Source organism: Hydra vulgaris, chromosome 03 (assembly GCF_038396675.1).
Source record: "Hydra vulgaris chromosome 03, alternate assembly HydraT2T_AEP".
Lineage (NCBI taxonomy): Eukaryota > Metazoa > Cnidaria > Hydrozoa > Anthoathecata > Hydridae > Hydra > Hydra vulgaris.
Genome location: NC_088922.1, coordinates 36,429,974 through 36,490,921, shown reverse-complemented (window position 1 = coordinate 36,490,921; position 60,948 = coordinate 36,429,974). Strand labels below are relative to the sequence as shown.

Genomic DNA, 60,948 nt, shown 5'->3' with positions numbered 1-60,948 from the left:
GATTGCCTGTAGGGGTTAATTAACGGAGGATGGACAACATTTGAATAATTCTTAGCTGATTGCAGTTTTCCGCCTGAAGAGAGGAATCCAGTATAGATGTTGTATAAAGAACTAAATGTTCTTAATTGGCCAGAGATTGTAAGGTTGTCAGACTCAACATCACACCAACAACATGGGTGTTTGCTAGAGTGAGGCTGGATACCATATAAAATGTTGGCTATTTTTATGTCACATGAAATTATGTAAGAAACATATTCAATTTGTATGAGACTTTATATTGTCCTAAGATGTTTCAGGAATACCTTCTGCTGCAGCAACAATCAGCTGTTTTTTTACACCACCATCCTGGGCAGAAGAACTTGATTGGAGATATGATGATCCTTGAGTATAACTTTCCTTGAAATATGTGTCAATTACGCTGAGGGTAGTTTTCAAGAATGAACCACCTTCATCAATTCCAAGTTTATGTGATGTAAGTCTTCTTATTGAAAAACCAAACTTCGAAAAGTAAACAACTTTTCGAAGTTTGGTTTTTCATTTCTTTTTTTTTTTTTTTTGTAGTTATTTAGGTGCTCCCAGAAGTCCTTACGGTTTTATCACAAAGCATCGCGGGAGAGCATTTAACAGGAAGTTCATGCCTCCTTCCGTACCAATGTCGCTTGTTAGGCTGGAGCTGGTGTCGAACCTCGGACCTCTGGGTTCTGAGCCAGAACTCTAACCACTGCGCCACGGCTGCTTCAGAATGACAACATTTGACATCATGAAAAAATCTGCTATTTTTTCTACAGGTTGTCAAAGTTTTTGCTTCCCGTGCCTCTTTTTCCATTGAGTTGTTTAGAGTTGATGCAAGCCTTTTCACATCAATATTGGAAAGTTTTGTACTGTTTTGAACTTGGGACAATGTTTCAGCAGTAAATAGCTGCTGCTTGTACTTTGCTGAATGTCCCGGCAGAACTTTTAAAAATTTACTTCACTTTGCTCGACTAAGTTTGACAGTATCTCCTGGAGAGACGTCTTTTTTAGAGATTAAATCAGCTGCTATTTGTTCAGCACTTGCGGTCCTCTACGGCAAGTTTCTGTACATTTTTCCACCTTGTACCTATCATACAAAAGTGAGGATGTTCTTTTGCAAGTACTGACAAACAAATACTGCATCTTTTGTCAGCTGGCTTTGATGATGAAGGTTTGGGACTGAAATCTAATCTACTACCCCTTAATAATGTTTGATTGTCCTAAATTTTACAATAGTTATTTTTTAATCATTATGCACTTCACATAAAAAGTTTAACTCAAAATTAATTACTAACTATAGTTAAATATTAATTTTTTTAATAAAACGCAGACTTTCCCGGTCTCATTTAGTACACACAAACATCTTTCTTTTACATTTTCTATTTTGATACAAGAGTCAGTCCTATGATTGCACTTTTGTAAAAAAAAATCACATTCTTTTATAAATTCAACAAAGTCAACCTCGCATATACTCTTCTTGTTGCTGTTAAAATCATAAATTCTGTGCTTTAGGCTCATTTGAAACAAATTCATTTGTTTGTAAAGATCACTTGGATCAGCTTTTTTGAATATTTTTTGTCCAGATTTACGGCAACTCTTAATGTATACAGAAAAATTTTATGAGAATTTTCCGTAGAATTTCGCAGGGAAATTTAATTAATTTTTAATTTCCCATAGAATTTCCCTGGGATATTCTTCGGGAAATAAAAATAGAATTTTTAATGCTTTTAAATAAATTTTTATGAAAATGTTGATTTTTAAAAGTTAATATTGAAAAATAACATACTAAAAGTTCTTGAATGAATTTTGAAAAACTGACGTAAAACCTTGAAAAATGTCAAAAATAGGCGCAAAAACTACAATTTACTTAAATTAGGTAGCTATGCTACTGCCAAAATAATGTTTGATTGTCTCAAAATTTCAGAATAATAATCATTATGCACTTCACATAAAAGTTTAACTCAAAATTTAAAAAAAATGCGGAAACGGACACCCTAGAATGAAGTGACTGTGAAGTAATTAAATTTATAAATGCATAAAAAATAAGTTTATGAAGAAGCAATTGCACAAAAAGTTTAAGTAACTGTGCTAAATAATGTTTGATTTTCCCGAAATTTTACAATAATTATTTTTTAATCATTATTCACTTCACATAAAAAGTTTAACTCAAAGTTAAAAAAACAAAAAAATTTAACTCACACATTAAAGTTAACTCAAAATTAAAAAAAATTCGGAAACGGGACACCTTGGAGTGAAGTGATTGTAAAGTAATCAAATTTATAATGCATAAAAAGTAAGTTTAAGAAGAAACACAAAAAATGGCACAAAAAGTTTTGACATTTAGTTCTCCTGCGGAAACAAAAGAGATTGACATTGCTCTACGAAAACTTGAGGTTGAGTTACAAGTTGAAACACATATAACAACATTAAAGAGTGAAATGAAATCAGAAAGAATTAAAAAAATGAACAAGATTCTCGAAGAAGCAGAAGAAACAAATTGGAAATATAAAAATATTGAAGATTTAATTTCTTTTTGATGGGTTCATCCTAACTGATGTTTAACTTGTGCGCGACTTTTTAAAAAAATTATTTAAACACAAATTTATTTGTGTGATAAATTCTTTTATACACAATATTTAAATTTAACATGGGGAAAAAAATTGTTTTATTTTTAAAAGTATTATATAAGTTTATGCTTTTTTTTTTTATGTTTGTATTGTAAAAATATAATTCAAGTTATATAAAACCCGATATTCAAATTTTTACTTTTACACTCAAGTACTCATTCTACCGTTACTCTTATTACTTACTACTCAAATTCTTACCTTTACAAATTAAAACCTAATTTCTATTATAAGAATATTTAAAATAAATTAACTTAAAGATTTTCTTCAATTACAGAATATATATATATATATATATATATATATATATATATATATATATATATATATATATATATATATATATATATATATATATATATACATATATATATATATTCATATATATATATATATATATATATATATATATATATATATATATATATATATATATATATATATATATATATATATATATATATATGTATATGTATATATATATATATATGTATATATATATATGTATATATGTATATATATATATATATGTATATATGTATATATGTATATATATATATATATATGTATATATATATATATATATATATGTATATATATATATATGTATATATATATATATGTATATATATATATATATATATATGTATATGTATATATATATATATATATATATATGTGTGTGTATATATATATATATATATATATATATATATGTATATATATATATATATATATATATATATATATATATATATATATATATATATATATATATATATATATATATATATACATCCAAAAGGTCTGGCGAGCACAAATGGTATTATTATTTTAGTGAAGTAAAAAACACTTTTTAGTTTGAAATACATGTTTCAAACTTACAAAGTTTCATCAGTTTAAAATGACCAATATAAATTTTTTTCAATATATACGTTACAAAGTAATTAAAAATCTATTAAAAATTGCTGTTAAAAAACAAATAATTTATTTATAATACATAATTAAACTAAATATAATACAAAGGAAATAATATAAACATAATCAAATTCAAAGTTAACATTTGTTACACAAAAGGTAATGTACAATAAAGGACAAGATGTTAATATAAGTTAGATTAGAACAATTCAATACCTCTGTGCCTAACTTGTTTGTTTAACTCAGAGTTTTGCCATTTTATATACAGACTTTCTTTTATTTTTAATTCAGTTTCCCTACTGATTTCTTTAAATTCTAATTCAGTTTCCCTACTGAATTAGAAATTAAAGAAAGTCTGTATATAAAATGGCAGAACCTAAAAGTATAATAGTATACATACATGTTTAAGCATAACTCTTATTGTTTTGAACTCATAAGAATCTTGATCTTGTTCTTGTCAAATTGTCTTGGTCTGAGTCTTGAGTTGACTATTTGGTATCTTGGTCTTGGTCTTGGTATTGGTCTTAAGTCTTGATCTTTGTCTTAATCTCAAGCCCAAATATCTTGGTTTTAGTCTTGGCCTTTGCATTTACTGACTAGACTACATCTCTGATTGTAAGTTGAAAAATTCTATTTTGAAAATTAAATGTGTTAATTTTTAAATTGGGTTACAGTTAAATAAAAGTCTTTTATCAGTAAACTATATAAATTTGTTGCTATGTCTACTATTTTATCAATTTGTTTTATTTTTTTAAACAAATTTTAAATGCGTCTTGAAATTTTTTTTTGTTTATTGTAATAAACAAAAAAAAATTTCTCTTTTTTAGTCTATATGCCAGCAAATAACATTTGTCAGCAAATATACAAGCAAATAACATTTGCTTATATATCGAAACAAATTATTTTTGTTAGTATATATACAAGCAAATAGCAATTGGTAATATATATACAAGCAAATAACATATATATTATACAAGCATATGTTGTATATATATTATACAAGCAAATACATATATACTAAATATATATTAATGTTATTTGGAATAGTAAAATATATTTGACTATATTTAAGCTTTATTTTTAGCAATAAAAAATGGCTTCTAAACCTAAAGAGGAAAGAATATCATTTGGACAATGGAATATAATAGCCCAAAAAGGGCCAATTTTATCATCTTCTGATAGCGATAGGTAGTTTGGATATATGTGTATGTGCATGTGTTTGTGTATAACAATTGTTTAATATAATATAACAATCAAATGCAAAGCATATTAAAATAAGAAAAAATAACAGTAAGGGTTTCTAATTATATTTTTCAAAAAAATGAACAAATTTTTATAGTTCACTTGGATGAATTGTTGCTGTTTTGGGAATGAATTTAGCTGTTTTTGTTTAATATTCAGAAATTTAATAATTATTAGACTTTTACTAATTAGGAATTTTAACTACTCTTGAATGGAATTACAGAAATATTTACAGATAGAGTTGAATCTTGAATTACAAAAAACTTGAGTATTATGCAAATTTTTGATTTGGAAAGATAATTATTTTCATCTAGTAAAGGAGTTTTTTCTTTTTTTTTGTTGCTAGATTGTCTATGATATAGTATTTTGCTAGATTGTTTATGATAGTAAAAAAAAGTATAACAAAACTATTTTTACATGTTTTAGATTGTTTTATTTTAAGTAAACTGATAAATTTCCTCTTCATTATTTCATCTGATTTTCATTTTCAGTATTTAATCTGATATATTTTCATCTTTATTATTTCATCTGATTTTAAATAAGGAGACATAATAAAGTAATTTTGAAAATAAACATTGCAAAGAAAAATCTTGAACAAAAAGATTTTGTGCATTGTAATTGTATAAAGAGTAATAAATTCTATACTAGCAGGAACTCAGAACATCCAAAGTTATAATTAAATCTCTTTTTTTCACTGTTAGTTAATGAGAACTTTATAATGTATATTAGTGCTGCCCTTTAGCAAGATCTAAAACTTTCACAAGTAGCAGGATTCAACAGTAAGGTTCACTTTCACAAGTAGTAGGGTTCAACAGTAGAAAAGTTTAACAATAATTAATTGTATATAAAATTATAAATATTTAAGTGGTTGTATTGGCTTTTGTGTAACAAACTAACAACTCCATTATTATGTTTGACAGGTCTTTAAGTAAATAAGACCTGTAATATATTTAAATATGACATATTTTGTACACTATACAAATTTTTTTTATTCATTTAGAATATCAAATGAGTTAAATCTTCCTTCATTGCCTGAAATGGTGTTTGGAGAAACATTTCTTCGAATAGATCATGATGATGGGTTTAGCATTTGTTTTAATGCTTTGGATGCATTAAAATTAGTGGATAATAAAAATGACTTATTGAAAGTTGGGGTAGCTGAGGAATGGAGAAAATACAGGTTACTGCTTTTTAAAGGATTTAGATTATTTAAGATCATGTTGTAAATTTTTAAATAAGCAAGTTAATATAATTTTATTAATACATGTTGGTTTTTTTAATGGTATAAATTTTGTTAGCTTTTTAATGTCTTCATTTTGATTGGGTTGTGTTATTTAGAATTTGTAGTAATTAGAAATTGTAGCTACAAAAGAAATAGCAAAAATTCTCAAATTTTGTGTTAGAAAAATAGTTGTTATATTATCAAAAGAATGTATAATAACCTATTACAATTGGTTGCTGTAATACTCTGTAGTGATAGCGTTATATATTTTCAAAGCCTGAGAGATTGTAGTTACTATTGTTAGAACTCCATATTGTCATTGTGATGTATTATAAAAATATGTATGTTGCATGAAAAAAATTTTAAACATGTTTTAATCATTAGTGTTGTGACCAAAACTTCAAGTTGTAAAATAAAAAACTTCAGTTAAGATAAACTAAAAACTTTAATTTAAATTGGTTGGCTAACTTTTTAACATAATTAAAATTAGTTGACTTTTCAGTCTAACTTAAATTAGTCAACTGATTTTTAAATTAAAAAAAAATTAAACTAAATTAAAAGTTATTTAACTACTGTGCAAGTTATATGGTAATTGTTGAAGTTATGTGGTAATTGTGCAGTGGCTTGCAAGAAAAAACTAGTTCATCTTTAAATTGAGTCAACTATAAACCACGAACCGAGAACTATGTTTTAGAAAAAGTACCCATTAATTATAAAAGTATTTTTTTAATAAGTAGTACTTTTATGATAAGTAGTACTATTTATCATATTTTATTTTTTATTATAAAAATATTAGGCAAATTAAATTTTTGATAGCATAAATTTGAGGAAATTTAAAAATTTATATATTAAAAAAAAATTTGAACCAACTTAGCTAAAAACAAAATTAAGAGGAAAATAAGGGGAAATGTACTCCTGATTTTTTCCAGATATTTTACCCAAACAATTTTCCTGATTTTTTAAATGACCCGGATGATCTATGGTAATTAATGCAGACCTAAAAAGTAATCTATTATAACATCAATGATATAATACATATACAAGATCTTGAACACTATCTTGAACATCAGAAAATTGTAATGTCAAAAAAAAAGTTTCCTTCCATTTATACTGGCATTAAAGTAGTGTGTTCAAATAAGTTTGTTTTGTGTTTAAATTTAAAGTGTCAAATGTTTGCCAAGATTTGTTTTAACTGATTTTCATTGAGGAAAAATTCAACTTTTAAAGTCAAAATTATTATCAGTTAAAACTTTATTTTAACTGATAATGATTTATTTTTATATTTCTTTAAACTTTTTTTTTTTTCTGATTTTTAAAATGCATTTAGTTAACAATAAGTAATAAGTATTTAGTTTTTACCGGATTTCCAAATGTTTGAGTACAAGATTAAGTATATATTTTTGCAATATAATTGTTTTTTTAAATTTTTAAGTCGTTATCAAAAAAAATTGAGAAAAACATCAACTCAAAGCTAAATTAAAACAAATATAAGGGAAATAAATTCTGGATTTTTTTTGTTAAAAGTTTTTAAGATTTTCAAAAAATGCCTTGGTTGATCATTGCTTGATTAATGCATCAAACCCTAAATAAGAGGGCAGTGATTTAATGAAATATGTTTTTTTATTATCCCATATTAAATTCAAATTCATTTTTAGGTTTTTGATGTTATTTTCTAATCTTTTGATGGTCTAAAGTTAAACTCTAAATAACCATTTAAAATTTATAACCCCGGCATTTTGGAGAGGGTGCGATAATAGTTACAACCCTTACAATTTGGTGAGGGTGCAATAATAGTTACAACTCCCCACAGTTCGGTGCGGGTAGAATAATAGTTACAACCCCCACAGTTTGGTGAGGTTGGAATAATAGTTTCAGTTAAAGGAGATGATAAAGATAGTTTATCTATATTTTTAAGGTGTCAAAAAATGCTGCATTTTTCCTTTGATTTGGTATGCGAAAACTTGATGACAAATCGTCACCCTAGAATTGGTTTGTTTAACAGACTAATTTACAAATTGTTGGTAAAACGTGGTTAAAGTTTAAGGAGTTATTACTGCTTGTGTATTTTATTTATAGCTAGTATAGATGTTTTAATTTACTATCTTTTCTTTAAAGTTATTAGTAAATTCAAATATAAAGCTTGTTTACCTAAAATTAAAACGATATTAGCATATCTTATTTGGACATTGAACAAAACTGCACTGAGTACAAAGTCTTTGATAATTTTATAGGATGTTGAGCAAAATTTCAGGATAATGAACAAAGCAACACTAATCACAAATAATATATAATCTTGTTTTCTTTAACAATTTTACAAAATGAAATACCATGGAAAAAATAAACTCAAAAATAATTCTTTTAAGCAAACATATAGGTTATCTCCAGTTTGAAGAACTATATTATAATTAAAATATTATGTAGTATTATAATTATAATACTATGGTTTCATAGATTCTTATAAGCAGTCCTCTTTGTTTTTTGGTTTTTTTGGGTTTTTAAAATCAATTCATAATATTGTTTGTCAATTTCATGGGGAATATACTTCAGCATTTTGGCTAAATGTCTCTTTTTATTTTCCGATAGTGAAAATGGCTCAGTTTTTAGGGCCATAACTTTTGGCAGTTGCAGTAATTTAGTAGATCTTTGTTTCCTTGTACTTTGTTTATATCCAATTCTAACACATTTAAAGTCTTCATTGAAAGATGTTCTAAAATTGACTTTTAAAATTGTATTTTTATTGTACACAGTTTGTTTTATTTTCATTTAAGGAATTTTAGAAAATAGAGAGGTTGCTGCTTTTTGATAGTCCAGAAAATCTGTGGTAACCATCTGCAGGATTTTGAAATTACTTGATGTTGTAGGCATATTTTTTAATACTCTTATCAGGGCGATTGGACTGTATATTTCTAAATTTTTAGTGTAATGCTCTGTAGCACTGTGTGCTGCATCAATCTCTTGTAAGTTACCGTGTCCTGGCTTTGAAAATTTTTGCTCTACAATTTCAATCTTGCCGCTGTCTTCTGACTTTAAAAAATTAAGTAATGCTAAAAAATTAAGTAATGCTATTTTCATTCTTCTCTGTAGATGTACTATTTTTTTGTTCCACATGTTCAATGTTGTAAATATCCTCTGTCATACTTATGGTTTCAGTTTTATCTATAGTATTATCATTATTTTCAATTACTAAAGATTTATCCAATATAAGTGTTGACTAACTGACAACAACTTTTTATCAAACAACTTGTCACCCAATCTCACTGGACGCAGTGATTGGCTTAACTGGATATTAAACAGAGCAGAACTAACCACGATTTGGAAGTTAAACCACAATTACACATGCATTAACATAACATTTTGGTTTGTTTAATATCCGGATATTGAACAAAATGTAATAAATTTACGTTTTCTTTTTTGGATTATGAACAAAAAGATCTGAATATTTTGATAAGAAATACAGATTCTGTATATTTTAAAGTTGATATTAAACAAGCTTATCTTAAAATGAAATTCTGTAACAGTAACTCATTTTTAGTAAAAAGTGGATATTGAACAAACCAATTCTAGGGTGATGAAATGTTTAAACTTCACTCCTACATTAAAGATATCTTAAATTCAAAACATCTATATGAAAGTATGAGAAAAGAGTTTGCTCTTTATGGATGAAATTGTTAATTTTAAAGAAATGGTAAATGCTTTAGTATAATTCTAAATCTTATAAAATCATAACAACATAATGAAAATCATAATCAAGTAAGTGAATTACTAAATGGTAATACTTATGCAACATGCTCTTTAATTATTCCTAGTATAAAGTACATTGAGGAGCAACTTAAAAATAAAAAATGTGATACACCCCCAGCTTTTATTGTGTATTTAAAATAGCATTTGTTCAAACCTTGCCATATGTACAAAGATTTGTTTTGAGAATAATTCTTTTTTATTATGTGAGACTTTTTTTGCATCCAAATTATAAAAGTTATAAATTTGAGTTATAAGTTTGAGGAAGAAAAAAAAGTATTTAAAAAGCATAAATATTGTATCCAAGTTTCTATAGTATTTCAACAATTGTTTTATGTGAGCGTCTCTTTTCTGAAGCAATAAGCAAATTGTATGTAAGCAATACAGGATGACAGTAGAATGTTATTCAAATTTTGATGTTTTGGTACAAAAGTTCAAAATTTTTAAATTTAGTTGAGTTGAAATTAGTGCAATTTATTTAATGCTAAATACTAAAGTATATTAAAACGTAAAGCACTGTAATTATTATTTTTTAACTTTTTTTTCTTGTTCTTATATTAACATTTTAAAACTAAACCATATTATTTAACTCTTAGTAACCATAGTAACTTATATTTTATGCTTTTTTGTGATTTTAAATTAGTGCAATTTATTTAATGCTAAATATTAAAGTACGTTATTGTAATTATTAATTTAAAACTTTTTTTCGTAAACAAAAATTTTTTTGTTTATAAATGAAAATTTTTTAATTAAACATAGTATTTTAACTCTTTTGTTAAAAAAATCAAGTTGTAGCATATTAAAAAAAAATTATTTTATGAACCAAATAGTATACCAACAATGAATTAAATAATACACTAATTTTTGTAATTTCTTCAGCTATATGTGCATAGACCAATTTAGTTAAGTTGTATTGATTATTACAAAAGTGTAATAAAACCAAACTTCTAGCAAAATAGTGTGAATGAAAGAACACATACATACATTGTGATGATGTCAGAACCAAATAATTTAGCAACCTCGCCCTTAGTGTGTTTTATAAGCTTAATCTATATTATTTTTTTTTATTGGAGTTAGAAATGTGTTATTATTTTGACACAGTTTTTATAGGTAAGAGTTATGTGAGGAAAACTAGATTCAGGAAAAACTATATGATTAGGTGAATCAGTTTTTCAGAATAAATTATTAATATTATTTTATTCATATAATACCAGTTAATGTAGTTTCAAAATAGATTAGGGAGGGGGATAGTAATTAATTCAAATTAGGGAAATTTTTTTCAAAATCAGAGATGTAGCCCTCTTCATCCACCATGCTGTGGATATTGCAACATTTTAATAATTTTTCACATTTCAAGTTGTCACGCTGTGACGGTCGTGGAATCGCTCTAAGTATGTAAGACATCACATGTAAAAGAGACCAATGGTATAAAAAAATTGTTTTCAAAACTAAGATCAATTAATTAGTTATCATATGAAGCACTTATAAAAGAGTTTGCCATCATAGATTTTTTATGTTTTTTAATTTAATAAGGTCCAAAAATATTGACAATATTTTTTTTCTGGCATGCTCACTCACAAAAAATTTTTTGCTATAGATTTTTTGCTAAAAAATTCTACTTTATTATTGTGATATATAGTATACAATCTTTTAAGCATTTTTTTGCCATATGATAAATAAAATCGGTATCATTAATATATCTTGATTAATTATCAATCATATCAATATCATTATTCATCCATTGGATGATCCAATTGTAAAATGTCTAAATCTTTTTCTACCTGCTAAGACATTAGTTCTTCTGAATCAGAAAACAGATGATTCATTTTTGCAATGTGATATACAGTGCAAATGATGTAGTAGATATTGTTGATTGATCTACAATTGCAAACTAAACATCTTTATGGGTTGTTTTTTGGATTACACTTAATTTTTAAAGCTAAAGGGTTATCATGATCTTTTGACTGAATTGCAATATTTTAAATTGAATATATAAAAATTAAAAGTATTTTTCCTAATAAAAACTTCAATAATTGTATAAATCTTAATCGTAGTATTATTTTATTTATTGTTACTAAGGTAAAACCCAGAGGTTTTTACTTTTGTTATTGTTTAAAATATCAAAAATATTCTCTTTTTTAAGACTTTTTATTTAAAATTTTTTTAAAAAAGGAGTAAAATATAATTAAATATTATAGGGTCAAATCATGATATTTCAACCAATTTGAAGAAAACTTTGTGGGTCATTATCTCTGATTTTCCTGATTTTTATGTATTGTTATGTGCATTATGTAGATAGGTTAAGTTTGAAATTTCAGACTTCCAAGTACAACGGTTCAGAAATTATAGCCTTAAAAACATGACAGTGGTCCTCCCCGATTTACAAATGGTAAAAACAGACTACTTTAGAGCTGTATAACTTTTTTCTCACTTTCAACTAGAGTCTCATTTTTTTAAGAATTATTTTCTGTATAGTTCTCTCTTTAAAAAAGTGGTTTTTATTAACTTGTGTTAAATTAGAAAAAAATTATGACCTCAACTTTGGAAAAAATCCTATAATTGCTAAAATATGCCAAAATGAAACTAATTTTTGCATTATTATATTCATCCACAAGGCTTTACAGATAAGTTTTCTGATTAGCTACTACTGTCTGCAATAAATGGGCAAAATATAAGCAGCTTGTTGCAGTAAAGAACTCAACTATATCTAAAAGCAAAATGCCCACTCGCCTAAAAAGTCCAATTTTTAGCCATTTTGAGATGCTTGTAAATTTTTCTAACACTTTGTTTTGATCTAAGATTAACAGCATATAAGACCATTAGACCCAACTATCTGAAAATGTTAACATTATAAACTTGTCAAATCCACACCAAAAATGCCAGCATTTTTAAATAACCCTATTTTTCGATTATCAACAGTTGAATGTGTTACTAGAAACCAGTGTCCCTCTAATCTGCAAACTGGCCTATGTGAAGGGTGCAATTAATTGTAAGTCATTTCTTAAAAAAAAGAAAGATATGGTTGGTTGTTCTCTCCTTAATCTAGTCTTTATAGTAGAAAGGGGCACAAATAAAGGGGGCAGTAGCTTTTTAGAGACCTTCACTATGGTTCAAATGAAGGTGTCTAAATTAATTTAGATATTTAGATACTTAATATCTAAATATCTAAATTAATTTCAAAATGAAACCATTATTTCTTTAAATTCTATTTTACTGTAAGTAATCGGTGGTCTGTATGTGGTCTGGACCCCCCTCCCCACCCCAACTCACAAAGATGAGGGGGAGGAATTCGGGGTGGCACCAATCAAAGGGGGGGGGGGCAACTATTTTTTAGTTTTTAATTAACTTTTGTTAATTCCCTTTTAAGACCATAACATTGTATATTTGCTGGAAAATCTGACACACTTTTTGATAGTCACTATCAAAATTTGAATCTTATGGTAAAGCATGAAAAAATGCAATAATGATATAATGGCCTTAACTGTATATTCATTAGAAAATGAATCATGTATGTTTCATGTTAGAAATTGAAAGCTTGTATTTTTGTAAGTTGCTTGCCCCCCTTCCCCCTTTGATTGGTACCACCCCAAATCCCTTTTTTATAAGAAATATATACAACTGTTTTAAAAAATAAAAATAAAAACAAAAGTATAGAGTCAGGGTGCATTTTAGTATTTTGTATGCACACCGCGAACTTTCACACATGCGCGAAGATGTCTAGGCATAGATTCAACTAGTCAGATGCATTCTCTTGGAAATTCTTTCCAAAGCTTTTCTAACGCTTGCTGTAATTGCACAACACTGGCTATGCTCTCTTTGACCAATCTCTTGCCTATCCAAGCCCAAATGTTCTTGATGGGATTGAGATCTGGAGAACGAGCTGGCCAAGGCATGAACGTAATGTTTTTCCAATCAAGCCATTCTTTAACCGAGATTGTAGTTTGAGCCATAGCGCCATCGTGTTGAAAAATCCATTGTTGTCGTCTTCCGTAAAAAGCTCTTTCCGTAAAAACTTTCGAGGGTCTCTTTGTAGTTGTACTGGTTAATTCTGCTGTTATAAATGTTGTATGACCCTGTTCCTATATTCTATATAATCCCATATTCCAACTGATCCTCCTCTACCTTGTATCCTTGTTACACAAAAACGCTCTTTGAACTTTTTACCAGCCAGCCTCTTGATCATTAATCTTAACTTGCAATTTATCACCTCAAAATTAGATTCGTCGCTGAAAATGACTTTGGCCCAGTTTTCTACAGACCAGTGAAGCCTTTCTCTACACCACTTTAATCTTTTTAGGCGATCTGAGACACGCAAAGGTGGTTTTTGAGCAGCGCAAAGCAATCTAAGCCTTACTTACTTAGGTATCTTCGTACATTCCATCTACTAACACTAATGTTACCAGGTGTATTTGTGAACCTTTCAGCAAGTTTTTAATAAGAAATTTTAGGGTCTTGTCTAACCTTTCAATAAAGATAACTTTGGTCTCTTGAAGTTAGCTTTAAAGGCCTACCAAGCCTTGGTAAATCTTTGACATCATTATGTAACTCGTGGTTTTTCAAGATTGTTTGTACACTAGGGTGTCTCAAAAAAAATTTTTTTTTGAAAATTAAAATGTGGAAAAGTTCAATTGTTATCATTATGTATTAGTAGCTTATAGTAAAAATTTCAGCCTCCCAAATCAACTCCAAGGTAAAGAAGGTGGTTTTAGATAATTTCTATATAATATAATTTTTCCTGAATATAGATAGTTTTAAATCTAAAACACTCACAAAACACTGGTTTTGATTTAAAATATATCTAATAAAATAAGGAAGATACAGATTTTGTGTGACAATTTTATTTCAGATAATAATTCTAAATTGAGTTTAAAAGCAACAAAAATGTGATTACAGTTGTAATACATGTTAGATGTTCTGCAGGTACTTCTTTGTAACTTTCTTAGATACTTGTTGACTGTTTTTACGGACAACCTAGAAAATAATAAATAAAATTAAAAAAACAGGTTATTTTTTAAAATAGTTAAATAATCCATGCAATAAAATTCCAAGTATTTGAAATTAATAGTTTATTTTATTAAATAAAATAATATGGAAATACTTTTAAAATTTTGCAGACATTATTGTGTAGCATGCGCGTACATTGGGTGGGGTAAGTGGTTATTAGGTGTAAATTGTTAAATGCAATTGACTTCCTTTTTTTGTTATTAAAAATGAGCATGATGTGTGTTTGCTATTTTAAATTGCCTAATTTTTCAAAAACGACCTCCTCCCCTAACAATTTACACACTATAGGTCTGTATAAAAATGTTTAGTAATTACCTGAAGAGTATCCTGAAGTCTATCCTCGTTATGTGTCCTTCCAATAAAGTCTTGGATCAGCTTTATGTGACGTTCTGCCCTATCATTTATCACTGCAAGCTGATTTGCACAAGCAGAAAACTTGACAAATGTCTTAGGGGCTTTCTCACTTTCGCAAGCAGCTATACCTTTCTCCCTCCACAGAAAAACCTTTTCCTTCGTGATTTCTAGGAGAAAAAAGAGAAGATAACTCAGTGCTCAGTAACAAAATCAACAAGAGATGACATTGAAACAACGACTGGCTGGATTCCAGGTTTCTCAAGCACCATATATTCTTTTTCTGGAACCGCAAAAGACAACAATTTGTTAAGGATGTTGTTCTTAACTCGGTATATCTAGATCTCTGTCAGCAAGAGACAAAACTACAGGCTGGGGATCTTAAAAGCTCTTAGGTCATTTAAAGGAGCTTGAGTTGCCATAGGACTCTTCAGAAAGAATAGACCAATATAATTTTTAGCAGTGTTTATGTTCTTGAGAGTAGCAGGCTCTACTGTTTTTGAATCATTCAGATGATAGTTCTGTGTCATCTGCAGAATAAGAAGGTAAAGAAAGTCACTCATAAACTTGGCCTCATGGTGAGCTCCCGGCTGCTTAAAGAAGAAACTATATATATACCTGCACCCAGGAAGTAAGCCAGTAGCTGGCAAAGAGACTTGTAGTCTCCTCTTTGGAAAGTGTTTCTCTGAAGTGCTGTGATGCAAAATTCTTTAGTTTCAACTGCAAGTTGGTGCAAAAGAGTACCTGGTCTAAATGCATCCTGAGACCATTCAAATTTGACAATTCTTTCAAGTTTATTAACTTCTTTATGTATTTGCGGCCATAGCTTCTGATGTAAAACATAGAGGTGTTGGCTTGGACTTTTTGTTGTGCCAAAAACAAGTTCTATGACATGAGACACATGTCTCTCATATATGTGATGTCTGCACATTAACCAGAGAACAGGCCTCCCCAAAGCATGAACAATAATATTTCTAAGAGCTTCATTGTTCTTTCCTGTGTTGCTAACTGTGGTGTCAGCACACACCCCAATAACTTGATCTAATAGCTCGTAGTATTCGAAGATACTTCGAATGGCTACAGCCTGGTCGCTTTCTTTGGAGCTTTTAATTTTCAAAATACCAAGCAGAAAATCTAAAGGGTCAGCTTCAGGAGAAGAAACGCTTATAGCTATCCTCTCATGACTTGTGGAAACTGCTTCTTCACTGGTGTACTGCCTTACAATTTTAGTATCAAAGTGAATCACTAGCTTTAAGCCTCTTACTTTGTCCATGTTTTGCTCTCTGATGATCTGGGCTTTTGACTCTACTGCAGTGCGTGCTTTCCTAGTCAGAGTTGATCTTGAGATCTTCAACTCCTCAATGTTAAGACCGCCAGCTTTATAAAGAGATGTCAATAAACAGGTTCCTGGTCGAACACCAATACCATATCTTGTCATGATTGGGATCCAATTGTTTAGGAGTTCATCCATACTTAGCTGAAGACTAACTTTTACTTCCCCTGAAATCTTTTGGATCTTTGTAGGAGGCATATAAGCTTCGTTAGAGTCTGGAAGGCTATCACTGTCTTTGTACCAGGAAACTTCAAACTCTCTTTGTTCTAGTTCTTCTACCTTCCTTTTGTTCTTTTTTTTCTTGATTTCTAAGCTTTTCATCTTGTGAGCGCATTTTTTCTTCCATTATTCTTATTTTCTCCACAGCCAAACAAGCATTTTTTTGAAATGTGTTATTAATACCCGCCATCTTGACCATGTGTCCTTTGAGACAGTGCTTTAGAAATTCAATGTCCTCTTTTTGAGCCTCTTTGCTCCTTAATGGATCACTCTTTATCAAGTTAAAGATGTTGGCCTTATGAATTGGGAATAAAAAGTTGCTTTCATTTAGAAAGTTGTTTATTTTCTTGCAGTAGCTTCCTTCTGGTAGACTTAGAGTCTTTATTCTTTCTAGAGATTGGTACTCATTGATCTTGTTGGTAATTTTGTTTCGAATTTGCTGGTCTGTGAGTATGAAATTGTTGTTGAATCCAGCTTTCCCCCGCAAGTTTACTAGTTCTCTCAAAATGCAAACACCTCTGATTGTCTGTCGCCAATTCTCTTCACACATTCCTTCAGCTAACTTGCTGCATTTCAGATAACTTTTTCCAGAAGCAAGGGCACATCCAACTTTACAGTTCATCTTGGTAGTGCTAAGAAAATGCTAAATGGTTAAGTAAAAACAAACAGATAAAATTCAGAAATTTTTTAGACGTTACCTAGTTTCTTTTCTAATGTTGAGCCAGTAAAATCTTCTGAGCATTTCTCCATTCGTTGGAAGTCGACTTGGAGCAAAGCTTTGCATTGGAAAGCCTAACAAATAAAACTATCTACGCTTTCTTGCAGCCTGTCTCAAATCTTCAGCTGGCTCTAGTATTGTATTGTGGCATTTTTTTCCTGAAGCCATTGTCTGAAAATATAGCTAATACGGTTTATAAAATTATATATATTTTTGAATTTATAGTATAAAATATAGCTTACAGTACAGTAGTTTGTTTTGTAACAGCAAATAATACTATTAAAAAATACTTTTTTTGCCAAGCAAAAAAAAAAAAGCGTATCATAGATACGCTTATATATATACAACATAGCATACACGTGTTGTTTTTTGTTATAATTATCAACACTTAACAAATTATTTGAAAAAAGTTGCTTTACAATTGAAAAATAAACTTTAATGAAATGAAAACTTACTTATTATGTAAAACTTTCATATGCATGCGTGCAATTTTTATTTAAGGAGAATTAGCAAACAAGTCTTTTTTTTTCATTTTAACGTCTTATTAAAATTATTAATTATATTATTTTTTAATAATTTTTGTCATGTATTATAAACAAAATTGTGTAAATAACTAAAAACTAATTATATTAATAATTTTATTAAAACATTTACATTAATTGAAAAATGTGTTTGCTAAATTCTTCTAACATTAAAAAAAGTTATTACAAAATTATAAATTTGCAATATAATATTCTATTACAAAGAAATTGACTAAACCACCTTCTTTACCTTAGAAGTGATTTGAACGGCTGAAATTTTCACTAAAGGCTACAAATACATAACGATAATGATTGAGCTTTTCCACATTTTGATTTTCGAAAAAAAAAAAATTTTGAGACACCCTATTGTACACATTTAAGCGAAACATTGCAACTTCAAGCTATTTCTCGTTGGCTTTTTGTTTTAGCAGACCTACAATTTGCCATTGTACCTCGTCTGAAACAGCTTTTCTGCCCATTTTTGTCTTTTTAATTTACCAAATAATTACCAATGCGAATAACTTAAGATATAGATATAAGTATTAGATATAACTTAAGATATAAGTGATAATTTTATTTTATTTTGGCAAGAGCATTTATAGTTCGAAAGAAATCGTATTAATTAGTTGGTTTCAAACATAATTGTGAAAAGAACAAAAGTTTCGCACAAACAAAGTAGTGACTCTGTTCAAATATTTTTATTTTAATATTACTAACTTAAAATATGATGTTTTTGTTGTTTATTTTATTATTTTATTTATTTGTTAAATTTTATTTTTCTAGAGCTGATAATGAGTTCATTGATGATATAGTTAACCCATTCGATTGGACTTTTACCACTAACTATATGGGAACACTAGTACCTAGTCATCAGAATAAAGTAAAAATTATAAGAAAGTTATATTGTTACATTAATGTGTATGTAATGTAATATATATATATATATATATATATATATATATATATATATATATATATATATATATATATATATATTTATATTTATATATATATATTTATATATATATATTTATATATATATATATATATATATATATATATATATATATATATATATACACACATATATATATATATATATATATATATATATATATACACATACACACGCACACACACACACATATATATATATATAGTATTTTTAATATTCAATTAATTTTATTAAATAAAATAAGAATTAAATTTAATTAAAGAATTAAAATAAGAGTTAAATATAAAAAAAACTATCAATAGTGGTGTAGTGGTAGAGTACTCACTTCATAAGCAAGAAGTTCTGGGTTTGATTCCCGTCACTTTGGTAGCACTGAATTTAAATCATTTCTCCGTGCTGTCAAAGCTGAAGAGTTAAAGGTCTGATATGGGGTTGTAGCAACAATGAAGAAAAAGAAAAGTTTTCTTGGCTATTCTGACACCTTTGGTCTTAGAGAGGTAAATGAGTAAAAAACTAATCATGAACTTGAAAAATTTAAGTTAATTAAAAGTGAAGCTACTGCAGTTCCTATATGAAATCTGATATTAATGCAAATCTGCAAGTCTAATTTGATATTGATGAAAATAATCCTTTAAAGATTTTATTTAAATTTAAAAAAATAAAAGTGTCAATTGGAGGAATAGGAGAACAGGAAGTGAAAGGAAGTAAAGGAATAACAGTTAAAAAAAAATGACAACATCCAATTTAAGGGAACACATGAAAGCAAGGCATACAAATGTTTTTCAGATAATATAAAATTTAAAAAGTTTAAAAAACATGAAAAAAAACTTTGTAAGTCAAACATTAAAAATAAAGTAACAATGTAATAACAATAATTTAACCAAAAAAACATTCTTCAAAGAGACTTTTTTGTATTACTTTGTTACTTTACAAACTTTTATTTTAAACTCTATTAAACTCTATTTTTGCTATTTCTGTTTTTACTTTTTTTGTTTATCATTTGGATAAACATTTTTTATACTGGGTTTCGAGTAACCCATAATTCCATTTAACCATTTGGAATTATTTTTATAAGGGCCTAAAAATTCTGATCTGTCTTAAACACCATTATTAAAATGAAATTCCTAATTAAAAAATGAAATTCCTAATTTTGATTAATTTTATTCTGATATTTAAGTTATGTATCCGTTCCTGATTAATTTTTTAGTATGACCACAGCCTTTTATAATAACAGGCCTTGACATCGCGCAATTAAGTTGTTTAACCAAAGACCGATTTCTAATACTGTGTTTACATTTTCATCTTTCAACATTAGGCGAAAGTTTGCGTTCGCGCTTTTTTAATAAATCTTTTAAATTCAATTGGTTTATAAATTAGATAGCGCAACTTCAAGATGTTAACATTGTAAGGTTCAAGACATTAACATTGTAAGGTAATAGTATTGTCGAACTAACGATAAGATATTTTAATAATTAAAGTGCCTTTAAAATGCTGTGTACCTCTTTGCAAGTCGAACTATCAGTTAACTACAACAAAAATATCAATTTATAAATTCCTAAAGAATCTAGAGGAGAGAAAAAGATGAAGTGATGCTACCCCAAAACTGGTTTTATTGTTTCAGACTATACAGTAGTATGTCGACTGCATTGGCCAGATGATGCACCTTTTGAAAGCAAATATGGGAAGCAACGGCCTTTAAATGCAGCATCTGTTTTTAAAAATATTCCGCCTAGTTGTTTACCCACACCAGCAAATAAAGTTAGAAAAACTGTAACTTTAAGGGGTTTTCGAAACATTTTGCCAGATGAGTTTAATGATTTTCTACAAGAGAATGAACTTATATTTGACGATATTCAATCTTTGTTAAGTGATAATAGCGATGTTATTGTTTTCCAGCTTAATAAAAAAAATTTACACATACAATCAAAAATGTACAAACTTGGTGTTCCATTATTTATTTTAGAAATTTTCGATGATTATTCATTTGTAGCTTACCATAATGGCACAACTTGAAATATTTCATCTTTAACTGTAAACCAATTAAAGTTAATAAAAACAAAATTAGCTTTATTTAAAGCAGTAAGATTTTTAAAAATAAAGTTCGCATCAGTCAAATATTCGAGTACATTAATGCTATGAGAAAAGTTAATAAAGGTGAAGTTTTAAATACTCAAGATATTATATGTAGAGCATATGAGTGTTTTGCTATGCGACAAAGTTTATATGATCGTTTGTGTATTGATTACAAGTTGCCAAGTATACAGACTTTAACACAATTGACTTACTTCATAAATAGTATTTTTATGAATATCAATTTCAAATCCATTGAAAAGAACTTCTATACTTCTAATTGATGAGTTTTATATCAAAGCTTCATTACTTTACCAAAGAGGTGCTTTGTTTGGTCATGCAGTAAACTACCCTGAAAAGTTAGGTAAAGAAAATTTTATCATTTATGATTAAATGTCGTTTTGGAGTTCCAGAATTTATATGTAGAGCTCAACCTGTTGCAAATCTTTCCTCTGAATTTCAGTTTGCTCAATGTCAACAAATTGTTGATGCAATAAATAATATTGAAAATAGTAAGACACTGACAATAGTTATTGATGGTAACCGTATAAATTAACGATTTTTTGACATGTTAAAAACGGTTTATAGTAAACCATGATTAACAACATCAGGTATATATTTATTGTATGATTATGTGCATCTCTTAAAATCTATACGAAACAATTGGTTGACAGAAAAGACTGGCGAGCTTCAATTTTTGAACAATGGAGAACTGGCTTTGGCTATATGGAGTGATTTAAAAACTTTATATAAAACTGAGTGCAATAGTCTTTTTAAACTCTCTAAACTTACAGCTAAATCAGTTTATCCAAAACCAATAGAGAGACAATCTGTAAAGTTTTGTTTGTCTGTTTTTTGCGAAAAAACAGTAGCTGCATTAAGAACACATCCAGAGATTGAAAATAAAGTATTAGATGGTACTGCTGTATTTATTGAAAAAATTATTTCTTTTTGGAATGTTATTAATGTCAATACACCTGGTGCTGGCATTCGGTTTTGAAATGAATTATGTGGAAAAATCCACTCAGTTAGTGATCAGTTACAACTTCTACAAGATATTGCTAAACTGTCAAATTTTTTTCAAATCTACAGATAAGCGTGTAAAACAGCTTACGCTAAATACTTGCAATGCAATAGCGCATTCATGTTATGGCTTAATTGATCTCGTAGAAACTTTGTTGAGTAATGAGAAAAGTATGTCTTATTAGGTTGGTTTTCAACAGATCCACTTGAAAAAACTTTTTCTAAGCTTCGACAGGGATCTGGAGGTACTTACTTTATAAACACTAAATCTGTAATTGAAAAAATTAATATTCAACATACTAAATTGATATTACAACTTGACATTCCTGTAGATGGTATCGATGGTCATACTTGTGACACATGTTTTGGAGATATTTCTACTGATGAAAAAGAACTGCTGGATATTATACATGATCTTGAAAGCTCCTTTATGTCTCTCGAAATGTTTGGATTTGAATATTTACTCTGTTGAGATATTGATAAAACTTTTTTTCTGCATGAATTTTTTTTTTGGTGTTTTTTATTTTTGGTGATTTTTATTGTTACCTTTTCTTTTAGTTATGTTTCTATAACCAAAAAAAAAAAAATACAGTTATCTTTCTAATATATAGATTTATACATTGTTATGGTTCTACTTGTTATTGATACTATTTATTATTACATTAATATTTTTAATGAAATTTGAAATACGAAAAATATAATTATCTTTTAACAATTTTTTGGTTTTCTTTTTATATTTCCGTCTTTATTAGAGATTTTTATTAGAAAACATAAACTGCCATTACACCCTATCTAATATATAAACATATATTTAAAAGTGAAAGTTTAATTGACCTTCAGTTTTTATGGCATTTTGAGCGATGTCAAGGCCTGTGATTATAGAAGGCAGTGAGTATGACTTATATATTTTATTTATTATATATATTTATATATATTTAGTATGAATTGTATATTAAGTCTTAATAAGTAATCAGTGTAATATGACATCTTTTGTAGACAATTTTGGGTAAAAAAAATTTGGACTTTTTAATCCAATTTAAATCATTCAATATCTAAGAGCTCCAAACTGGAGTACAAGATTCTAGTACAAGATTCTAGTACAGGCCACACATTAACATTGTAGGCTTTTAACAAAAGTTAAGAATTAGTGATGAAAGATTTTAAAAGTTGGTAAATATGAAAGTATGCTATATTTAAAAGATAAGAGCAATGGTTAGAGAAATTCATATCAAAAGACATGGTGGTTGGTGGTTGTTCCAATATCCCGAATTGAATAAATATTTTCAATATTGGTAATAATGTAACTTAATGAATAACAAATAAATTAAAGATGTCTTCTTTAGCATAAATAAAAGCATTTGTTAGTTGTATTTTGAGTTGCCAATCATCGGACCATGCAGAGATTTTTTTCAAAGTATTTACAGGATTTCTCGGTTGGTACAGCTTGATATTATCTGCAAACTGCTTAATGCCACAATATCCATCAATCCTAGTAATTATGTCATTAAAAAAAATTAGTAGCAATATAGTTCCTAGTATAGTTTCTTAAAAATTGGACAAATATTAACTGATTTCCAAATTTTTGGTATAGTATTTGTGGTCATTGTCAACTCAAACAAAATTGAAAGAGAAATGGTAGTCATTGATTTTAAAAATATGGCAGGGCAACCATCTGGAGGTTCAAAAAGCTTTGGTGGTAGTTTTTGTAGCAATTAAACAATAGAATCATAGGGAAATTTGGGTCAGGGTAACAACATCAATTTTTGTTGTCTAATAACATCTGTCCAACAACATCTGTAAATATAATGATGTATAACTACATCTGTCCAACAACATTTGTAAATATACTGAAGTATGATAACATCTGTCCAACAACTGAAATTTTATTGATGTCTAATTAAATCTGTGTAAAAAGTATATGATTACTGCAGATGTAATTACATCTTTTTAATTATTTAAGTATAACAACATCTGCGCTATCACGTCTGGAGATTTTACAGATGTAATTACATTGTTTCAATTATGTTAAGAATAACAGGATTTTGTGAAATTATAAATAATAATGCATTATATTAACCAGATGTAGTTACATATATGGTTTTTTTTCAGATGTAGTTACATCTGGAAAAAATTGTTAAATAATAATGCATCATGTTAACTAGTTGTAGTTTCATATATGGGTTTTTTCCAGATGTAGTTACATCTGGAGGAAATTCTTCCAGATGTTATTGGACTTGGAGAAAAATTATCAGATGTAGTTACATCTTCCTAAAGATGTTGTCATTGAATTTCTAGATGATATTGGACAGATGTTGTTTGAGTAAAAAAAAATACAGATGATTTTGGACAAAAGTTTACAGATAGTCTTGGGCTACGCTACAGATTTTGTTGGACAGATGTAATAATTATTTACCGGTAGTAATATGTTACTCAAAAAGTTTTGATGAAATGGAATATCTAACAGTGTTCTAGCAAATAAAAAAGTTATTCAAAATACACAATATTTTACAATCGTCAAATTAACCATCAGAACTATTAAGTGGTGCAACAGAATGATGACAATTAGATTTTGACTTGACAAAAAAAATAAAACTTGTTGATATTTTCTTTTTTTGTTTTTATTGACAATATCTTATTATTAATAATGCTTTTTATTATTTCAACATCTTATAGATGTGAACAATTCTTGTATTTGGTAAATGTACGTATGAGGGTTGTTCCAGAACTACCTAGCCTAACAAAGAAAACACAAAAATTTTGAAAAAATTTTTACTTATCAACATAGTCCACTTTTCCCAGTGATGTTCAATTGCTTCGATACTTTGTTTATAGTAAGAACCATCAAACTCTACAAAATAGCCATCAACTCCAGACTCTACCTCTTCATTTGTAAAAATTTTCTCCCACCAAGCCATTTTTTCAAGTTTGGAAATAGAAAATAATCTGAGGGGGCTAAATCAGATGAGTAGGGTGCGTGAGGAAGCAATTCAAACTTTAATTCATTAATTTTAGCCATGGCAATCACAGATGTGTGGACCATTGCATTGTCTTGATGAAACAACACTTTCTTCTTTGCCAAATGCGGGTGTTTTTCCTTGATTTTTTCACTCAAACGCTGCAATAAGTTTGCACAATATGCGTCGTTCCTTTTTGAAGATAATCAATGAAAATTACTTCATTGATTATCTTCAAAACGCGCATCCCAAAAAATTGATGCCATAACTTTTCCAGCCAATGAAGTTGTTTTTGTCTTCGGAGCCGATTCTCCCCTTTGGTCCATTGTTTCGACTGCTCTTTTGTTTCAGGAATGAAATGATGAATCCATGTTTCATCCATAGTTGTAAATCGATGGAAAAACTTTGGCTTATATTTGTGAAACATTGCCTAGCAATTCATTGAAACATCCTCATGACATTGTTTTTGGTCGATTGCCTGCTATATCAGCTAACTCAAGCATTTTCAATCGACGATCATTTAATATGATTTTGTGGATTTTCTTAACCATTTCTGGCGTGGTGACCTCATTTGGTTGACCATTGTGAGGTTTATCTTGACAGGTCATACGGCCTTTTTTAAACTCTGCAACCAAATATTTCACATTTGCAAATGAGAGAGCAGGCTTCCCTAGAGTAGAATCTAGTTCACTTTTGATATCGGTTGGACTGAGACCTTTTAAATAAAAATATTGAATGACATAACGCTGACCAATTTTCTCCATATTATAAGTTTACTGAAAACGTTCACTATTAATGGTCGCTAATCTGAAAAGGAAAAAAAAAAAAAATTAAATTTCACAGTTAAGCTTTCAAAGGTTAAGGCATTCAGCCATGGTTATTTTTTTTTTTTTTCAAAATTTTTGTGTTTTCTTTGTTAGGCTAGGTAGTTTTGGGACAACCCTTGTAGGTTGGAATTTATATTTTTAATATTGTTATAGATTACATTTTTTGGATTCCAAATACAAGCTGCGCAAGGTTGAATGCAGTGTCTTTTTTTTATGGAGTGCTGGAATGTGTGATAAAATACTTAAGTTCAAAACAGTATTAAACATGTTGATTCAACATCATGGTGTTGCTCGGCTAACTTTTACCAGTTTTGCATTTTTGTTAAAATATCGAATAAAAAGCACCTCAGAACTGAATTCAAAAATCTTTGTTTTTTGCATTCAGTTCTGAGAAGATAAGTCTGGTTTTGTTTATTTAAATTTGTATCAGGGTTGATAAATAGAGAACTGAGATCTACTCTGTTGATTATGTGAAAAAATAAGATGGCTAACTTAAGTATATTGTTTCCGACTGTTTCCTCTGTGAGAACAAATTATTGGTAGTTCAGCGGCCTTTACTCTAGACTTAAGACGGAAATAATTTAGAACTTTAGACTTGCCTGTCTCCAATAGTAGAAATAATTTTCAAGTTTTTTGGTCCTGACTTTTCAACTGGTCCAACTTTTTAGGTCCTTTATGCAATTGATGGATCAGAGCTGGAAGATTTTGGGGCGCCACATATAATTATATTTTTTGCTGTGTTCTTACTGTTTTGATTGAAGCCTATTTTGTTGATAATATTCATACTATATTCTACTACTATGTTCCAAGCAGAGGTGTTTCCAGCTGCGGTATTTTCTGTTTGTCGCCGTATGAGAAAAAATATGTTTGTGTTTTTAGTTGAATATTTTATTTATTATAATATTATTATTTAATATTCTAATTAATATATATTGTTCAATATTTTGTTGATCTATTCTGATCAGTGTCTTCAGGTGTAATAAATGAAAATTGTTACAAAAAATACAGTTATAAAAAAGATAAAATTAAAAAGAGCATAACGAAATACAAAAATATAAAAAATAGCCTCCAAGTTTTTTTTGTCACATTATCACCATTATCAGGTTATCATTCATTTAAAAAAAAAAAATCAGCGAAATATCGAACAATATATATTAAAATAAAAATTAATAATTTTTTTTCAAAATAGTCTATTGAATTTTACATACATTTTTTAATGCATTCATGAATATTCTATTTATTGAATTCTACATACATTTTTTCATGCATTCTTCATATATATATATATATATATATATATATATATATATATATATATATATATATATATATATATATATATATATATATATATATATATATATATATAAATATAGAACCCTTAGATGTGGTCCGAAAGTTTTTTCCATATTTTGTTGACAAAAGTAAAAATTAAAATGCAAGACCTATATATATATATATATATATATATATATATATATATATACATATATATATATATATATATATATATATATATATATATATATATATATATATATATATATATATATATATATATATATATATATATGTATATATATATATATATATATATACATACATACATACATACATACATACATACATACATACATACATACATACAGTGCTTTTAAAAAAATAGGTGCATTAAAAAATTGAGTTTATTTTCTTTTGTAAAATATTGTAAAAACCCATCCATATTTCCTAAAGACTTAATTTTTTTATGAACAACAGGAAAACTAATTTTATTTCAAAAAAAAAAAAATTTCCAAAATCAATGTCAATAAAAAGTTCATATTTAGTTACTTTTTCTTTTACTTTCTTTTTTACTTTTTTCAAAGGAATGCAGAAAACATTCTGTAACATATTGTAAAATTTGTAAAATTGTCTTCGGTTCTACTTGTCAACCAATTGTTATTTATAATTATTTTATTAATTTATATTTAGTTTGACGATTTTCTATAAAAGGTTGGATAAAGTTACTTAGGATGACCTGTTTAGTTACATTTAAAGCCTTTTTAAATAATTTGATAAGACCTAAAAGTAAATATAGATAAAAATGGGTCAAAAAGCAGTAAGCCAAGGAGCAAAGTGGTAAATAATAGGTATGAAGGATAGCTCAATGATCAGTAATAGAGAAATAACGAGAAAATGAAAAGTTTTAGAGAATTGTATCAGATATATTCTAAAAATATTTAAAACATTCAATACCATGCAGGATCAGGAAAATTAAATAACTACTGAATGCGAAAATAGTCTTATATTTGATCAAGTAAGAGCCAATACGATACTAAGTTATTGTGAACTCACTGATGCATTCCACAAAAACCGTGAAAAATGTATTTCGTCAAATGCAGTACTAAGGAAAAAAGTTTACTAAGGAAATAATTTATGTCTATGTAGCTGTTAAAAAACTGTTAAAAAAATGTTAACGGCCAGAGATTGGCTCACAAGATTTAGGTGGTGTAAAGAGGGAATTGGGTGATCTTTGGAGAAGTCGAAGCAAGTAATTTTTTGTGATAAAAGTAACTTTGAGGTAATAGATAGAAAAAGCAAAGTTCTTTTTAAAAGATTTAAATCAGAAAAGTATAGTAATTACTTTGTTGTACTGAAGTTGCAAAGTGGTGGCAGTGTTGTTATTTAGGGCTGCTTTAATTTGAACGGAGTATATGTGTGTGTCATTTATACAGGCCGAATCAACCAACATACCTATATAGAGGCACTAGAGAACTGTATGGTTCCATCAGTGTACATGTTGATTGATTGAAATGAATAGTGGCAATTTCAACAACATTTAGTGTTCGCACAGCTTGTACAGTAAAAATATGGATGAAAGAAAACAAAGTAGATTTATTGCCCTGGTCAGCTTAATCACCAGATTTGAATCCAATTGAATCTATTTGGGCTTGAATGGACAAAGAATTAGTCAAGGTATAAATAAGGTTCATATATAGCCTAAAGCAAAAATTAGATACCATTTGCTTTAATTTTAACAGAGTAGTGTATAACATTTATACAAGTTGAAATCTGCAACAATCTTGTAAAATCCATGCAAAAAAAGATGTGCTGCTTGCAATAAAGTTTGTATTTAAAATACTAGCTTAAAAAATAGGGTATTTTAAATACAAGCTTAGATGTTATTTTTGTTACTTTAATTTTTTATTGAAATTTTTTGTTATTAAGTTTGATAAAGTTTTTATATACAATTTTGTGTTTTAGTATACCATCCAAGATGCAAGATTTGTTTAAAAAATTGTTTTCTCCCAAATAAATAAAAAAAATTATTTAATATCTTCTTTAGTTTTTATTTTATGGTTTATCTTTAGCTTATTTGCTAAAGTTTGCCTAATTTTAATGCTTGCATGTTTGCTAAAATTTGTTTAATGTAAATTTCTAATTATTCTAGGAACTAAACTTAGAGATAAAATTAAATAAGAAATAAATCATAATAAGCAAAGCAACTAAAACTCTAATAGAATATTTTGATATAGATGAAAATAAACGTTCAAAGCAATTTGTAAATTTTGCAAAATAAAAATATCAAAATTAGGAATATCTGGCACAAATTTTACATTACATTTACATTTCTTGATTTAAAACTTATCTCTTTAATTGTTGTTGCAGATTTGTCTTTACAATAACTTTAGCTTATACACGCATTTTCATTTATGGAATGATTATACTTTTGCCAACAATATAGAAACACAAAAAAACTGATTTTTCAAAACAGTTTATGATTACTAAGGCCGATGCATCCGCAGGCCGATGCATAGGTGCACCCCTAATATTTTTATATATATATATATATATATATATATATATATATATATATATATATATATATATATATATACATACATATATATATATATACATATATATATATATATATATATATATATATATATATATATATATATATATATATATATATATATATATATACATATATATATATATATATATATATATATATATATATATATATATATATATATATATATATGTATATGTATATATATACATACATACATATATATTAACGAAGAAAAAACAACTTTTTCTATGTTTTTTCTTCGTTAATATATCGCTCTATTTGAAGTATCTTTTTAATATTGAGCACTTTTTTACAACTATGAGTTTTGTTTATTATTATAATACAAAACAGCCTTAAATATATATATATATATATATATATATATATATATATATATATATATATATATATATATATATATATATATATATATATATATATATTAGGGTGCATCACAAAATAACAATTTAAAAAATTGATTTTGTTTGACACCTAATTGTGTTCTATATATCAAAAAAACAATGACTTTCAAAAATTTTAGAAAAAGAAATATTTTTAGAGGTCCCCCGACACCCTTGAATATTTGACCAGTCCCTAATGATTTCAAAAAAATAGTTTTTTAAAAGTAGGTTATGTTGGGTCTCAAATTAAGTGATATTTATAAAAATTTTAAAAATAATCATCATTTTATTAAAAGAAATTCACATTAGATTTTACTGCAATAAACATGACATTTTTAAAATAAAAATGAAAAAGGTGCATTTTTTGTAGTTTTATATATACATAACAGTGAAATATAAAATGTTTTTTTTTTTTAATTATTATTTTTGAAATTTTTTAAAAATTTTGCTTAGTTTGAGACCCAACACGGCCTACTTTTAAAAAACTATATATTTTATAAATATTAGGGACTGGTCAAATATTCAAGAGTGTCGGGGGACCTCTAAAAATATTTCTTATTCTAAAATTTTTGAAAGTCATTGTTTTTTTGATATATAGAACACATTTAGGTGTCAGACAAAATCAATTTTTTAAATTGTTATTTTGTGATGCACCCTAATATATATACACACATACATGTTTATACATTTTTAGATTGTTGCAACAGAAGAGCGAATTAATCTAGAAAAACTTCGCCAACGTGAAAGTATTGCATTCTATCAAGATTTATTGTTATTTGAAGATGAGTTAGCAGATCATGGTATGGTAACACTTTCAGTAAAAATTGTAAGTATAGTTTTTTCTGCAACACTTTCAGTGAAAAATATGAGTAAAATGTTTTTTTTAACAAGTTAAAAGTGGGGCACCATGAACACATTTTTAATAAGTTTGATATTCAAGATGTAACGAAAACATAATGAGCCCATACAAGGCGACCAAACAGAACATACTAATGCACCACATCATCACACCTGTAGACATCAACAGTCTTTAAAATCAGTCAATCAAATATTTGTTCTTTGTTATATACTTTTGTTCATAATCTTTTTTTGGCCTTATTCTTGGTTGGAATGTACTGAATAATACTACTAGAAAAGTTTAGACATCACAATCTCATTAGGTTTTTTGTTTCTATCTAATTTTCTTGATCTGACGTCACTAAGTTAGTTTGTTGTGGTTTGCACTATACAGTCTTCGCTAACATTCTTTTGGTCATTTTGTCAACAATATTGTTTTTTAACGTTACATTTTTCAGTGGTTATAAGCTATTAGTAAAAAATCGCATTTATTGTCTCATCTGTTTAATTTCTTACTATTCTCTGCCTGCTGATTATATATTTGTATATTTTTTATCTCTGGCTAATCATTTTTTAATTAATCTGAGTCTGTTTTTTGTTGTAGCTATTGTCTCTACTTATCAGGCAAGATTTATATTTTCATACTATTGGAGTTACCACATTTTCTACCATCTTTTATACTAACTACTTTTGTACTAACCACAAACCATCTTAACTTAGTTTGCATGTTTATCAGTGGTATTTACTTATTATATTTATAAGACACATTTCAGTCATAAAAGAAACAGTAAGTTACTCATAATTATTAATTACTATTTTCTATTTGCTTTGTATTATTTCTATAAATTAAAATTGTTTATTTTAATACATGTGCATACATTCATGTGTACACGTTTGTCTCTTTTAGTGCAGGTGTACATGATATTTATATGTATTTAAATATTTGTTTATATTCACACCACACGCATTAAATCTCTAAGAATGTTGGAGTTGTATTAAAAACTGGGATAGGGATTGGGATTTTTGGCTTTTGTAATGTAGTCCTATTATATTGCAATATTGACTAGCATGACGTAGAGTGCAGGCGGTGAGATCTGTTGCAAGGACACGCCCCTGAAATGTCATCGGTGATCGCAGTGCATTCCTGAGGAGGGGGATCACCATTGTTCACTACTAAATTCTGATTGGTTATCATGGCACCAACATTTATTAACCTCTTGTACCCATATATTTTTACGCTTTAGTAGCTTTTTATTATTTATTTTATTCACGATATTTAAATATTTTGCTGATACACAAGTAGTTGTCAGTTTCCTATTTTTTACTGTTTAGTACATTAATTATACGACATTTATAAACATTTTCTTACGATTACATATTGACACTATAGCGTGGTGGTTAGTGTGCTGTTATGTTACTAAAAAGTAAATGTTCTTATGATAAAAAGTATTTGTTTAATGATCCTCTCGACTTTAAATAAAAATTTAATGTTTGAAATTTAATATACATCAGAGACTAGAGTATAATAAACATCCCTTTCTAATAACAGTTTTTATTACTAAATTTGATAAAGTTGTTTTGTATACTTAGAAAAAATAATAAAATGTAAAATTTGTTTTAAAAATCAAAAAATAGTTAATATTAGAGAAATTGTAAACTCAAATCATTGTCAATAAATAAACAGCATTTTAAATGGGCACAAATCTAGAGAAGTTTTAATCTTTTACCTAGACTATAATTTACTGCTTGATTCTTTTTTAGTTTGCAAGAAACAAACAACTGGTTTGAGTGAGCAAAAAAGAAAAAATTTCAATGAGAACAACATTTAAAATTGTTTATATGCAAATGTCACTTTATTATTCAACAAATCAAACATTTAATGGAAATTACAAAATGCAATGCAACAACAGTATTTATCAGTAAAACTGATGGTTCAAAGTATTACCAATTAACATTGTTGGATTTAATATGTACTAAAAATATTGACTTAGCAGAGAAAGTGTTGGTATTTATATCAAAGATTTTAGTATATCATATGAAATAGATAAGAATTTGTATCAAAAAGCAATCCATCAAGTTTGATGTGTATTTGAAAAAAATCCTGTGTGGCTGCATTTACTGCACATGTGTGCGCGTGTTTAATTAAACAAGCATATATTATGAAAAATAGTTTTTCTACAATTTAGTAAACTTCTTTAAGTTTTTACTGAATGTAAATCAACATTTATTTTTATAATCTGGAGAACATGTACTTGATTTAATTATTTCTGGAAAAAAAAAAAAACAGTTTAACACAATAATAACAAATCACCTGCCTCAATTAGGCAATATTTATCTTGGCTACTAAATATCATTAAGTACTGGTTAGATGACATCATAAATAAGAAAGTTGAGGAAAAAAAATGTTTGAAAAAAGTGATTATTTAGGCTTAAGGCCTTGATAATCATTTTTTTCAAACATTTGTTAACTTAAGTTCTTTTTTAATGTAGCTTGATTGAATTACTCAACCTAAATGTCAATGAGTTATACAACATGGTTTAATTTTTATGTAGTAGGATTTTTTTATTTATTTTCGGAATTTATTTTCAGGTGGATATTTGGCAACAACATAAGTTTAAAACTCTTTATTGATGAATAAAAGGTATAATCTTTTTGCATAGTACAGAAATACCTGGGTTTATATGCAGGAATTAAAACCCCAACTGAGTTCCAAGAGTTTTAACAAGTCTTTAATATTGATGCAATATTTTTTAATTTTAGAAAAACATTTAATTTTGTTTGAGAGCAAAGTTTGTGCATAAAGGTGGACTTTTTAGAAGTACAAGCAGTATTATAGCACGGTGCAAAAGATTTTTTAAGCAACTGTTTATTCTAAAATAGGAATTAGTCAATAGTGGAGCTCCGCAAGGCTCAGTAAATTCATTATCATCATATTTATTAACAACAAGCTTAGTAAGACTTTGTGCTCAAATAAACTAATTGCTGGTGATATGAAACTGTTAAAACATTTAATCTGATAATAAGGTTCTTCAAAACAAAAATAATAACTTCTTAAAAGAATGGACGATAACATTATGTGTCTTAACTTTAAATTATGTGTCATTACATTTGATGTGTAATTACTTTTAATTATGTCATTACTTTTGGATTATATTTATAGCGTGTCATGCCTTCCTCATTCTTTGTCTTGCAACGTTTTTTCCTTCGTGTTGATGGAGTAATAATTCGCATGAATGATACAAGGTTATACTATGAGGTAAGTTTTTTCACCCATACCAGCCCAACATCTTTATGTTGTTTTACAAAATACTTTAACCCTGGGTTATAAAGGGGTTGTAAAAATTCAGAGATTAAAGCAATAACTTTTCTTCTTAGGCTTTATACAAGTTTTTTCTTTTCTTCTTAAGGCTTTATACAAGTTTTTTCTTTTCTTCTTAAGGCTTTATACAAGTTTTTTTAGATTAATAGTGCTAAGCTAATGTTAAAATAAATTAAAAAAAAAATTTTTAGTTATAGTTTAAATAAGAAAAATTAAATGAATTTTTACTTTTTATTTGTACACACTTTACAACTTAAGTTATCATTTAATATGTGTACAGAAACTCTCACTCTCTATATATGTTATATCTCTTATATATAAATATGTATATATATATATATATATATATATATATATATATATATATATATATATATATATATATATATATATATATATATATATATATATATATATATGTGTGTGTGTGTGTGTGTGTGTGTGTGTGTGTGTGAGTGTTATAGTTTTTAAACAATAATTAAGGAATATGGTTAACTGCAAAAAATTTACTTAGTTTCCTGAATCTTGTTGATGTATACTAGATTACTATTTAATTTATATTACATATACTTGTGTGTGTGTGTGTATTATAATAATATATAATATATGTTATAATAGTATATAATTAATGTTATAATATTATATATGTTATCATAATATATATATAGTATAAAAGAGCTAGCGCAGAAAAATGCGGATATTTGACTTTTTTTTTCAAAAACTCAAGATTAAGTTATTTAATTGTTCGAGTAATTTATTTAATATTTAGTCATCTGCCCTTTGTTCTTAAGTGCCATTTCAATACGTTTTAGCATGCTTTCAGAGAGATTTTGAAAGTGTCGCAATGACCTGCGCTATCTTGCATAAAGAAAGTTGATTGATGAATTTTGAAATAGTCCAGAATTCTTGTTTTAAAACCTTATAAAATAGAACGTATAGTGTTAGTACCGCAAAATTGAAAAAACGCACTGTCTTACCATGTCGCATGTCAGCACACAAAAACTTTGTGTACGGCCGCTGTGGTTAAGAAAATAATTGCATTTGCTTGTGCGTTACATTTGGATACCAGAACAATGGTCTATTGTCATGTGGTCGGACGAAAGCAATTTTCACTGATAGGTAAGAAAAAATGCCGATGATAATTTTTTTATCTGATAAAGTTCTGATAAATTTTATAGTTTTGTTATCCTTTTAATCTTAATTTTTTGAAAAAAAAAAAAAGGAGAAGTCAAATGTTCCCAAAATTTCTACACACTGTAAAAAATATATGTGATTATTTTATTTAATATTTGTTATCATAATATATAATATATGTTATCATAATATATATGTTAAAATTTTAAAAAATGTTATAAAATTAATAAAAAAATTTTATTTAAGATGGGAAACAATTTCATATTAAGAGAATATTCATCTAGAGAGAAAAAGATTAAAGATATTCCGGTGAAAAAATTTTTTATAACTTTTTTTTAATATAACCTGATTAAATAAGAACCTGGGGCAAGTGAGACAAATTTTTTTGTAAGCGACATTTACCAATGATATATTATATATACTAGATGTCTAACTTCGATCCGAAAAGTGAAGCCGCTTTTGCCCTTTTAAAAATGGCAGATTAAATTTGTAAAAAAAATATTATTTAACTTTCCTTTTCTTAAAAATGAAGTAAATGTATTTTAAATATAAATACTATTTATGTAAAAGTGTTGAGAGGAAATTAGAATACTTGTAAAATAATAATTTATGATTCCTAAATTCATTTCCGATTAGAAAGGGATTAAAGTTTTGAATAGAAAAGTGAAACGACACACACTTTTAAAGCATTTTTATGAATTATAATACTTTTTAATATACCTAGGCTCATAAAAAAACTTTTAATATTTTATAACTATCGAAACATGTTTTTGAATTGTTTTTAATTTATTGGGAACTTTTGAATCTCTTAACCATTTTTAACTTTTATTCCACATTTTTTATTCCACATATTAGCTTTTGCCCTTTTTTCTAATGGTGGACTATATTTATAGACAAAAAAAAGTGGCTTCATTTTTCGTCCTATAAAATCCCGCAAGTTAGACATCTGGATTATATAATATATCATTGACATTCACACTGCTTTTTTTTATAAATTTTGAATTAAACTTTTTTAATGTTTAAAATTTTAAATGACTTTTTGGAAATAAGAAAGTTTAAAGCAAAGTTAAATCAAAGCTTTAAACACTGCAAAGTATCTCTGGACAATTCCAATAAAATTTTATGTTTGTCCTTTTCAGTTGCTTTTATCTCTCAATTAATGGTTGGTACATGTATTGTTTTTGTCTGAAATTTTTTTGGAAGCAGAATCGGAAAGCAAAAGCCACTGTTTTCTGTCGTCAGAGGATGCTAGATGAATTCGAGGTTGTTTTCGGTAGCTTTTGTTTTCCAACTGTTTGCAACTTTTGCTTATTAGCTAAATACAAAAAACCTCAAAACTTTTCATTAAAATGAAAATAATGTATTTAACATACTGATTTCTGATTAGCTAAAAGCATATAAATCAGTATGTTCCGCTTTAACTCTAAATAGTAAGTTAATACATCAGCCTAAAGATTTGTAAGTTCAAATTTAGTGGTAACATTTTTTTGGTGTTTGCAGCTAAAAAATATATCCATTGGAATTTAGATTTACTTTTTCACTATTTTTAATAATCTTTCTCTTCGAAACGAATTGCTTTATTAAAGGGTTTTTTCAAGTTTTTACAATCAAATAAAGATTGTAAAAAATATTTTTTGCATTAATATGATGAAAATGAGGTCGGAATTGTAGACCAACGACAAAGCAATTTAGTATTTCTCTGTTGCAGTTACCATTCTCGTTTACTCGGAACTTCTTTTTAACGAAGTTTCGTAAACAAGAAGTTCCGAATTCGATCCCCAACAACGTCACTAATAATAACGTGCTCAACTTGTTTCTCCGTGTAGCTGCCTTGTTAAAGTTGCGGAAATAAAGGGTTCAGAGTGGGTTGTAATAAAAAAAGTTTTTAAAAAAGTAGTCTCCTTGACTGTAGTAGCTGCTGCTGTTTTTTGTTTGTTTTTTTTTTTTTTGGGGGGGGGGGGGGGGGTGGGGGGTGAATACAGTAAAAAAAAAAAACGAAAAAAAACTCTACAAATGAACTTTTGATTTTTAATCATTTGCATTATTAAAAAAATCACAACCTCGTGCGTTACAAAATGTTTTGTATGATATCTTGTTATATAAGCAAGTTATGAAATAATGTATACATTATATACATATATATACATACATAAATTAATTGATCTCTTTGCACCAGGTTCATCTGAATATGTGTAATTATTTTGTTGATTTATTGCATCAACCAATATGAAAAAAAAAGTAAAATAATATAAAATTAATATACAAGTTTGTTGTAACTTTTTTTACTTATATACAGTTACTTTTACCATTTAGAACCCTCTTCTTGACCCTTCTGAACTAGCCGAGCAACTAGACCTTGTGAGCGAAACTGTTTGTAAACTTGAGTTGTAGAATTGTTTATCCCGCCACACAAAACTGCGATAATTGTTTTGCTGAACAGTATTTTTTCGTTGCTGTCATTGTTACTGAACGCGACGAGTTAAAACGTCGTCAAATTTAGGTTTTCAGAGTTTTGTGGACATGTGATTAATGTATTAAAAACGGATATTAGCTACAAATTTGCTTCCATAAATAAAGTGTTGTTGATCTGAGTTTCGATTGTCCCATTTAATGCTGAAAGAGTTATAAGTGGCCCAAGTAGTTCCGTACTTCCATTACAATAAGGAAACATTTTGGATTCGCGAATACACTTCCTTACTTGCATAATTTCGACACCCGATCCTGTGATTGTTATTGTTATTCCTATAGCAATACTCAGTAAACATGGCAGCTTCTTAGTTGACCATAGTGGAGCAGAGGAAAGTCTAATAAAAAGAACAGTTGGTAAGATAAAAATAAGTGGTACGGCAAGGAAAAACCCTGAAAATTCTACTACGCTTGAAACACAGTCAACAAACTGTGCCAAGATAAGCGTTGGAAGCAATACTGCAAACGTAATTGTTAAATTAAAAAAGTTTCGGAATTTCTTGCTCACTACGACTGCTTGTTGAATTAAGTATCTAATATTTTGACATTCAAGTGGATATAAGCATAACACACCACAACCAAAACAAGTGTATGTAATTGTAGCAAATACGTCTTCGTCGCACAAGTTTAGTAGCACGTTGGGTTGAGTAGTTTTCGTAAAAGTAAGATAGCCGCATATAGTACCAACTAAAGTGCATAGTAAACTATAAGAATACGCCATATTTGCTGGTTGGTTACTGCTTGTTTTTTTTTCCTTGCTTATTGTTACATAATTTAAGCGAACAGAATGTTGACATAATATTACATATGTGATAATAGCAATCGATTGAAGTACATTTATATTTTGCATTGAACTAAAAGAAATAGTTTGCAAAATGTGATCCTTAGTTGTAAAAAGTTTTATTGACAGAAGTATGATTAGACAAGTTGATGTGGCTATGGAGACAAGAGAAAGTTTTGTAATACGTTTAATATTGCACACTAGTGACAAAGGTGCGACAATCAAAACCATAACTAGAATTGTCACATTCTTTGCGCTTATTATGCCAATATTATTTTCTTGCATAACTTTTAGTAAGATTTTAGTCAGTATATCCCCTATTATGACATTATATACGAGAATAACACTCATAGAGTAAAATAAGGAAATTAAAAAAAGTGTAATGCAACCGCATGTTCCTTGTATATTTCGACCAATTTTAGGTAAGCATATTTCGTCTGCAAGCAAACTGCATTGAATAAGTAGTAATTCAGAAAATGATGCCATTATTAGAATGGATAAAATTAAAATAACACCTAAAAAAACACCTGTTCCGCTAAGTGCATAGGGTAACAATACAATACATGCTCCTATTATTGGAAAAGCTTGTGGCTTTGAATCATCGCTTTTATATCTTGTAAAATCAAGAGACGAAGAGGTAATAAAAACTTTAGGAGAACTTGCTTCATTGGGTTTGGTATTCTTTTGTTTTAGTTTTTCTATTTTTTCTTTTACAAGGTGAATATTACGTCCCAGCGATGTTTTTATTTTGTTTTTTGAGTTGATCATTAATGCTTTTGTTCTGCTCTTTAATTCTTGTAGCAGTTCTTTGCTTTCGTTATTTATTTGACTTGAAGGATTTTGTGTGTTTTCGATCGCTTTTTCCGGGTTAACAAGTGCCATTTTTGTTTCCGGGTTAACAAGCGCCATTTTGGTTTCCTTGTTTAAAATGCCTCACATGAGTGATAAAAGCGATAACGCTTCGATGAACAATTTTTTTAAATATATTTTACCTTATTAAATTTTAATGAGCTAAATTTTCATCTTCAAATTAATTGAAAAAAATGAAGCAATTATAATTGTATGAAGTCTTACTAATTCCAAATTAAATTAAAAAACAGCAATTAGATATTAATAAATCTTAAATGTTCTAAGCTCTAAACTAATTAGAAAGTTGTTGGAACTAAAAACGAATATCACATATAATGAAATCTTTAGTAGTGTGCTAATGTCATGAAAAATCTCGTGTACTTTTTATCCGATCTGAAACTTAATAAATTTAGTTAAAATGTAAAATACAGTTAAAACGCTATATTTTGTGCGAATCTTTGTTTTTAACTATGAACAGATGCATTTTAGGGCGCTATACTTTGAACGAAGCTTTGTTTTTAACTATGAGCAGATAGATTATATTCTTAATTTAAATTAGAAAAAAAATAGTTTTTTGCTAGAAGGGTCAGATTTAAACCAATTGCAAGATGTAACTGCTGTTGTTATATAAGTTTGTTGTTGTTAAGTAAAGCGTCGCTTTCATAGAATGTTACGAAAGTGGCTAAAACGTTTCCGTTTGAATTACGTTTTAAATGTCTGTTTTATGAATAAAAGTAGGCCTTATTAACGCTTACATCTACGCAATTACGAATAGCATATCGCGCTTATATTGATCCTGAAAATGCCAACCTAGCTGAACCAAGAACGCCGCTTATATAGGGTGATTGCTTACACATCAAGGTACTCTGTGATGCAAATTTTGAAATCTTTTAATTTTTCCCGCGGAAAAAAATTTGAACTTTTAAACGAGTGAAATTTCATCCTCATAGTGCGTTAATTGAAAGAATTTAAAATATATATATATTTTATGATAAAAATTTGTTAAAAGTTGCTGCAAATGTAGCCTATGACCACACATAACTCGGGATATTATTTCAGATGGCTTAGTTTACTGATAAAACATTTATGGCAATTATAGTTTAAATTTTACTAGCAGAGGTTTCATCTGATTTTTTGATGTAAAAAATAAGTTTTAAGTAGTTGTTTTTTCTTTTAATTTTGAAAATAAATGTATTAAAGCAGGTTTTTTGAGTCAATAAAAAGATTTTTGGTAGAGACGAAACTTTTTTTTTTTTTTCAACTGGTTTTGATTAGGTTTTGTAATTTTTCTTAGCATATTTATCATTTTGATAGTTTTTTTTATCGTAGGAAATGGTAAGATTTTCACGCTATGGAAAAGCAGTCACAATTTAAATAGCAAACCAATATTTCTATCTATAGAATAAAAGTATTCAAAATCAATAAAATAATTTTGATAAATCACGTGAGCATGCTCACGTGATTATTTTTTCCTTCTCTTTTCCGTTCCCGTAAAAACGCGGATGAGTGAAAACTGACCTTTACCCTTATTTTAAAATTAGTGACCAAGTATCACAGTAATTGGAAATGGTTTGAGATATAAGTAGCTAAAATCTACCAAAATTTAAGTTAAAATTCCCATGAATCAGTGAAACAATTTATATGAAATTTTATCCAAGTTTTGGTGTGGCCATAGGCTACATTAGCAGAAGTTTTTATCAAATGATAAAGGGTGCTTTGATTGGCGCGCTGTGAAGTTGAAATTTTACTCACTTTAAGCATTTTTGTCAAATTAATTTTTTGAAAATAAAAGATTTTAAAATCTTTTATTTTAAAAAATTAGTTTGACTAGATATCCAAGATAACCGTCACATGTACGAAACTGCTAACAGTTTTTTTTTACCATTAACTTTTATTTTAGAAAATAATTAAAATCGGAAATAAAGTTTAAATTCATCTTATAGTTTTGCATCAGTCATCAAGTACTGTATCATCAACTTTTGTATTTCCCCAAAAAAAATTTTGAAGTTTTTTTATCTTTGACGGTTAGAGTAAATGAATACATAAAATATCATGCTTTTTCTAAATAAAATGTAAATCCCTGCAAAAATATCAACTATCTATAGTTAATTGGGACATTATTAACTTTTCTAGAGATATTAATTTAATATACAACCTTTTTTTTAAGTTTTTTATGAAATTTATGACATCAATTTTTCCAAAGTAGAAGTAAATTACAAACATAAAAATTTAAATCGCCATGGATTACTAAGGGTATTCTAAAATCTTCTAAAACTAAACAAAAACTTTATACTCTGGAAAAAAAGTTCTATAGAATTTCTATAAACTTTTGAAACATATGGCCTAAATAAATTATATACAAATGCTATAAAATTTCTATAGAATGTCTATTAATTTCTATAGAAATTGCTATAAAACTTTTTTTCTTTAAAATAAAAAGTAGAAAAAAAGTTCTATTGGAACTTCTATAGAATTTCTATAGACCATATTTTGCAAAAGTTTATAGAAATTCTATAAAACTTTTTTTCCTGGGTATTCAGTATTTAAAATCAAAAACAACTGAGAGTAGGACCATTTATAAAAATTATGTAAGATTATTTGATCGCCTAAGCAAAAATTCAACAAAAAAAAAAATTTAGATTTAATTGAAAAAGTACAAATTAAACTTAAAACGCACTTGGCAACTAATAAACAAAATTACGGGTAACACAAAAAAAATGTCGCAATCTTTGCCCTCAGTTATTAAAGTAGAAAATAATCTTTTTCTTGATAAAAAAACGATTGCTTCCGAACTTAATAAATATTTTGTATCTGTAGGGTCAAACTTAGCCGAAAAAATTCCAAACCCTAAAAAATTAATAAAGATAACATATGACCCTCTAAACTCGTATCTAAATTTTTTTTGATTTGTCTTTTGAAGAGTTTGAAAGTGCTTTTAAGTTGTTAAAGTTAAATAAAGCAGTTGGTCCAGATAATGTCAATGGGAATGTTATAATAAGCTGTTTTGACGTTTTAAAAGACATACTTTTCCAAACTTTTAAATGCTCTATTAATCAGGGAGTTTTTCCTGATGATTTAAAAATAGCAAAAATTATTCCTGTGTTTAAAGAAGGAGAAAAAGCTAATGTAAAACACTATTGTCCAATTTCCATCCTCTCTGTCTTTTCTAAAATTTTAGAAAGAATTTTGTTCAACAGAATATACAATCACCTTTTATCAAACAATTTATTATATAACATGTAATATGGATTTAAAAAAAATAGAGCATGCAATTATTCAGCTTACAAAAAGTATATCAGATTGATTTAACAATTCTAAATTCACCTTGAAAATATTTATTGATTTAGCGAAAGCGTTTGATACCATTGATCATAAAACTCTTGCGAAAAAATAAAATATTATGGTATAACAGGCAATGTATTAAAATAGCTGAAAAGTTATTTAACTAATCGTAATCAATTTGTTTACGCTGATGAAACATTTTCATCAAACTTGTTAAATATTACATGTGGACTCAGGGATCCATATTAGGACCTCTTCTTTTCCTTATTTATATCAATGATCTATATAAAGTCTCGGATTTAATAACAATTATGTTTGCTGATGACACTAATTTATTCATGTCACACAAAAGCATTCCTACTCTACTTCATTACTTGAACATAGAGTTAATCAGAATCTCTGACTGGTTTAAGACTAAAAAATTATCTCTTAATATTGATTAAACTGAATGGATTCTTTTCAATCCTCTTATCAAAAAACATAAACAGCCAATTAACATGTCTCAACTTCTTACTCTTCTATGTATCATTAACAACTGTAAAATATATATAGTATTGGACAAAGTATTTGCAACCAACATCGAACAATGCTAAAAAGTGTTCCTAATTTTACATGTCTTCAAAACGAAACGAACTATACTACCACAGCAAACAGTTCAGGAGTCTGGAGTCATAGCATGCCATGACATAAGCAATCAGCTGACAGGTGACAGCACACAGGCAGAATTTCGTTGACAAGTGCCAATTTGCAGCGGACAAAACAAGTGCAACTTTTTTGGTTTGTTTCATTTTCTTAAGTCTGGTCCGTGTCAACGTCACGGAAGTTTTTTAATAATTAAAGGAATTATCCAGAAGTTTCAAGAAGTTTCCAGAAGCATGCAGAAGTTTCCAGAAGAAGCATCTGGAAGCATCCAGTAACATACAGAAATATCCAGAAACATTCAGAAGCATCCAGACGCATCCAGAAGTCTTCGATTGGAACTAAGAAAGAAAATTATTGGCGATTACGTAAGTGGAATGTCACAAAAAAGTATTTGTGATAATTATCGCGTGAAAAAATAGACCGTATCAAGACTATGTTCCAAATATCGTTCTACGAGGAAGTTGGCAGCAGATAACAAAGGTGGAAGACCGCGTTCCACCACTTCTAGAGAAGATTCTATCATCGTCAGATCCGTCAAGAAGGATCCCTGGATATCATCAGTCGAGATACAAAAGCAATTAGAGCTGCCTGTATCGAACCGAACAATCAGACGACATGCTGTTGAAGCCGGATTGTTTTCTCAACGCCCTGCAAAGAAACCGTTAATTTCAATAAAAAACCATAAGAAAAGACTCCTGTTAGCTACATCTCATATTGACTGGAATGTGCAGAAATGGCGAACAGTCCTGTTCAGTGATGAATCGAAGTTCAACGTGTACGTCGACCGGCCGAAAAACGCCTCAATTTACGTTACTGCCATAAGACCGTGAAGCATGGTGGAGGCAATGTAATGGTCTGGGGTGTTTTTTTGCTAACGGTCTAGGTCCAATACATCGAAACAATGGAATAATGGACTGTTTCATGTATAAAAATATCCTGAAAGATGTTATGTTACCTCATGCTGAATAGAATATGCCAATAAAATGGGATTTTCAGCAAGACAACGATCCGAAACACACTGCAAAAGTAGTCAAGCAGTGGTTTCAAGACAACTACCTATCGGTGTTGGATTGGCCGCCTCAATCTCCGGATCTCAACCCTATCGAGAACCTGTGGGAGATCGTCAACCGCAGAATTAATCGTGAAGGTGTTCGTAATAAGGATCAACTGTTTGAACAAATCCAAAAGGCCTGAGCAGCGATTCCACAAAGTTTCATTGATCACCTGATCGAATCTATGCCTCGAAGATGCAAGGCTGTGATCGACAACAAAGAATTCGCCACGAAATATTGATAGCGAAACACAGCTTGGTCAACATTTTGTCGAGTTGCGCTTGTTTTGTCCAGAAGGAAATCAACTTTTTTTAATACTTTTGATTAATTTATTAATTTTCGTGTACAAATAATGAACTTTGTGATGAATAAAACTTGAAGAACTTTATCTCTAAACATTTACATAGTTATTTATCTAAATTGAAAAAATGCAGCACTTTTATATAAAGAAACTAAATTAGCATTATTTGGTTGCACTCGTTTTGTCCGATACTGTATATAATAAATATAACGCATCTTGTATTTATACGGAATATTTTAAATTTCTTCGTTGGAAATCCATCGATTAAATCGACTATTCGATTTTTCAAAGTCGACTAATTTCGACTTTTGACTTAACGACTTTTAGTCGACATTTATAACAACTTTTATTTACAAAAATTATTAGATAAGAACCATTAAATTGTTTACTTATTATTAATAATTAAAAACCTTTAAAAGATATAACATTTTATACAAAAATTTACAATAAATTTCTGAAAAATAAAAACAATGATAATGAAAGATTTACAAGAGTTATAAATATTTTTACCAAGATCTCATTAAAAATGCTAAAAAAAAAATAATTACAGCAATCAAATTAATAAATGTAAATTTGATAGCAAAAAAACATGGTCCATCATTAATGTAATAATGGGAAGAGAAAAAATGAATTCACTTTTTCTACCTAAACGAATTGTTATTGAAAACAACGATATATTTTGCCATAAACTCATCTCGGATGAATTCAATAAATATTTTATAAGCTCCGAATGGTCCGAATCTTGTCAAAAAAGTAATACCAACATCTGAATTTTTTAAAAACTTAAAATCTTAAACTCACGACGCTATCATGCGTGGTTACGAATTAGGCTATGATGAATTTAAGGCAGCTTTTGCCTCTGTAAGAAAAAAAAAAGGCACCAGGATTTGATGAGATATCTAGTGAAATAGTTATTGCAAACAAATACAATCTTAATAGACCTCTGGTACATACACTAAAGCTCTCGTTAAATTCTGGGGTTTTTCCGGATGTGCTTAAATTAGCAAAAGTAACTTCATTATACAAATGTAATGATCGTTCTGGCATTACAAACTACAGACCTATATCAATACTTTCTGTATTTTCAAAACTCTTCGAACATGTAGTTTATAGTAGAATTTATGATTACTTTATTAGAATCAATTTTTTTTACCCAAATCAGTTTGGCTTTCAAAACTATCTTTCAACTGAGCATGCAATTATTGAAATAGTAAATCAAATTTTTGGGGCTTAATGATAAGATTAAATTTGTCTTCTTCTAGCCCCGGTCATGTAATTATTTTTTTATAAGTTACGACTGTAAATTTTTTTTTATCGGCAAAAGTGTAAATTAAAAAAAATAATAATAACTAATGGTTTTGAAAATAATAAGTTTACTTTAGGAATATTTCTTGATTTACCAAAAGCATTTGATACTGTGGATCATTGCATTCTCTTAGATAAATTAAGAAATTACGGAAAATAACTAATAAAACCTACTATTGGATTAAAAGCTGTCTCGCCAACAGAAAACTGTATGTTTATAATGTCCAATCTGGAGTATTAAATGTCTTATGTGGAGTCCCGTAAAGATCGATTCTTGGTCCACTCCTTTTTCTAATATATATAAATGACTTCTGTAATGCATCTTTAAAACTGAGTTCAGTCATGTTTGCAGATGACGCGAATCTATTTCTTACCAACAATAATATCAAAAAATTATATGCGGAAATGAATATAGAACTCTCGCTTGATGTTGAGAAAACAAAGTATATACTATTTCATTAAAAAACACAAGAAAAAAATCTTCCTTTCAAGTTGCCCAACCTATTCCTTAATGATAAACTAATTAAAAAGCTATCCAATATAAGATTCTTAGAAATCATTGTTGATGAAAGCTAAGTTTTAAAAGTTTATTAAAAAGAATGTAAAAATTGCACTTTCGGTGAGTGAAATACCATGACCTACTTAATACATGTAAAGTATAAAGTAGGCCATGGAAATACTCAAAGGAATTGTACAAACTTTGAAATGTGCAATACAGTGAATTCCAGAGATCAAAAAGATCAAAGAGAATTATTGAGAGAAAAATGTCAAGTAAAAAACCGGAAGCAACTTTTTTTAGTTATTTTTTAGCTAAAAATACAATGGGTGTTTAAATAAATTTTTAAAAATTTATGTTGCAAACAACGTGACGCCACGGGTTGATTATCAAGTATTGTTTCAAATGGAGCACCTTTTTTTTTAAAAAAAAGATGGAGCACTGAAACTATGGCAACACTTACGCATGAACTAGACTGTTGCCTATACAATGCGTATTTTGAAAGTCCGCAATCTAGAAGGCTTTGAAATTTTAATGCGTGACATCCGCTCTTCCATTTTTCTTTGACAATTTCCTTGAAGTACTGGATTCTACATCTATTCTAACTTGGTCTTTTTTTTTTTTAATTTATTTAGGTACCCCAAGAAGTCCTTACGGTCTTATCACAGAGCACCGTGGTTGAACATTTGATTGGAAGTTCACTTCTCCTTCCTAATCGATGTCACAAAACTTGCCCAGAGGTGGGGGTTGAACCACGGATCCTTTGTTTCTGAGGCAAGTGCGCTACCACTGCACCACGGCTGTTATCTGTCGGTCTGCATTTTTTGATTACACTTCGAACGTTGTTTTTGGTAGTAATAGTTGGAACCACTTTACAAACAAAGTTTAACGTTCAACTCACTGCAAATTATCTCATCTTAGTACACAAGCCCCATTGTATTAAATCTATCCAGCTATTTTAACTTCTAAGTCATTTTTAAAATTTTTCTTGGCATAATTGAAACTCACTACATTCTCACTGAAAAAAATAATGTCAACTTAATAATATAGTCAGACGTTCCACTCTTTACCAGTGTGTTTTATGATTTTATGATTATTGGCAAGTTAAGCGTAAATTAAGTTAACGATTTCTGGTTTATTTCCCACTCTTCTAAATTCTTTCAGCTCTTGTCACACTCATCTGCATCTCTTGTATGTCTTGATAAAATTGTTATTTTCATTCAAGTCCAACAATTTGAACTTTACTATTATATTATTAGGGTAGATTAGGGTATTTTGAGCACCATAAGCGAGAATTGGAATATTTTCAAGAATAATTATGCTGGATCCAAAATTTTTGCGAAAAAACTTTTTTTAGGGATCATTACTCATAATCCACTTAGATATTTGAGCACTCGAAATTTTTTCTTAAAAACACAGAGGTTTTAAAAAAACTATCAAAAGTGCTCATATTACCCAAACCACTTGGTAATATGAGCACTTTAAATGATATTAGCTCAAAAAATTAAAATTAAGTAAAAATATACCAACCTGATAATTAGAACTAAATTGTGGAGTATAATAATCCGTTATTAACGAAACTTATCATTAAAAGATCAAATTTTAAGCCACTTCTTATTTGTATATACTACTTTGTTTTACGCAAAAAAAAAAAAAAAAATTAGTTCGTTATTTTTTCAATTTTATTAACTCAAACCTTTACTTGATTTTATAAAATTATAAACTTTTTGAATTTCAATTACAGAGAGATATTTAGTATTGTTAAAATATTTAGTATTGTTAAACTTTAACTATTTTTTGTTTTTATTCAAAGATCAATTAAAACTGCTGTGATTTTAGGACTTTAAACTGGACAATTTCAATGAAAAACACTGTGTGATTAGAGCATGCTCATTCTTCACACAGATCGTATCTTTAAATAAAGTCAAAACTAAATGTCTTGTTTTTCAAACAAAAATAAAACGGATTTTCAGCTACTTTATTTTCTAAAAAAAATTAAATTTTATTATTTTAGCATTGAAATTTCGTGCCACAGATTTATTCATGCGTGATGATAATATTTTAACAACGCAAAAAATTTAATTGCGTTTTAATAAGATGAAAGCCGCTAATTACTGCATATAGATTTACGCTAATTATACTGATTCCTGTTATCACCACATGAAGTCGATTCAAAAAATACATAGCAACTTTAACTTCACTGCTAACATCTTGGAAATCTTCTAGTATGCTCATATTACCATGGTGCCCATATTAACCTGTTACGCCTTTTACTTCTACGCCTTTTTTACAAATGGGGGATTGAATTTGTACACAAATATTATTTAATTTTTCTTTTCTTGAAGCAAATATATTTTAAATATAAATACTATTATATATATTATGTAAAAGTGTTAAAAGGAAATTAGAATACTTGTAAAATAATAATTTATGTTTCCTAAATTCATTTCCGATTAGAAAGGGAATAAAGTTTTGAATAGAAAAGTGAAACGACAGATGCTTTTGAAGCATTTTTATGAATCATAATACTTTTTAAGCTCTCAAAAAACTTTTAAAAATATTTTATAATTATTAAAACGTGTTTTTGAATTATCTCAATTTATTGGGAACTTTTGATGCTCTAAACTTGTATTTTTAACTTTTGTTCCACGCATCGGCTTCAGGATTTGCCCTTTTTACAAATGGCGGACTATATTCATAAACAAAAAAAAGCGGCTTCATTTTTCGTCCAATAAAATACCGCAAGTTAGACATCTAGTTTATGTAATATATCATTGACTCTATATAATAATTTTATTAAAAATAGGCATTAAGAAAGTTTTCTTTTGGCCAGTCCTATTAAAGAAGTTTCACTTTGGTTGGTTTGGTTTTGTAGTTCATTTTAACGTTTTACTCTAGCACATTTTTTATACAACGCAACTTTCTAAAACAATTCATTGGGGTTTTCTCCTTTTCCATTTTACTGTTTGGTTCACCGTTAGAAAAAACTTGATTTTTTTTTTTTACTTTTTTTTTATTTTATTATTTGAAACTGCCATCCCACTACTGGACTCTAATTTCGCCATTCTCAATGAAAAAAAAATGACATTTGCTTTTAATAATTTAATAGAATTCTTTCCGAACATCTTATCAAATCCAAATGATCGGAAATCTGCTAAAATAAATTTGTCGCGTTACAATTGCTAACTTAATGCATTGATAAAATTTTCTTTCAAATGTTACAAGCTTTGGAGAGTTGCATTTCTTTAGATTTTTTTATGCATTTCTTTAGATTTTTGCTAATAAAATCTCTCTCAAATCTTACGACAAATGCCAAGATATGACAATCATTTTAAGTCACCCAAAAATGGATTTTTTTGTTAAAAAGTTCATATGAAATAAAAGATACCTGAGGTTGTTGTTAATAGCTTTATTTAACTTAACTTTTATTGCATCTTGTTGAATCGAACATTTTAAAGACTTTTATTGCATCTTGTTGAATCGAACATTTTTAAGACTTTTATTGCATCTTGTTTATTTTCCGCGGTTAAAGCATCGTAAACTGAAGCAGTTTTTCTAAGAAGAATTGTAAAAAGTAATTCTAGCTTTATATTCTATTATTTAGCAATTACTTTTGTTCGTTTTACTCAAATAGAAGCAAAGAGTTTTAAACATATCGAATAACCAAAATAATACCGTAATTCCCGATAACTTAAACCTCCATGGGACAGAGAAAAGCGGTTCGAGTTAACGAATGTTCAACTTCCAGTTTACAAACTCCGTTAAGTCGAACTTTGGCTGATATGAGGTATTAGTTAGAGTTAAGGGCCTTAACTTATATAAGGAAAAATTGCCTTAACTTAAAGCGATTTTTCTTTATTTAACGTAAAAGTATAAGCATTAAATATACACCATTATACTAACAAAAGCGTGAAAATTGTTTCAGTAAAAAGTATTATTTTCACTCTATACACTTAACAGATAATATTGAGTGATTAGTTAAAAGTTTAGCAACACGATGACTTTCTTATTATTTCGTAATAAAATTGCGCCTAAAAGCTTGCGAAGTTTTATTAAGCAATCTATTAAAACTTTAAAATAATTGCTTTTGCAACGGGTTTTTTTTGTAATTGTAATGTAAGCACCATTTTATGTCTGATAACGATCTATTTTATTCAGATCTAATTAATATTCTATTCAGAACTAAATAGAACGAAAAAATATAAATAATATTCGGCTACTTGTTATTTATGTTTTATATGGAGTTACTTCTTAAAAAAATTTTTAATCGAGTTATTTTGATTTCTTAATTTCCCATCACGGCAATCTAAAACCAAGGCCTATTAACCGTGTAACCCGCAAAAAAAAAACTAGAAGCCAATTAGTTCAGAAGATTTTGCGAAAGTTTGTTTATGCAGTCTAAGTAGACTTTCTTAATGTTAGAAAAAAAAATTATTTTCTAAGATAAAACTTATTATGCCTTTGAAGTGTTGTGTTACTAAATGTTCTGCTAATTATTTAACTGACACAAAAAAATGTCTACAGATTACCAAAAAATCCAGAAGAACACCAAAAGTGGCTACATGCTATTCCAAGAAGTAACATTCCTGATAGCAAATATGCTGTTGTTTATTCTGAACATTGGCCTTTAAACTTCAAAAAAACAAACGTTTATGGTAAGGAATCTCCTCCATCTATATTCGATTGTGTTAAGTCGAGCCTTATACCAACTGCACCACAAAATTCGAGGACTACAGCTTCAGTAACTTCCAGTGCAAGAAATGTGCAAACTGATCAACTAAAAACATTTACATCCAAGGACAATTTGAATTATAATGATGTTATAATGATATTTATCCAAAATATATACCAAAAGATTTACTAAAATTAATAGCTGTACATAATGTAATGAAAAAACTAGTTTTCAATCAACTTTCAATCAAATGTAATGAAAAAACTAGTTTTCAATCAACTGAATTTTACTGTGGTCTACCTAGGTAATATTAATTTTGCTTGATTTCTCCGGCCGGAATTGTTATTAAAATTCGGCCGGAACAAGATTTGTATTTATGTAATTTAAGTAAAAGCTCTGAAGATAAACTGGGTTTATCTTCAGAGTCATTCATCAGAAAATGATAAAAATTACACAGAACCTTCCTAATTGACTATTTCATTATTCACTATAGTATTGTTAGGATTCGCGCATGCACATGGGAGATATTAGAATTTATGTGTTTTTTAAACAAAAACGTAACTTTTGGAACATCGCTTCCTTTTTACTTTACAAAGAAAATAGTTAGTCTTATGAAAAAAAGTTAATATCAAAAATTCCAGTCACAATTTAATTATTTCCATTTTAATTTAATTTACACAGTCTGTGTCACATGTCTTAAAAAAAGGTAAAAAAAAATCCGGCATTCCGGCCTGAAATATTGTAAATCCAACAGGAACCGGAATAACCTAAAACTCGGAACTTCCAGAATATCGACTGGAACGAAATTCCGGTACATCCCTAATTTTATTAAAGTTATTATCTTCTAAAATTCTCTGAAAAAATAATTTTATTGAATTTTTATCTGTATTTTTTATTAGGTTGATATTCAATCTTTCTTTTTATTTAAGATATGAGACGTATCATTGTGGATGCTTTTGCTATGTAACAAGTTTGTCTAAAAACCATATAACTATTTTAAACAAATGGTCGACTTTGCTTGAAGCTATACTGTATTTAACTAATGGTGAATTATCGAGAAAGAAACAAGTTCTTATAGAAAGTTTAACTTCATTAAAAATTTCAAGTTTTGGCGTTGAATCGTATTCTAAAATATTCTGTGCTTCAGCTCTAGCAATAAATTCAAAATTTTGATCTTCCAAAATAACCATGAAGGAACTCAAAATACTTTTATAAAAGAGCTTGATTACTTTCACTGAATCTGATCTTGCATTCCATCTTGTTATCAAAAGTGGTTTGACTATACGGGCTGATTTTTTTTTAAGAACACTCCAGGTGTAATTTTTTGAACAATGTCAAAATAGTTTATATTTTCAAGGCAAACATCAGCTCCAGAAGATTCAACCAAGTTTAAAGAATGTCCAGCGCAAGAAAAATATTTTGCTAGATTTTCTAAAATTTTTCCTTGCTTTCCTTTATATTTTCCCAACATATTAGAAGCGTTATCGTATGACGGAGATCTGCAGTCTGAAAAGTTGATTCCAATTTCATTCAAGAAGTTCACTGTAACTTCGGCTAAAATTGATCCGGTATGACTTTCAATTTGTATAAAATGCAAGAATCGTTCAATTGGTTTGTGAGATTTTTCATGCGCATATCTTAGAACAACACAAAGTTGATCGTGGTAAGATAAGTCAGGCGTAGAATCTACTAAAATTCCAAAATATTTTGAAACTTCTTTATCAGTCACGATAGTCTTAAGAACATTTTTTGCCATTAAAGAAACCAATTTATTACAAACTGTCTTTGACAAGTATGAAGTTTTTCCTGAACGAATTTGACCGTAACGTGTAATATGATAGGAACGGATCAAGTTTTGCCATCAGTTCAAGAAGTCCAAGGAAATTTCCATTACTTTGTTCTCCAAACATTTTGTTGGAATGTATTTTGCTGTATTTTTTTTGGTTCTTCTTCAAGTTTGTTGTCCAATATGGCGTCACTTCTTTTAATTAAATAAGCCATTAAGGTTTCTCTGTGTTCTGTAGAATTTTTGTGGCTTTTTGATAGTGATACAGCATTTTTCCAGTCTCTCAAACCAGCTGTAGCAAGAAAAATGTTCCCATAAGCCAATGTCATCTTTTCTGTTGATGTTTAAGTTACAGCTATCAGTGATTAATTCAGGAGAACGCTTGATTTCTTGCAATTGAAGATCATTTTTTAAAACTGATTTTTCTGTTTCAAAAGAGCGATTTATGGGCTCTGTACTTTCAACTTTCACCAAAAAACCATCAAGTTTCTGAATTTTTTTTAACTATTGTTTTTTTTCAGCTTTTTTCTTACGCTTTTGAAATCCACTTTTGTGTAATCGATTCAATTTCTAAATAAAATAAAATAACAAAAGTACCAGACTTGGTTGGGAAAAGCGTGCGATCGCACTCTGTTCCTGACTACGTATATAATATTTAGTTGCCACAACTTGGCCACAGCTTGTTTAGATGCTTTAGAACATTTAAGTTTATGCATGTTTTCATCTCATGTCCGCATAACAATAAGTTTTTTAAAAGGCATGTTAAAAGAACATAATTTATAACTTTACTCTTTACTTTGCAAATTTAAATATTTTCCACTTAAATTTTTGGGCCCCAAAATATCGTGGGGCCCTAGGCCGCGACCTAGTCAGCTTTAGGTAAATCCAAGGCTAACTCTTTCAATGAATGAGTTGTTTAAAAAAAAAAAAGGTTTCTCCTCTGTTCTTTTCTCTATATTCATTACTTACCCAAAGTTGTGAGAGAGCAATTAAATTGGTCCATGAGTCGGTGAGTTATTGGGGAAAAAAAGCGGTTTTATACGAATACAATTGCGTAAATGGGAAACAATACCTTTGTTGAAATCAAAAAAGACCTAATTTAAGTAATCAATGCTAAAAAATAACTATATAGGGATTGTCCATTAAGTACGTCGGCTTTTATTTCGATCCTTCCCTTCCTCCTCCCGCTTTTGCTAAACGCTTTTTAAGTAACCACTACTTCCCTAAAAGTACCTACGCTTTTAACTTACCTACCCAACATTTTGTGATATTTTTTTAAACTTAGTGTCTTCTTAATTTTATAATTGACCCTCTGCCCCCATCTCATATACGCCATTTGCAGATCCCCTCTCCCCATCCGAACGTACGTACTTTATGGACTATCCAAAAGTGCTTAAAAATTGCTCTCACTTGTTTTTAAATAGAATGGTTTTATGTTCAGTCAGTTTTACTTTTTTATTTTTAAGGTGCTCTGTTATATGAGCTTTCACTTTTATTACCTTAATAACAACAAAAAAATTAAAAACATTTCAAAGACAACCTTTTCAAAGATTTTTTCAAAAATGTTTTTTTTTTATATAAAAAAAAGTTAGGGTGAAAAGGTGGGAAGAGCACTTGTTCCCCCTGTGTCGTCGGCCCTGGAAAATGTTTTAATATGGAACATCCCAACGTCATTGACACTATACAACTGCTGAAAATTTCAAAGCTCTAGCTATTTTGGAGGATAGTGAAAAATGAATAGCAAGATATTGCAGCAAAAAAAAAGGGTACGTACAATACAACCCTTACCCCGAGTTTTCGCCCTTGAAAACAATTTTAACATAGAAGCCAGGGCTACACAATCGCTAAAAGTTTCAAAGTTGTAGCTAGTCTGAAAGGTAGTAATAAATTAATCACATGATTCAGTGTGAACTGACAACGACCAAACAACACGTGGAGTTCAATCAAACTTTGTAATGGAATAAAATATTTTACAGGGTTTTTACATATGAGAATATATATAGTTAACCTCCATTTCTGCTAAGCCAAAAGCAATAAACAACCGAAAGTTGGTACTTGATATATATAAATATATATAAACTCTGACATTACTAGGCTAGTAACATTACTTACTTACTAGGTCACTGTATTTATACATACATTAGGGTGACCATTGTCCCGGTTTTTACGTAGGAGAGCGCAATGTTAAACTAGTTAAAATTAGTTTAGCGATGCGCTCTCCTGCGTAAAAACCAGACAATGGGCACCTTACATACATACATACATAAATGTGTGTGTGTGTGTGTGTGTGTGTGTGTGTGTGTGTGTGTGTGTGTGTGTGTGCGTGTGTGCGTATACCAGATATATATGTATAAATTGTTGAAGAATCATTTAACAACATTATTTTATTTAAATACTAAATAATAACATTTTTTGTATAACAGTTTAATGAATGCTTTCGTGTCTTTTCCGTAAGTGCACATTCCGAAACGTTCCTTTCGTAAGGAACTGTTTCGCAAGTATTCTTTCGAAATGATTTGTTTCGCAAGTTTCTTTTCGTAAAGGGTTATGATAATATCATTAACTTTTTTTCTTCGTGTAATGCGTTACGGAAGGTGAATTTGCGCTTGTACAACTTCCGCAATAGCAATTTGAAAAAAGATAAAAATGCTACATTTTTTATTACGGCGAACAACCCTAGTATGGATTTTTAAATTTTTAATATTGATATGCCACTGCATTCAAAACTACAAAAGCTTCAATAGTATTTATATTAAATAGACTCGTTTCTTTATTGCTTCTCAATAAACCAAAATCACCAAAATGTTTATATCACTAAACTATTTAAAATGAAAGATCGTATTTTGTGAAAAAATATATTTTTGAGTTGAGAATAAAAATCTCATACTACACCGATATTCTACATATACACCGATATTAAAAAAAAGTAGTGCAATAACTTATAGTTATAATTTATCGTCGTATTTATATATAGTTATAATAAGTTAATTGTTGTAGTTATGCAATAAACTTATAATAATTACCCCTGTTACGATAGCGCTCAAATGCCAATCGCTTATTATTGGTTTATGCATGCTCTTGTTGTCGCGTGATCGCCATGCGAATTTGTAAATAGTTTTATAGTTGCACGCTAGTAGTTCGTAGCTGTAGTCATTGCTTGTATCTTCTTGATGTAATATTTATAAAGAGAGAAAGCTAATATATCTATATCAATAAACATATAATTGTCTTCTTGTTGGACTTATACCCAAATACAATAACGCCCAAGAGAATGTTTGCTTATAATGAAAAGGTATATAAATAGTAAAACAAAATGAAATCGAATTAAGTCCGAAAAGATAACCTAGTTATTTTTATTACACTAACCACCTAACGTGTTCATTTGATTGAAGTTATAAGTTTAAAATTATTTTACACATGCAAATTTGAAAACAACTTTTAAAATCTTTTTTTTTTTTTAATGCTATTTATAAACATTTAAAAAATAAATAATACAATTAATATTTGATTATTTTTTGAATAAATTTATAAATTTGTGATGTTTTAATTGTATTTAAAATTCCCTATACCTTTTTAAAAGACTCGACAGAAGTGGAAACTCCTTGCGATAGAAGTGGAAGCTCCTTGTATACAATATGGGTAATCTTTAATAAAAAGCCAGTTTCTAATTACTTATAAACCTAGATGTAATGTAGCGAAAATAATTAATGTTAATATATAGAACTCAACGGGCGCATTTTGAAATTATCATATTATTTAGCATTTCAGAGTGCAGAAATGCGGAACTCCAAAAAGAACTCTTTTGGGATTTTTGAAACTCCTGGATACCAAAAACCAGGAAGTAATAGTCATTTTGTGATTTACAAATCCGTATCCCTGATTAAGTGTAATTAAATTACATACAAAAGATTTGAGTTTATAACTACTGAGTTTTTAACTACTCTATACTACTCTCACTTTAGGGTGGGAACAAAGATCCAGGATCATTTTCATTTTACATCTTTGATTAAACTTGTTTACTTATTGTTGCTATTAAAAATGTTCATTTTTTTTGTCAGAAACATGAATTTTTTTTCTATTTATCTTTCTTTTCTCTTTTTCAAAATTTAATTATCTTAAAAACATCAGGGATAAATAAAAAATAAAATCATTAAGTTTAAAATAAATTTGCACAAAATTTAATACTGAGAGCAGAGATCAAATCTAATCTTGATTCTATTTCTATTTCATTCGAAGCTTATAAAGTATTAAACTTTTTTAATTTCAGGAAACAGGGCTTTGTTATTCGAAAAAGGACGACTGACGTTATATTTTGCTCTAATATTTGACGTTATAACATTTGACGTTATAACATTTGACGTTTCAGAATAACGAAATTTAAATGCCGTTTGCTTCAACTTCTATTTTAAGAAAAAGAGTATCATCAACTAAAAACCTTGATGATAGTTGTTCGTGAGCAATGAAATCATCGTAACCTACGATTAGAGCTTTAGTGCTATTTACAGGCCGAGGTATACCTCCAAACTGAGTTATAATATTTGCATCCCTTCCAGCAATATCAACTACACGTCGAATTTTAACGTGGTCTTTACGTTTAAGAATGTCTGCTCTTTGATCAATTAAAGTAAATTTATAGCATGGTTTAAATGGCCAAGGAAGTATAGCATCATACTCACCAACAAGTACACAAACGTAAACAGATAAGTAAGAGCCAGCAGATTTTCCACGACCATTTAAATATAACCAACCGTTCATTTTGTATCCATATTGACTTGTGTGAAAAGGAGAACTTACAAGTGTACCATCAATTAAACCAGATTTCGCACGATGAAGTTTTTTCATTACATCAGTAACCTTCCATATCGTTTCACCATATACTTGCTGATGATTCGAATGAGGCGGCAATGCATAAGCCCTAACTTGATTGGAATCATGATCAAGCCGTTTATTTACATTTGAATTGAGTCTTTCATGAATGCTTTGAACCTGAGTCAAAACGTCGGTGTGCGCTTGTGTTTGATTTTTTTTTTGGATATCAAGTTGTTTTTTCATTAACGACAATGCTTTTGTTTGCTTCATACGAACCGCCATTTGCTCATCTTTGAGATTAACTATTTCTAATAACAAATCTCCAAGCTGTTGCAGAAACTCTTCTTGCTTTTCCCTTTGCTGTTGAAGCTCACGTCGATGCAGTTCAATAGCGGTTTGTAACGAAGGTATAGAAGCACACTAAATTGTTTTTTAAAAATTATTTTATCAAAATTAAGATTTTTCACAAATTAAATACAAATTGTATTAATAACGAATCTTTTTTTAACCGGTTCCTCGTAAAAAAAAAACTAAAAAACGATAACACATTCAATCAAAAAAACCGCCGCCCCCAACAAATAAACAGTGCTGTGACAAAGCTTATCTTCAGAGCGAAAGATTTCAAGTTTGAATTATTAGCACGCCCGGCGACGGTGGATTTTAAAATATCATTCTGAATGCATAGATCTGTTAGAAACATTCTAAAAATCATTGGAATTATAATATTTGTAAAACATTTCAATTATAGCCATAAAATGTTTGCAATAAAACTTGAAGATAATATTTTCAGAACTTGCTCCACATATAACTTACTAATGTATATTTCTAACGTATCTATTGGTGAGGAATGATATTGTAAAAAAAAAAAAAAATCGCTCTGATCGCTTTAACTTCAACCTAAAAAATTTAAATAAGAACAGTGCATAAATATGATACTTACATTCTCCGAACTTATTTCCGATTTCCTTTCTTTGAGATCGTCAGTTAAACGTATGAACTTTTTAACAGCTACAAGTTCCGGTTCAAATTTGCTTACTCCGTGTTTCTCTAATTCATAATTTTTTGAGTTTTCCCCTGATAGACTTTTGTCTGAAAAATCTGTATCAAAATCTACTGGTGTAAAACATTTTGCTTTCTCTAGATTATTTCTTAAAGCTTCTAACGTTGACGTGCGGCTCCTTTCACTACTAGATTTCTCAGAACGTCCAAACGAAGGAGATTGGTATGGAGAATTAACGGTGGAATTCGTTTTACTATGAAGACCAGAATCTAACCGCTCTCTTGAATTTAAACAAACTTGAAACTTTTCTGATTTATTAAATACATGGTCCGATTCAGCTTTTACAAGTTCGTCTATCTGTTGAAGTAAAATTGCACTTTTTTGAAGCAATTCTTCTTCTGTTACAGCAGATTTGTCTATAAAGTTCTGAGGTTTATACGATAAATTCTGAGAAATGGACTTATAACTTGGTGTTGATTCATTCGGTGGCTTAATAGTGGATAACAACTTCGACATTATCTCGTTGGGATCACGATGTTGCTTTATCTTTTCTTTACTCGATATTATTTCACGTGAAATTTCCTCTAAAGTATCTTGAACTTTTTGAATATTGTCAAAAGTATTGGCTTCGTTTAGTTCACTTTTTAAACTTAAACTTTCATCACTATATGGTGATGAACGAAGTTCCGTTTGTGAAGCGTTGTTTTCAAATATACCACAACTACATAATTTTTCAACAGATTCTTTTTCTTTCGAAAGCGATTCTAATTTTGTTTCTTTTTTTTTCATGCAAGTGTTTTTATGGCAAGGACAAACTTTTTTACGTTGAACTTCATTTTGATCGTAAATTTTTTGCGATGAACATGACTCTATACTAGACATCGTTCGTGTCACATTATTTTGCGCCGTGAAATTTACAATATTATTTTCGGTCTCAAAGAGTGGGTTACTTTTAATAAAGCTTCCTTCTGGAAACTCCGTAGTCAAATGAGGAGAATGGCAATCAGATCGCTCATAATCTGAAGACTGATTAGATAGAAACTCTTCAAGCTCTTTTACCTGATTTAAAAGTTCTTCTTCATCAAATGAAATGTTATTACTTTTCAATGTTTCATTCTTCTTACAAAATATTTTCCCACGTTCAGGTTTAGAAACGGTTATAATAGGCATTTGTTTTCGAGGAGAACTTCGAGGAGAAAGTGGAGACTTGCAACGTTCAGAAAAGTTATCCTCGGAATCACCTTGACTTTTCCAAAATAAAACAGCGCTTTTAAACCAATCTGAATTTTTAGTGTTATCTACGCGTGGCGAAATTTGAGTCATCTTTAATAATCAATCTAAACGCAATAAAAATGAGAGAGAAATTCTTTAAATTTTTTTAAAACCTTTACAACAACAGCTTTTTAAAGTGGTTAATCTAACAAACACAGTTGAAAAAAAACTTAATGAATGATAAAACATAACAACTTATTAAGTTTTTTTTAAGATAAAAATAAACATATTGTATTTACATAGCGAAAATAAAAGAAACAGATCCAACAACAACATAAAGTTAATATAAATTAACGTTATGATACAGTAATTAGAACTACTTTAGATATTCAGGGTTTCCTGCTTATAAACGATACCATCTATCAATAAAATCGAATTAGCAAGAGGTGAAATTCATTTTAAACTTTTATGCTTATATTACGTTCTGTAATCAATTATAAATGATGACGTTTAAGTCTGAGCTGAAGGCTGAGCAATAACATATTGAAAAACGATGAATAACATAAATAATATTTTGACGGTGGTTAAATTTGCCAAGAATAATAATGACAACGCTATATTGAAAATGAAACAAGAAGGCGCCAATTTTCTCTCTTATTTTAAGAAAACAATTACTTTTTTAAAAAACGAAAGTAACTTTTTCTTTCTTTGCCGATTGATTGATATCAAACAAAAATAGTAATATATTTCTTCAGATAAAAAAAAGTAACTTAACTAAAAGGTGTAAAACAAATAGATTTTTAGAACATTCATAAACAACAATGTGTTTCCTTTCAATGTTATAAAATAAAAACAATAAGAAAAGACGATTTTTTTTTTTAGTGTGTGTGTGACGATTTTGTTGTTTTAATAAATAAATTAGCAAAGCCCCAAATTTTTTATTCAATATAATAATTTAGAGCGTTTTCTTTAAAGAGAACATCGTTATTATAGACTCAAAATATCGGCGACTAAGAAGCTATTTTCACACA

General features: G+C 28.4%; 3 protein-coding genes across 8 annotated transcripts in view; 1 reads left to right on the top strand and 2 right to left on the bottom strand.

Moving 5' to 3' along the window:
• Positions 1-1,978: 1,978 nt before the first annotated feature.
• On the top strand, positions 1,979-38,798 carry LOC100201645 (TIP41-like protein). Of its 3 annotated transcripts, XR_010637550.1 has the most exons (9): positions 1,979-2,091; positions 4,639-4,742; positions 5,797-5,976; positions 18,686-18,782; positions 30,668-30,799; positions 33,972-34,067; positions 34,943-35,249; positions 35,511-35,573; positions 37,578-38,798. XR_010637550.1 is itself a non-coding variant. In XM_065793075.1 (8 exons), the coding sequence occupies exons 2-8, from the start codon at positions 4,648-4,650 to the stop codon at positions 37,653-37,655; spliced, it is 741 nt and encodes a 246-aa protein (XP_065649147.1). In that variant the 5' UTR covers positions 1,983-2,091; positions 4,639-4,647; the 3' UTR covers positions 37,656-38,798. The 3 variants fall into 3 exon arrangements, 2 of the variants coding, with proteins under 2 accessions (XP_065649148.1, XP_065649147.1); XM_065793075.1 differs by lacking the exon at positions 34,943-35,249 and having other exon boundaries at positions 1,983-2,091; XM_065793076.1 differs by lacking the exons at positions 34,943-35,249; positions 35,511-35,573 and having other exon boundaries at positions 37,578-37,840.
• On the bottom strand, positions 37,279-39,544 carry LOC101234839 (putative sodium-coupled neutral amino acid transporter 11). The gene has a single exon (XM_065793074.1). The coding sequence runs from the start codon at positions 39,418-39,420 to the stop codon at positions 37,816-37,818; it is 1,605 nt and encodes a 534-aa protein (XP_065649146.1). The 5' UTR covers positions 39,421-39,544; the 3' UTR covers positions 37,279-37,815.
• A 17,502-nt stretch (positions 39,545-57,046) lies between these two features.
• The window catches only part of LOC100207643 (uncharacterized), a 13,251-nt gene continuing 9,349 nt past the window's right edge, over positions 57,047-60,948 (bottom strand). For 2 of the 4 annotated variants that reach the window (XM_065793073.1, XM_065793069.1), the window contains exons 2-3: positions 58,646-60,042; positions 57,047-58,125 (exon numbers count right to left, since the gene is read on the bottom strand). In XM_065793073.1, coding sequence (XP_065649145.1) covers positions 57,274-58,125; positions 58,646-60,028 — 2,235 coding nt within the window. In that variant the 5' untranslated portion in view covers positions 60,029-60,042 and the 3' untranslated portion in view covers positions 57,047-57,273. Of the gene's footprint in view, positions 58,126-58,645; positions 60,043-60,216; positions 60,772-60,948 lie in introns of those variants that run through there. The other 2 variants (XM_065793070.1, XM_065793071.1) reach the window with 2 other exon arrangements.

Coding starts and splice junctions, on each gene's coding strand:
- LOC100201645 (XM_065793075.1), top strand. CDS start 4,648: ATGGCTTCTAAACCTAAAGAGGAAAGAATATCATTTGGACAATGGAAT. Junction 5,977..18,685: donor GAGGAATGGAGAAAATACAG/GTTACTGCTTTT, acceptor TTATTTTTCTAG/AGCTGATAATGAGTTCATTG. Junction 35,574..37,577: donor AAAAGATTAAAGATATTCCG/GTGAAAAAATTT, acceptor TTTACCATTTAG/AACCCTCTTCTTGACCCTTC.
- LOC101234839 (XM_065793074.1), bottom strand. CDS start 39,420: ATGGCGCTTGTTAACCCGGAAACAAAAATGGCACTTGTTAACCCGGAA.